Source organism: Oncorhynchus clarkii, chromosome 1 (genome assembly GCF_045791955.1).
Source record: "Oncorhynchus clarkii lewisi isolate Uvic-CL-2024 chromosome 1, UVic_Ocla_1.0, whole genome shotgun sequence".
Lineage (NCBI taxonomy): Eukaryota > Metazoa > Chordata > Actinopteri > Salmoniformes > Salmonidae > Oncorhynchus > Oncorhynchus clarkii.
The window spans coordinates 20,362,942-20,423,889 of NC_092147.1; the positions used below are offsets into that span (position 1 = coordinate 20,362,942).

Sequence of the window (60,948 nt, forward strand, 5' to 3'; positions counted from 1 at the left end):
GAGGAAAACAGCGTCAGTCAAGAGCAAGCCTTTCTAATCGACCTGGCTGGGGAATCCTGGAAGGATATTGATCTCATCCCGTCAGTAGAGGATTCCTGTTTTTTTTTTTAAATGCCTTCCTAACCATCTTAAATAAGCATGCCCCTTTTCAGGTAATGTAGAACCAGGAACAGATATAGCCCTTGGTTCTCCCCAGACCTGACTGCCATTAACCAACACAAAAACATCCTATGGCGTTCTGCATTAGCATCGAACAGCCCCGTGATATGCAGCTGTTCAGGGAAGCTAGAAACCAATATACACAGCCAATTAGAAAAGCCAAGGCTAGCTTTTTCAAGCAGAGATTTGCTTCCTGCAACAAAAACTCAAAAAAGTTCTGGGACACTGTAAAGTCCATGGAGAATAAGAACACCTCCTCCCAGCTGCCCACTGCACTGAAGATAGGAAACACTGTCACCACTGATAAATCCACTATAATCTAGAATTTCAATAAGCATTTTTCTACGGCTGGCCATGCTTTCCACCTGGCTACCCCTACCCCGGTCAACAGCTCTGCACCCCCCACAGCAACTCGCCCAAGCCTTCCCCATTTCTCCTTCTCCCAAATCCAGTCAGCTGATGTTCTGAAAGAGCTGCAAAATCTGGAACCCTACAAATCAGCCGGGCTAGACAATCTGGAGCCTTTCTTTCTAAAATGATCTGCCAAAATTGTTGCCACCCCTATTACTATCCTGTTCAACCTCTCTTTCGTGTCATCTGAGATTCCCAAAGATTGGAAAGCAGCTGCGGTCATCCCCCTCTTCAAAGGGGGAGACACTCTTGACCCAAACTGCTACAGACCTATATCTATCCTACCCTGCCTTTCTAAGGTCTTCGAAAGCCAAGTCAACAAACAGATTAACGACCATTTCGAATCTCACCATACCTTCTCTGCTATGCAATCTGGTTTCAGAGCTGGTCATGGGTGCACCTCAGTCACGCTCAAGGTCCTAAACGATATCTTAACCGCCATCGATAAGAAACATTACTGTACAGCCGTATTCATTGATCTGGCCAAGGCTTTCAACTCTGTCAATCACCACATCCTCATCGGCAGACTCGACAGCCTTGGTTTCTCAAATGATTGCCTCGCCTGGTTCACCAACTACTTCTCTGATAGAGTTCAGTGTGTAAAATCGGAGGGTCTGCTGTCTGGAACCCTGGCAGTCTCTATGGGGGTGCCACAGGGTTCAATTCTTGGACCGACACTCTTCTCTGTATACATCAATGATGTCACTCTTGCTGCTGGTGAGTCTCTGATCCACCTCTACGCAGACGACACCATTCTGTATACTTCTGGCCCTTCTTTGGACACTGTGTTAACAACCCTCCAGGCAAGCTTCAATGCCATACAACTCTTCTTCCGTGGCCTCCAATTGCTCTTAAATACAAGTAAAACTAAATGCATGCTCTTCAACCGATCGCTGCTTGCACCTGCCCGCCTGTCCAACATCACTACTCTGGACGGCTCTGAAACATGACCGAATACAAACAGTGTAGCTATTCCCTCCGCAAGGCAATCAAACAAGCTAAGCGTCAGTATAGAGACAAAGTAGAATCTCAATTCAACGGCTCAGACACAAGAGGTATGTGGCAGGGTCTACAGTCAATCACGGATTACAAAAAGAAAACCAGCCCCGTCACGGACCAGGATGTCTTGCTCCCAGGCAGACTAAATTACTTTTTTGCCCGCTTTGAGGACAATACAGTGCCACTGACACGGCCTGCAACCAAAACATGCGGATTCTCCTTCACTGCAGCCGACGTGAGGAAAACATTTAAACGTGTTAACCCTCGCAAGGCTGCAGGCCCAGACGGCATCCCCAGCCGCGCCCTCAGAGCATGCGCAGACCAGCTGGCTGGTGTGTTTACGGACATATTCAATCAATCCCTATCCCAGTCTGTTGTTCCCACATGCTTCAAGAGGGCCACCATTGTTCCTGTTCCCAAGAAAGCTAAGGTAACTGAGCTAAACGACTCACTTCCGTCATCATGAAGTGCTTTGAGAGACTAGTCAAGGACCATATCACATCCACCCTACCTGACACCCTAGACCCACTCCAATTTGCTTACCGCCCAAATAGGTCCACAGACGATGCAATCTCAACCACACTGCACACTGCCCTAACCCATCTGGACAAGAGGAATACCTATGTGAGAATGCTGTTCATCAACTACAGCTCTGCATTTAACACCATAGTGCCCTCCAAGCTCGTCATCAAGCTCGAGACCCTGGGTCTCGACCCCGCCCTGTGCAACTGGGTACTGGACTTCCTGACGGGCCACCCCCAGGTGGTGAGGGTAGGTAACAACATCTCCACCCCGCTGATCCTCAACACTGGGGCCCCACAAGGGTGCGTTCTGAGCCCTCTCCTGTACTCCCTGTTCACCCACGACTGCGTGGCCACGCACGCCTCCAACTCAATCATCAAGTTTGCGGACGACACAACAGTGGTAGGCTTGATTACCAACAACGGCGAGACAGCCTACAGGGAGGAGGTGAGGACCCTCGGAGTGTGGTGTCAGGAAAATAACCTCTCACTCAACGTCAACAAAACAAAGGAGATGATCGTGGACTTCAGGAAACAGCAGAGGGAGCAACCCCCTATCCACATCGACAGGACAGTAGTGGAGAGGGTAGTAAGTTTTAAGTTCCTCGGCGTACACATCACGGACAAACTGGAATTGGTCCACCCACACAGGCAGCGTGGTGAAGAAGGAGCAGCAGAGCCTCTTCATCCTCAGGAGGCTGAAGAAATTTGGCTTGTCACCAAAAGCACTGACAAACTTTTACAGATGCATAATCGAGAGCATCCTGTCTGGCTGTATCACCGCCTGGTATGGAAACTGCTCCGCCCACGTAAGGCTCTCCAGAGGGTAGTGAGGTCTGCACAACGCATCACCGGGGGCAAACTACCTGCCCTCCAGGACACCTACACCACCCGATGTCACAGGAAGGCCATAAAGATCATCAAGGACAACAACCACCCGAGCCACTGCCTGTTCACCCCACTATCATCCAAAAGGCGAGGTCAGTACAGGTGCGTCAAAACAGGGACTGAGAGACTGAAAAACAGCTTCTATCCCAAGGCCATCAGTATGTTGAACAGCCACCACTAACATTGAGTGGCTGCTGCCAACATACTGACTCAACTCCAGCCACTTTAATAATGGAAAAAATTATTTAAAAAAATGTATTACTAGCCACTTTAAACAATGCCACTTAATATAATGTTTACATACCCTACATTACTCATCACATATGTATATACTGTACTCTATACCATCTACTGCATCTTGCCATCTTTATGTAATACATGTATCACTAGCCACTTTAAACAATGCCACTTTATATGTTTACATACCCTACATTACTCATCTCATATGTATATACTGTACTCTATACCATCTACTGCATCTTGTCTATGCCGTTCTGTACCATCACTCATTCATATGATGTGTATAAGGTAGATGTTGTGAAATTTTTAGGTTAGATTACTCGTTGGTTATTACTGCATTGCCGGTTCTAGAAGCACCATGTGTATGTGACAAATAACATTTGATTTGATTTGAAGATTGGTCTTCTGAGTGGATTTATGTTCTTGGTTGGATCATAACTGACAGTCAGTGTAACACTGTGGTACTGTTGACGTACATCACTTCCTGGTGCTTCCAGAGTGTCTGGTTCTTCAGTGGTGGGGATGTTCTGAGAGTGGAAGACATGTTCGGAGAGGAGTGCAACCCAGGCCACCCCAGCACCCAGAACACCCCTGGCTGTTTCAGGAGAAAGAGGGTCTGGGTGGGGAGGAGAACAAATCTGTCTGGATGATTATAGAAGGCAAACAAGCAGACGTGCAGGGGGTGAGTAGGTGATGGGCAGGGTGTATGTGCTCGTGAGTTCTGGGGGGTGAGTAGGTGAGGGGCAGGGTGTATGTGCTTGTGAGTTCTGGGGGGTGAGTAGGTGAGGGGCAGGGTGTATGTGCTCGTGAGTTCTGGGGGGTGAGTAGGTGAGGGGCAGGGTGTATGTGCTTGTGAGTTCTGGGGGGTGAGGGATTCCTGGAGAGATTTAGGTGGCATTTCAGAGGAGGCTCAGCGTGGGTGGCTCAGGGTTAAGTCAACCCCTTCCCACCGTCCCCCTCCTCCTCTGTATCCCAGACCCCCCCAGTCCTCCCTCTGCACCCCCCCCCCTACCTCCACTGCATGCCTAATTCACAATCAGTTCCTCCACTCTACCCATACCAGTGACACACCCCACCCTTCGCCTAACACACAATCTAAGTAGTCTTTCTCATGGATTCAGCCTTGAGGGCCAAACAAAGACTGAGCCCCATCTCCAAGCCTCCATGCTAATAGACCAGTAGCCTCATTAGCATTAGAGCATAATTACCATCAGTGAAGCCATAATTAGTGAGGAATTTTTGTAGCGTTGGTGTGAATGCTGCTGGTTTAATGAGCCAGTGGGGAGAGAGGTCAGGCGAGGAGAGCAGATACAATAGGGAGCATCAGCCTGAGAGCAGGCTCAACCACTCAGGGTCATATAGCATACAGCCGCTCTAAAAGGGGGGGGGGGGGGGGGGGGGGGGGGGGTAGATCAGCTTTAATATTGCAGATAGATTGTGGCTTCCATCAATGTAATATATTTATTGGTACAAATATAGATGTACACTACCGTTCAAAAGTTTAGGGTCACTTAGAAGCGTCCTTGTTTTTGAAAGAAGGCCAGCATCCCAGAGTCGCCTCTTCGCTGTTGACGTTGAGACTGGTGTTTTGCGGGTACTATTTAATGAAGCTGCCAGTTGAGGACATGTGAGGCGTCTGTTTCTCAAACTAGACACTCTAATGTACTTGTCCTCTTGCTCAGTTGTGCACCGGGGCCTCCCACTCTTCTTTCTATTCTGGTTAGAGCAAGTTTGCGCCGTTCTGTGAAGGGAGTGGTACACAGCGTTGTACCAGATCTTCACTTTCTTAGCAATTTCTCGCATGGAATATAATTAATTTCTCAGAACAAGAATAGACTGACAGGTTTCAGAAGAAAGTTCTTTGTTTCTGGCCATTTTGAGCCTGTAATCGAACCTACAAATGCTGATGCTCCAGATACTCAACTAGTCTAAAGAAGGCTAGTTTTATTGCTTCTTTAATCAGAAAAACAGTTTTCAGCTGTGCTAACATAATTGCAAAATGTTTTTCTGATGATCAATTAGCCTTTTAAAATTAGAAACTTGGATTAGCTAACACAACCTGTCATTGGAACACAGAAGTGACGGTTGCTGATAATGGGCCGCTCTACACCTATGTAGAGATTCCATAAAAAAATAATCAGTTTCCAGCCGGAATAGTCATTTACAACATTAACAATGTCTACACTGTATTTCTGATCAATTTGATTTTATTTTAATGGACAAAAAAATCTCTTGTCGCCTCCCGGGTGGCGCAGTGGTTAAGGGCGCTGTACTGCAGCGCCAGCTGTGCCATCAGAGTCCCTCTGTCGTAACCGGCCGCGACCGGGAGGTCCGTGGGGCGACGCACAATTGGCCTAGCGTCGTCCGGGTTAGGGAGGGATTGGTCGGTAGGGATCTCCTTGTCTCATCGCGCACCAGCAACTCCTGTGGCGGGCCGGGCGCAGTGCGCGCTAGCCAAGGTTGCCAGGTGCACGGTGTAGCCTCCGACACATTGGTGCGGCTGGCTTCCGGGTTGGATGCGCGCTGTGTTAAGAAGCAGTACGGCTGGTTGGGTTGTGTATCGGAGGACGCATGACATTCAGCCTTCGTCTCTCCCGAGCCCGTACGGGAGTTGTAGCAATGAGACAAGATAGTAGCTACTACAACAATTGGATACCACGAAATTGGGGAGAAAAAAGGGGTAAAATTCACACAAAAAAAACACACAAAAAAAAATATATTGTGGACAAGCTGACTTTTATCAATATACACTGCTCAAAAAAATAAAGGGAACACTTAAACAACATAATGTAACTCCAAGTCAATCACACTTCTGTGAAATCAAACTGTCCACTTAGGAAGCAACACTGATTGACAATAATGTTGTTGTGCAAATGGAATAGACAACAGGTGGAAATTATAGGCAATGAGCAAGACACCCTCAATAAAGGAGTGGTTCTGTAGGTGGGGGCCACAGACCATTTCTCAGTTCCTATGCTTCCTGGCTGATGTTTTGGTCACTTTTGAATGCTGGCGGTGCTTTCACTCTAGTGGTAGCATGAGACGGAGTCTACAACCCACACAAGTGGCTCAGGTAGTGCAGCTCATCCAGGATGGCACATCAATGCGAGCTGTGGCAAGAAGGTTTGCTGTGTCTGTCAGCATAGTGTCCCGAGCATGGAGGCGCTACCAGGAGACAGGCCAGTACATCAGGAGACGTAGAGGAGGCCGTAGGAGGGCAACAACCCAGCAGCAGGACTGCTACCTCCGCCTTTGTGCAAGGAGGAGCACTGCCAGAGCCCTGCAAAATGACCTCCAGCAGGCCACAAATGTGCATGTGTCTGCTCAAACGATCAGAAACAGACTCCATCAGGGTGGTATGAGGACCCGATGTCCACAGGTGGGGGTTGTGCTTACAGCCCAACACCGTGCAGGACGTTTGGCATTTGCCAGAGAACACCAAGAATGGGAAATTTGCCACTGGCCTTGTGCTCTTTACAGATGAAAGCAGGTTCACACTGAGCACGTGACAGACGTGACAGAGTCTGGAGACGCGGTGGAGAACGTTCTGCTGCCTGCAACATCCTCCAGCATGACCGGTTTGGCGGTGGGTCAGTCATGGTGTGGGGTGGCATTTCTTTGGGGTGGCATTTCTTTGTGCTCGCCAGAGGTAGCCTGACTGCCATTAGGTACCGAGATGAGATCCTCAGACCCCTTGTGAGACCATATGCTGGTGCGGTTGGCCCTGGGTTCCTCCTAATGCAAGACAATGCTTGACCTCATGTGGCTGGAGTGTGTCAGCAGTTCCTGCAAGAAGAAGAAATTGATGCTATGGACTGGCCCGCCCATTCCCCAGACCTGAATCCAATTGAGCACATCTGGGACATCATGTCTCGCACCATCCACCAACAGACTGTCCAGGAGTTGGCGGATGCTTTAGTCCAGGTCTGGGAGGAGACCCCTCAGGAGACTATCCGTCACCTCATCAGGAGCATGCCCAGGCATTGTAGGGATGTCATACAGGCACGTGGAGGCCACACACACTACTGAGCCTCATTTTGACTTGTTTTAAGGACATTACATCAAAGTTGGATCAGCCTGTATTGTGGTTTTCCACTTTAATTTTGAGTGTGACTCCAAATCCAGACCTCCATGGGTTGATAAATTTGATTTCCATTGATCATTTTTGTGTGATTTTGTTTTTAGCACATTCAACTATGTAAAGAAAAAAGTATTTAATAAGAATATTTCATTCATTCAGATCTAGGATGTGTTATTTTAGTGTTCCCTTTATTTTTTTGAGCAGTGTATATACACTACCATTCAAAAGTTTGTGGTCACTTAGAAATGTCCTTGTTTTGAAAGAAAAACACATTTTTCTATAAAAAACAAGGACATTTCTAAGTGACCACAAACTTTTGAATGGTAGTGTATATATATTGATAAAAGTCAGCTTGTCCACAAGAGATTTAAATGGTTATCAAAATGTCACTCACGGGTAAGACTACACGAAACACAGACCTTATTTTAAGTGTTTCTAAAAATGCTTTCCTTTGAAAAACAAGGACATTTCTAAGTGACCCCAAACTTTTGAACAGGAGTGTATATTGGGAGTAGTGCCTTTCCTCAGCCACAGTGTGTTATGTTTGCAAAAGTACTATCTCACAACTCGATGAAACCTTCACTTGTGTGCAGACATTTAGAAACAAAACATGGCAATTTGAAAAATAAACCACAGGAGTTTTTTGAGTGAGAATTAAGATGACTTTCAAGAAACGTCTTATATGGTGAGCTACGGAGTGGCTAGGACAGGCAAGCCCCATGCTATTGTGGAGGATTTAATTATTCCTGCTGCCGCGGATACAGCTGGGACAATGGTGGGGAAAAGGCTAGAAAAACTACACAAACATTGCCTTCATCAAACAACACTGTTTCACGATGCATCAGTGACATGGCAGGAGATGTTTTGAAACAATTACTGCTTCGCATACAAGCCAGTGAATTCTATGCGTTACAGCTGGATGAGTCAACAGACTTGGCAGGCCTGTCACAGCTCCTGGTATGTATATGTCCGCCACGTTTATGGGGGTCAAATAAGGAAGACATCCTCTTCTGAAAACCACTGGAAACCAGAACAACAGGAGGGGATATTTTCTAAGTACTGGAAAGCTTTGTGACATCAAATGGACTTTGGTGGTCAAGATGTGTTGGTATCTGTTCTACATGACATCTTGTAGTTCCAAGATGGCGTATCAGTCGGATGTGTGTGTTTGTCTTTGTCTTATTCCGTGTCTTATCCCATGTAAATAGCCGGTCTTTTTCATATATATCTTAATTTCACTTTCTATCTACAAACTAAACATACTTTCCTGCAACCCGCCTCACCCAATGTGTTAAGGATCTGCTATTTTTATTCCTTGTAACTGGAACTTCCATCAAGAGCTAGCCAGCTAACTAGAAACTAGTCTTTGTTAGCCACGGCTAGCGGTCTTCAACTTTTTCTCGGCCACCAGCAAGCCTTAACTCAGACAACACCTGTCAGTCTGCACAGTGCGATATCAACCCATAGCATATCGGATTGCTTCTATCTACCACATCAACGGATTCCTGCCTCTCTGGATCATTAAACCGGATCATCGAAGCTAGGTAGCTGCAAACGAGTGGCTACTGTTAACTAACGTCTCTGTCCCGAAGCAAGCACCAGCTAGCCTTGAGCTAGCCTCGAACTAGGCCCATATACCAACTAATTCTAGGGCTATAATACCTCCTTTGCCAAGAACCATCTACTTTCCCCGGCCCGCTAGCTTTTCTGAATGCTGTGTCCCCTGCTCGCCTAGCGTAGTAGTGACTACCGAACGGCACCCTGACTCACCTATTGCTGCTCTTTTGACCCTATGATCACTCGGCTACACAGCTAATGCCCCCTGGACTGTTTCAATAACATGGTACCTCATTTTGTTTACCTGTCGGCCCCAGCCTCAAACTGAGGTCCTGTATGTACCTAACTAACCCACTCTGTCCATTCATCGCCAATTACCCGTTCTTGTCTTAGCTCTCCTGATCAACAACTGTGATTGCTTTATGCCTCTCTCTAATGTCAATATGCCTTGTCTACTGCTGTCTTGGCTAGTTCTTATTGTTTTATTTCACGGTAGAGCCCTCAGTCCCACTCAAAATGCCTTTGATAGCTCTTTTGTCCCACCCCACACACATGCGGAGACCTCAGCTGGCTTAACTGGTGCCTCCAGAGACGAAACCTCTCTCTTCGTCACTCAACACCTAGGGTTACCGCCACTGTACTCACATCCTACCAAACCATTGTCTCAACATTATGCCCTGAATCTTTTCTACCACTCCCAGAAATCTGCTTCTCTTATTCTCTGTCCCCAATGCACTAGACGACCAGTTCTTATAGCCTTTAGCCGTACCCTTATCCTACTCCTGCTCTGTTCCTCTGGTGATGTAGAGGTTAACCAAGGCCCTGTAGCCCCCAGGTCCACTCCTATTCACTAGGTGCTATCATTTGTTGACTTCTGTAACCGTAAAAGTCTTGTTTTCATGCATGTTAACATCAGAAGCCTCCTCCCTAAGTTTATTTTATTCACTGCTTTAGCACACTCCACCAACCCTGATGTCCTAGCCATGTCTGAATCCTGGTTTAGGAAGACCAACAAAAATTCTGAAATTTCCATTCCCAACTACAACATTTTCCGCCAAGATAGAACTGCCAAAGGGGGTGGAGTTGCAATCTGCTGCAGAGATAGCCTGCAGAGTTCTGTCATGCTATCCAGGTCTGTGCCCAAACAGTTCGAGCTTCAACTTTTAAAAATCCACCTTTACAGAAATACGTCTCTCACTGTTGCCCCTTGTTATCAGCCCCCACCTGTGCCCTGGACAAGATATGAATTAATTGCCCCCCATTTATCTTCAGAGTTTGCACTGTTAGGTGACCTAAATTGGGACATGCTTAACACCCCGGCCGTCCTACAATCTAAACGAGATGACCTCAATCTCACACAAATTATCAAGGAATCTACCAGGTACAACCCTAAATCCGTAAACATGGGCACCCTCATAGATATCATGCTGCCCAACCTGCCCTCTAAATACACCTCTGCTGTCTTCAACCGGGATCTCAGCGATCACTGCCTCATTGCTGGCATCCGTAAAGGTTCCGCAGTCAAACGACCACCCCTCATCACTGTCAAACGCTCCCTATAACACCTCAGCGAGCAGGTCTTTCTAATCGACCTGGCCCGGGTATCCTGGAAGGATATTGATCTAATTCCATCAGTAGAGGATGCCTGATTATTCTTTAAAAGTGTTTTCCTCACCATCTTAAATAAGCATGCCCCATTCAAAAAACATAGAACTAAGAACAGATATAGCCCTTGGTTAACTCCAGACTTGACTGCCCTCGACCAGCGCAAAAAACATCCTGTGGTGTACTGCATTAGCATCGTATATGCCCCGCAATATGCAACTTTTCAGGGAAGTTAGGAACCAATATACACAGGCAGTTAGGAAAGCAAAGGCTAGCTTTTTCAAACAGAAATGTGCATCCTGTAGCACAATCTCCAAAAGGTTCTGGGACACTATAAAGTCCATGGAGAATAAGAACACCTCCTCCCAGCTGCCCACTGAAGCTAGGAAATACTGTCACCACCAATAAATCTACGATAAACACTAATTTCAAGAAGCATTTTTCAACGGCTGACCATGCTTTCCACCTGGCTACCCCTACCCCGGTCAACAGCTCTGCACCTCCCACAGCAACTTGCCCAAGCCTCCCGCATTTCTCCTTCACCCATATCCAGATAGCTGATGTTCTGAAAGAGCTGCAAAATCTGGACCCCTACAAATCAGCTGAGCTAGACAATCTGGACCCTCTCTTTCTAAATGTATCCGCTGCAAATGTTGCAACCCCTATTACTTGACAGTTCAACCTCTCTTTCGTATCGTCTGACATCCCTAAATATTGGAAAGCTGCCGCGGTCATCCCCCCCTTCAAATGGGGAGACACTCTAGACCCAAACTGTTACAGACCTATATCTATCCTACCCTACCTTTCTAAAGTCTTCGAAAGCCAAGTTAACAAACAGATCACCAAACATTTTGAATCCCACCGTACCTTCTCCGCTATGCGATCTGGTTTCTGAGCTGGTCATGGGTGCACCTCTGCCAGGCTTAAGGTCCTAAACAATATCATAACCACCATCGATAAAAGACAATACTGTGCAGCCATCTTCATTGACCTGGTCAAGGCTTTCGACTCAATCACCGCATTCTTATCGGCAGACTCAACAGCCTTGGTTTCTCAAATGACTGACTCGCCTGGTTCACCAACTACTTCTCAGATATAGTTCAGAGTGTCAAATCAGAATTCAGTGTGTCAAACCAGTGTGTCTGGACCTCTGGCAATCTCTATGGGGGTGCCACAGGGTTCAATTATTGGGCCGACAACTACAAATACATAGGTGTCTGGTTAGACTGTAAACTCTCCTTCCAGACTCACATTAAGCATCTCCAATTCAAAATTAAATCTAGAATAGGCTTCATATTTCGCAACAAAGCATCCTTCACTCATGCTGACAAACATACCCTCGTAAAACTGACCATCCTACCGAACCTTGACTTCGGCGATGTCATTTACAAAATAGCCTCCAACACTACTCGGAAAATTGGAAGTAGTCTATCACAGTGCCATCCATTTTGTCACCAATGTCCCATATACTACCCACCACTGCGACCTGTATGCTCTCGTTGGCTGGCCCTCGCTACATATTCGTTGCCAAACCTACTGGCTCAAGGTCATCTATAATCTTTGCTAGGTAAAGCCCCACCTTATCTCAGCTCACTGGTCACCATAGTAGCACCCACCCGTAGCACGTGCTCCAGCAGGTATTTTGCCACTACGGCCTTTTTATTGCCTTACCTCCTTAATCTTACTACATTTGCACACACTGTATATACAGTGCCTTGCGAAAGTATTCGGCCCCCTTGAACTTTGCGACCTTTTGCCACATTTCAGGCTTCAAACATAAAGATATAAAACTGTATTTTTTTGTGAAGAATCAACAACAAGTGGGACACAATCATGAAGTGGAACGACATTTATTGGATATTTCAAACTTTTTTAACAAATCAAAAACTGAAAAATTGGGCGTGCAAAATTATTCAGCCCCCTTAAGTTAATACTTTGTAGCGCCACCTTTTGCTGCGATTACAGCTGTAAGTCGCTTGGGGTATGTCTCTATCAGTTTTGCACATCGAGAGACTGACATTTTTTCCCATTCCTCCTTGCAAAACAGCTCGAGCTCAGTGAGGTTGGATGGAGAGCATTTGTGAACAGCAGTTTTCAGTTCTTTCCACAGATTCTCAATTGGATTCAGGTCTGGACTTTGACTTGGCCATTCTAACACCTGGATATGTTTATTTTTGAACCATTCCATTGTAGATTTTGCTTTATGTTTTGGATCATTGTCTTGTTGGAAGACAAATCTCCGTCCCAGTCTCAGGTCTTTTGCAGACTCCATCAGGTTTTCTTCCAGAATGGTCCTGTATTTGGCTCCATCCATCTTTCCATCAATTTTAACCATCTTCCCTGTCCCTGCTGAAGAAAAGCAGGCCCAAACCATGATGCTGCCACCACCATGTTTGACAGTGGGGATGGTGTGTTCAGGGTGATGAGCTGTGTTGCTTTTACGCCAAACATAACGTCTTGCATTGTTGCCAAAAAGTTCAATTTTGGTTTCATCTGACCAGAGCACCTTCTTCCACATGTTTGGTGTGTCTCCCAGGTGGCTTGTGGCAAACTTTAAACTACACTTTTTATGGATATATTTAAGAAATGGCTTTCTTCTTGCCACTCTTCCATAAAGGCCAGATTTGTGCAATATACGACTGATTGTTGTCCTATGGACAGAGTCTCCCACCTCAGCTGTAGATCTCTGCAGTTCATCCAGAGTGATCATGGGCCTCTTGGATGCATCTCTGATAAGTCTTCTCCTTGTATGAGCTGAAAGTTTAGAGGGACGGCCAGGTCTTGGTAGATTTGCAGTGGTCTGATACTCCTTATATTTCAATATTATCGCTTGCACAGTGCTCCTTGGGATGTTTAAAGCGTGGGAAATCTTTTTGTATCCAAATCCGGCTTTAAACTTCTTCATAACAGTATCTCGGACCTGCCTGGTGTGTTCCTTGTTCTTCATGATGCTCTCTGCGCTTTTAACGGACCTCTGAGACTATCACAGTGCAGGTGCATTTATACGGAGACTTGATTACACACAGGTGGATTGTATTTATCATCATTAGTCATTTAGGTCAACATTGGATCATTCAAAGATCCTCACTGAACTTCTGGAGAGAGTTTGCTGCACTGAAAGTAAAGGGGCTGAATAATTTTGCACGCCCAATTTTTCAGTTTTTGATTTGTTAAAAAAGTTTGAAATAGCCAATAAATGTCGTTCCACTTCATGATTGTGTCCCACTTGTTGTTGATTCTTCACAAAAAAATACAGTTTTATATCTTTATGTTTGAAGCCTGAAATGTGGCAAAAGGTCGCAAAGTTCAAGGGGGCCGAATACAAATCAAATCAAATCAAATCAAATTTTATTTGTCACATACACATGGTTAGCAGATGTTAATGCGAGTGTAGCGAAATGCTTGTGCTTCTAGTTCCGACAATGCAGTAATAACAAGTAATCTAACTAACAATTCCAAAACTACTGTCTTGTACACAGTGTAAGGGGATAAAGAATATGTACATAAGGATATATGAATGAGTGATGGTACAGAGCAGCATAGGCAAGATACAGTAGATGGTATCGGGTACAGTATGTACAAATGAGATGAGTATGTAAACAAAGTGGCATAGTATAGTATAAAGTGGCTAGTGATACATGTATTACATAAGGATACCGTCGATGATATAGAGTACAGTATATACGTATGCGTATGAGATGAATAATGTAGGGTAAGTAACATTTATATAAGGTAGCATTGTTTAAAGTGGCTAGTGATATATTTACATCATTTCCCATCAATTCCCATTATTAAAGTGGCTGGAGTTGAGTCAGTGTCAGTGTGTTGGCAGCAGCCACTCAGTGTTAGTGGTGGCTGTTTAACAGTCTGATGGCCTTGAGATAGAAGCTGTTTTTCAGTCTCTCGGTCCCAGCTTTGATGCACCTGTACTGACCTCGCCTTCTGGATGATAGCGGGGTGAACAGGCAGTGGCTCGGGTGGTTGATGTCCTTGATGATCTTTATGGCCTTCCTGTGACATCGGGTGGTGTAGGTGTCCTGGAGGGCAGGTAGTTTGCCCCCGGTGATGCGTTGTGCAGACCTCACTACCCTCTGGAGAGCCTTACGGTTGAGGGCGGTGCAGTTGCCATACCAGGCGGTGATACAGCCCGCCAGGATGCTCTCGATTGTGCATCTGTAGAAGTTTGTGAGTGCTTTTGGTGACAAGCCGAATTTCTTCAGCCTCCTGAGGTTGAAGAGGCGCTGCTGCGCCTTCTTCACGATGCTGTCTGTGTGAGTGGACCAATTCAGTTTGTCTGTGATGTGTATGCCGAGGAACTTAAAACTTGCTACCCTCTCCACTACTGTTCCATCGATGTGGATAGGGGGGGAATACTTTCGCAAGGCACTGTAGATGTTTCTATTTTGTTATTGACTGTACGTTTGTTTATCCCATGTGTAACTCTGTCTTGTTTGTGTCGCACTGCTTTGCTTTATCTTGGCCAGGTCGCAGTTGTAAATAAGAACTTGTTCTCAACTAGCCTACCTGGTTAAATTAAGGTCAAATTAAATAAATAAAATAAATAAAAAACAGGGAGACATAGTGGATTGGTAACATGCATGCAAGCAGTTGCTCTCGATGCCACTTGGTTACACTGCAGCTTCCACGAAGATGCTGTTGCTGCCAAGGGAATGCCTGACAGCTTGAAATAAGTTTTGGTCACTACAGTGAAAATGATTAAAGCAAGGCCCCTGAACTCGCATGTATTTTCTGCACTATGCAATAATATGGGCAGCGACCATGCAACGCTTTTAAAAAATATAGAAGTGCGCTGGTTATCAAGGGGCAAAGTATTTACACGTTTTTTAAAATTGAAAGACGAGCTTAAAGTTTTCTTTACTGACCATAATTTTCACTTGTCTGACCGCTTACATGATGACGAGTTTCTCACACGACTGGCCTATCTGGGTGATGTTTTTTCTCACCTGAATGATCTAAATCTAGGATTACAGGAACTCTCCACAACTATATTTAATGTGTGGGACAAAATTGAGGCTATGATTAAGAAATTGGAGCTCTTCTCTGTCTGCATTAACATGAACAACACATTCGTTCCATCATTGTATGATTTTTATGTGTGCAAATGAATTCAAGCTTACGGACAATGTCAAATGTGATATAGCGAAGCACCTGAGTGAGTAGGTTGCGCAATTACGCAGGTACTTTCCCGAAACGGATGACACAAACAACTGGATTCGTTATCCCTTTCATGTCCTGTCACCAGTCCACTTACCGATATCTGAACATGGGAGCCTCATCGAAATTACAACATGCGGTTCTGTGAAAATGTAATTGAATCAGTAGCCACTGCCAGATTTCTGGATTGGGCTGCGCTCAGAGTATCCTGCCTTGGCAAATCGCGCTGTTAACACACTGATGCCCTTTGCAACCACGTACTTTTGTGAGAGTGGATTCTCGTACTTTTGTGAGAGTGGATTCTCGGACCTCACTAGCATGAAAACTAAACACAGGCACAGACTGTGTGTGGAAAACGATTTAAGACAGAGACTCTCTCCAATCCAACCTAACATTGCAGAGTAATGTGCATCCTTTCAAGAACAACCTTCTCATTAACCTGCGGTGAGTTAGTCACAATTTTCGATGAACAAATAAGGTTTTATATGTAAGATGGTTAAATAAAGAGCAAAATTATTGATTATTATTATATTATTATTTGTGCCCTGGTCATATAAGAGCTCTTTGTCACTTCCCATGAGCCAGGTTGTGACAAAATCTCACACTCATTCTTATGTTTAATAAATGTATTGTATAGTGTGTGTGTGTGGCAGGCTTACAATGATGGCAAAAAAACAACATTTGAGAGTGTGCTGACCCTGGTGCTAGAGGGGGTACGCAGCTGGAGGTTGAATGTTTGAAGGGGTACGGGACTATAACGTTTTGGAACCACTGACTTAGAGGAACCAAAACAATATGCATCCATGCCAAGTGCATTCTACCCAGGCAGGTCTGGACATGTATTCACATGTCCGAGTCAGGATAGGAATGCTGATATAGAATCAGTTTAGACTTTTAGATCATAACGAATAAGATTACATAGCCGGGGGAACCTGATCTCTAAGACGGCTAAATGACTTCTTCTGCTTAGTCAGTACCTACTGTTTGAAGCCAATGAAAACAGCAGAGTTGTATCTGCTATATACTATGAGATAAGAAGTAGGCCAGGGGAACAGTCTCACTAGCTCCGTTTCCATCCAACTGGTGACAGATTTTCATGTGAATATTCTAAAATCTGTATAAGGAAAATATGTTCATTTTCCCACCAGTGGTGTGTTTCCAACAAACTGACTTGTTGCGGATAAAAATCAGTGTATGATGAGGTAGTGAACACAAAATGTCGTTTTCCACTTAAGATTTCATGTACCAAATAAAAATCGAAAGTTCAGTGTGTTTCCATCGCATATTCAACTCTACCCTTAATTTGGTCACAAAAACTGTTACGTTAAATAGCAAATGTGTCACTCTGGTCATGGCATGTGCACTCTAGCCAACAGCTCACAGATACAGTGCGGGTAGGCTGTGCAGGTAGGCTAATCTACAGTTGAAGTCGTAAATTTACATACACCTTAGCCAAATACATTTAAACTCAGTTTTTCACAATCCCTGACATGTTTGAAGTATTTGTCACACTTGAGCAATGGCTGTCATAATCCTAGTAACAAAATCCACGTCTTAGGTCAGTTAGGATCCCCACTTTATTTTAAGAATGTGAAATGTCAGAATAATAGTAGAGAGAATGATTTAATCAGCTTTTATTTCTTTCATCACATTCCCAGTGGGTCAGAAGTTTACATACACTCAATTAGTATTTGGTAGCATTGCCTTTAAATTGTTTAACTTGGGTCAAAACATTTCAGGTAGCCTTCCACAAGCTTCCCACAATAAGTTAGGTGACTTTTGGGCCCATTCCTCCGGACAGAGCTGGTGTAACTGAGTCAGGTTTGTAGGCCTCTTTGCTCGCACATGCTTTTTCAGTTCTGCCCACAAAATGTCTATAGGATTGAGGTCAGGGCTTTGTGATGGCCACTCCAGTACCTTGACTTTGTTGTCATTAAGCCATTTTGCCACAACTTTGGAATAATGCTTGGGGTCATTGTAAATTTGGAAGACCTATTTGTGATGTCTTGAGATGTTGCTTCAATATATCCACATAATTTTCCATGCTCATGATGCCATCTATTTTGTGAAGTGCACCAGTACCTCCTGCAGCAAAGCACCCCCACACATGATGCTGTCATCCCCGTGCTTCACTGTTGAGATGGTGTTCTTCGGCTTGCAAGCCTCCCCCTTTTTTCTCCAAACATAATGATGGTCATTGTGGCCCAACAGTTCTATTTTTGTTTCATCAGACCAGAGGACATTTCTCCAAAAAGTACAATCTTTGTCCCCATGTGCAGTTGAAAACTGTAGTCTGGCTTTTTAATGGCGGTTTTGGAGAAGTGTCTTCCTTGCTGAGCGCCTTTCAGGTTATGTCGATATAGGACTTGTTTTACTGTGGATGTAGATACTTTTGTACCTGTTTCCTCCGGCATCTTCACAAGGTCCTTTGCTGTTGTTCTGGGATTGATTTGCACTTTTCGCACCAAAGTGCATTCATCTCTAGGAGACAGAACGCGTCTTCTTCCTGAGCAGTATGACGGATGCATGGTCCCATGGTGTTTATACTTGCGTACTATGGTTTGTACAGAGGAATGTGGTAGCTTCAGGCATTTGGGAATTGCTACCAAGGATGAACCAGACTTGTGGAGGTTTACTATTTTGTTCTGAGGTGTTGGCTGATTTCATTAGATTTTCCCATTATGTCAAGCAAAGAGGCACTGCGTTTGAATGTAGGCCTTGAAATACATCCACAGGTACACCTCCAATTGACTCAAATGATGTCAATCAGCCTATCAGAAGCTTCTAAAGCCATGACATGATTTTCTGGAATATTCCTAGCTGTTTAAAGGAACAATCAACTTAGGGTATGTAAACTTCTGACCCACTGGAATTGTGATACAGTGAAATAATCTTTCTGTAAAAAATTGTTGGAAAAATGACTAGTGTCATGCACAAAGTAGATGTCCTAACTGACTTGCCAAAACTATAGTTTGTTAACAAGAAATTTGTGGAGTGGTTGAAAAACGAGTTTAAATGACTCCAACCTAAGTGTATGTAAACTTCCGACTTCAACTGTACATTATGAGATTATTATAGATAAGAGCAAGAATATTTTTATTTGTCAAACGGCAGTCAAGCATCGATCATCACGTCACCAGAATAAGACCCTCAATATTTATTGGAAAGGAGCATCAAGATCACTGTGTACTTTCAACACCCTGCGAAGTTCACCATCATTTATTTAATCTGTAGCCTAATAAACACTGCAATAATCTACAGTACGTGGTTTCCCGAGTCGTGGTGTGAGGATCACGCACCATATCATCGTGTGACCCCAAGTTTACTTCAATATGATGGTTATTATATCAATACTTGCACGTAAAGGCATTTCCACCTCCATTTCTCGCATTATACATTTGTCAAACAAACAAATTATCTGTCGGCATTTATAAAATTGTACCAAAACTTCCTGTTTCCATCACAGCTGTCGTGATTTTTTTGTACTACAGTATGATTTTACTCGCATAAAACTTTGGATGGAAACATGGTTATTAACTGATATCCAGTAACACTGACACCAAGCCAGTGAACTTCTCAGATTGAGATGCATCATTTTGATAATGGCTGGCTGGATATGTGTTTTCAATACAGATCACAACACCAAAACTTTGGGTGACAAGGTCATAAGGTCACTTGAACAATACATTTAAACAATGACATCAGAAAATCACAATGCATTATTATTATTGCTCTCTTATCGTGCTGTTACACAAGAACATGTTTGTAGTATTTGTCACACTTGAGCAATGGCTGTCATTATTTAGACTGCAGTACTTAAACACTCTCCTTGATTGGATACAGTACATAGTGAACATATGGCCTTTGCCAAGAGAGACATTTTCTTAAAAGGACAATGCTGTCAAAACATTTGGCATTGCTCTCATAATTTTCTATAAGCATTTGAAAGTTCATCCGAGACTTTGTTTGTTTTATGTCTCCCGCAGCTGCTCCCTCTTCGTCTCTATGTACTAGAAATGACGTCAAGATAGCGATAAAGGTGAGCCTTCCTCGCTGCTTATGGTTTCAGTTTGTTACCATGGAAGCACTCTCTACATCCTGCCAGAGTAGGGCTTCCTGTGTTCATTCATTTTTTTGTGCGTGTGCTCCAGAGGAGTTACTAAGAGGTGTTTACAATACCATATAAGGGGTTTTATGAACAACGAGCTCAGGGCTTTCCCTAAATAAAATAAACATGGTTAAGGACGTGGCTGTGATTATCATGTCTGTCGTCCTGATGACGAGTTAAGTGAATTCCTTTCATACACGTGAGAATATACAAACGTGTGTGTGTACACACACACACACACACACACACACACACACACACATACATGCACACACACACACACACACACACATACATGCACACACACACGCACACACGCTTCTGTCCCTTTCCAAAACTCTTTTCTTACATTCCAATCTCCACCCATTTGAAAAGCAACAAATTATCCCTACTTAAAACAGGCAAATGTTTAAACAGCTTGACATGTTATTTCAAGAGACCGTGAAATTGTAGCTACAAAACCAAAAAGTGGTCTATCTTGGTCAAAATCTGCTCTTTCATGTGATTGAAAGTGCTCTTTGGCATTGCCATTACATCTATAAACACTGGTCGCAAACGATAAACCATGTTTTAGGTGTGTTTTCAAGGGTGTGAGATTCTCTGTGCCTGTCTGTGATGTTCACCAGAGATCTGTGTCATAGGTACTTAGGACCATCTGTCCTCCCAGCCACCTCCTCTTCCTCTGATAATATAAAACTGCTGAGCAGACAACCATTATGTCATTAAGACAGGCCGTTCTCTCTCTCTCTCTCTCTCTTGCTCTCTCTCGTACTTCAACGCCTAGACAGAGATCTTTGAGCAGGGTGCAGCGGTTTGGCCATGAGTGGGTTTATCATATTTTCCACTGAGGCCAGCCTAGAGAATGTGAAAGCAGTGCATACACAGCAAAGAGCTCGCAGCGAGGCTACTTCGAGCTAGACACCCTGGTATAAAGAGTCATTGCTGCATCTAAGAATACAGCAGCGGTGACATTCTATTATTGCAGCTGTATGCTCTTTTATTATGCTATCTCACATATTTTGGGTTGTTTGCAGAATCCCTGCCCTGCTGTCAGAGAAGGAGGGGCAGACCGGAGGACCTTCCTTCCTCTGCCTGGGCCTCGGCTGCAGTGTGGAGCTGGAGTCAGGCCAGCTCCCTTATATCCAGCCCTGTGCTGCGCTATGTATCAATGACCTCAGCTGTTTCTCCCCACTGTAATGACATTCCATAACTCATAGTGCCACATTTACTGATGAGGGTGGTAAATGTGGCACTATTCTGGGAAAGAAAAATGCAAATTAATTCGGCCTACAGTACTGTACTCAGGCTGCTGAATAGCACCTGTTGGAAGGCAACCAAAACACCGCCTGCCTCGCCCTGCCCTTCCAGAAGAGCAGTCCACTATATAAAACACGATTTGTACAGCAGGCCTGGTCAGCTCGGAGCAGCAGTACACATTACAATTAAGTTAGACAGCTTCCTGATTAGGCAAGGAGCCAGAGTGTCTAACAGAGGTTTAGCCTACGCTGAACACGATGTGGTGGGAGTGTTAAGGGCTGGTGTGTAGGTCAGGTTAGGGCCCGTGTCACAGCCAGTAAATGGGAGATGAGCAACAGGCGAGCAGCCTGCCAACCAGCCACTGATCATTAATTTGTAAAGGCACCCTGTGACTGGCTGTGGCTTTGTAGGCGAGAGGTGGTAGCAGTTTGGCGGGCGGAGTGTAGAGGAGGGCGGATGGGAGCAGGGCCTGTCGAGGTGAAATAAGCTCAGATCAGCTCACCATCTTTCTCACCACAGCTGCTAAAGGTCACTGGAGCAACTACATGCCAAGCCAAGCCCTGCTCTTTACTAGAAAGAAACGCCTCTAAATAAAAAGTGTTCAGCACAGTCGTAGAAGAGGCCACCAGCTAATTCTACTGTGAGCGTCCACAATACCTTTAGCAGGTGGGGACGTGGAGGACCTCACACAAACCAGAATGTCAAGCCTGAATGTTAACCCAAATTACCATGAGAAGCTCACCTTCACCTTGTGGTACTTTTGAACTTTGCATAAAGGAACAGTAGGCTCCACAGTATACTATCCTACAGTATACTATGACTATCCTGCCTGCCTTATCTCAGCTCACTGGTCACCATAGCAACACCCACCCGTAGCACACGCTCCAGCAGGTATATTTCACTGGTCATCCCAGAAGCCAACACTTCCTTTGGCCGCCTTTCCTTCCAGTTGTCTGCTGCCAATGACTGGAGCAAATTGCAAAACTCACTGAAGCTGGAGACTTTCTAACTTTAAGCATCAGCTGTCAGAGCAGCTTACCGATCACTGTACCTGTACACAACCAATCTGTAAATACCCCACCCAACTACCTCATCCCCATATTGTTATTTATCTTCTTGCTCTTTTGCACTGCAGTATCTCTACTTGCACATCATCATCTGCACATCTATCACTCCAGTGTTAATGCTCAATTGTAATTATTTCACCTCTATGGTCTTTTTATTGCTTTACCTCCCTAGTCTTCTACATTTGCACACACTGTACATAGATTTTTCTATTGTGTTATTGACTGTACGTTTGTTTATGTATAACTATGTGTTATTGTTTTTGTCACACTGCTTTGCTTTATCTTGGCCAGGTAGCAGTTGTAAATGAGAACTTGTTCTCAACTGGCCTACCTGGTTAAATAAAGGTGAAATAAATAAATACTGCTCCTATACCCTTTTTAAAAGTAAACACGACTCAATCTGATGTGGATCCTTCTCAGAAACATTTGAACTTTCCTTCATCTTTCTATTCCTAAAAATGGTACATAGTGATATATCTGTAAAATGTTATTCTCCCACACCTATCACCACTGACAGTTGACAGTTGTATAGTGGCTGCCACATGGTTGTGTTGGTCTACATCCTGTTTACGCTAGGTCTATTTTAACCTTGACCCCTTTGTCATGCGTGGGCATGCTTTAAGGTCAGCTCTGAGAGGTCAGTGCTCATTGATCTGAATGGACAGCTGCCCCCACTGTTCAACTGACCCTCCATGTGCTGTTCAGTGCAGCTCATTACGGAGGACTGCAGGAAGAGCCTGAACAGATATCAAAGGTCCCCTCAGCTCACAGCTGCATAAATATCCACCAGGTATTTTTTCAAACAGATCACCATTCTTCTCTTTTGAGTGGGCAGGGACAAACAAGAACGGGACAAAAGGCAACGGAATCCCAACAGCAGAAGCCACGAGAACCATATCCGTACACGAGAACTATATCCGAACACGAGAACTATATTCGAACACGAGAACTATATTCGAACACGAGAACTATATTCGAACACGAGAACTATATGCGAACACGAGAACTATATTCGAACACGAGAACTATATTTGAACACGAGAACTATATTCGAACACAATAACTATATTTGAACACGAGAACTATATCCGTACACTACACGAGAACTATATTCGAACACGAGAACTATATTCGAACACGAGAACTATATCCGTACACGAGAACTATATTCGAACACGAGAACCTGAGAGGATTTTAGTTCCGTTCTAATGTTTGTTTGTGCTTCATTACCCAGACGCAGGTTTCAGCCAGGATTTCATCAAAAGAGGTTGTTCTCATTGTAGACATAATCATTATGCAACACGGTATTCACAGAGATGAGTAACCATCAGACACAAAGGAAGACTTCATAAACAGTTGAGTTGAATCAATTTTGTTTGTTGTCATCAAAATGTACCCAATCACCTCGAACAAAGTAAGCCTATATTTGTAAACAGAAACACAACACAACACAATATAAAGGATGTAACATAATGCCCTTTCATCAATTTTGTTGTTTGGTGAGATGTCAAGGTTTTTCCCATTGGTGCACTCTTCTCTGTCACACGTGAGGTATACATCTGAGGCTGACTGGTCTGACCACAGTTAAAAGTTTGAAAACCGACCAACAGTACTGAACTGCATCCAGGGACTCCTGTATCCCAGAGCCACAGGAATTTCAGTATGTGGTGGCAGCTGTGGTCTCAGTGAACACACACGGTCTCTGTCTTTCCCTCCTGCTCAGTTTCACTCTCGACTCAAACACACACACACACATACACACACACACACAAACAGTAACATCAGGCCTGCCGTCAGCAGACTCAAAGTGTGGAGGCAGAGAAGTTCACCAAGTCAGCGTAAAAACAGAGGGCCTCTTCTGGGAAATTCATCAACCCATGGTTGTAACATTACTGTAAACATCCAGTATGTGTGAACGTCAGAGTTCTCTCTATCTCTGCTCTTGCTCTCTCTTTGTTCATTTAGTACAACACACAGGAGGGTAATATACGTCTACAGTGGCAGGTGAATATGTCACAGGTGTGACTCATTTGCATGTTTAACCTAACAAGATTTTCTATTGGTTAATTGCCTGGTCATGTGACTTGAGCTGCATGTATTTAATTCCCTGTTGCATGTTACTTGGTGCTGCCCATAAGATGTGAATGCAATCTGGAGGCATGTTGGAGCCTAGGTTTTTCCAGAGCATGGGATGTCTTGTTTTGGTAAAAGCACATGGCTAATGGATTTTGTTTGCGCTGGCCATGTTCTGTTATAGTCTCCACCCGGCACAGCCAGAAGAGGACTGGCCACCCCTCATAGCCTGGTTCCTCTCTAGGTTTCTTCCTAGGTTTTGGCCTTTCATGGGAGTTTTTCCTAGCCAACGTGCTTCAACACCTGCATTGCTTGCTGTTTGGGATTTTAGGCTGGGTTTCTGTACAGCACTTTGAGATAACAGCTGATGTACGAATACATTTGATTTGGTGATTTGATTTGAAGTGAGATCTTTAATAAAATGGACGCCTGCCTCCTGGGCTGCATTGCTTATTGGGAGGGGGCACACGGGGAGTGTGGCTAAGTCAGGTAGAAGACCTGAGCCAACTCCCCGTGCTTACCGTGGAGAGAGGTGGACCGGGCAGGCACCGTGTTATGCCGTGAGGCGCACGGTGTCCCCGGTGAGCAGGCATAGTCCGGTGCGTTACATCACAGCGCCTCGTATAGGCCGGGCGAGAGTGGGCATCGAGCCAGGTGCCATGAAGCCGGCTCAGCACATCTGGTCTCCAGTGCGTCTCCTTGGGCCGGGGTACATGGCACTAGCCCTACGCACGGTGTCCCCGGTTCGCCAGCATAGCCCAGTGCGGTCTGTTCCACCTCGCCGCACTGGCCTGGCTGTCCAGAGCTGCCGGAGTCGCCCATCTGTCCTGAGCCGCCGGAGTCGCCCGTCTGTCCTGAGCCGCCGGAGTCGCCCGTCTGTCCTGAGCCGCCGGAGTCGCCCATCTGTCCTGAGCCGCCGGAGTCGCCCGTCTGTCCTGAGCCGTCGGAGTCGCCAGTCTGTCCTGAGCCGCCCGAGTCTCCCGTCTGTCCTGAGCCGCCGGAGTCGCCCGCCTGTCCTGAGCCGCCGGAGTCGCCCGCCTGTCCTGAGCCGCCGGAGTCGCCCGTCTGTCCTGAGCCGCCGGAGTCGCCGTCTGTCGCCGCGCTGCCGGAATCGCCCGTCCATTTGGGGCCCGCTGCTAGGGTCCCCAGTCCGAGGTCGACGGCGAGGGTTGCCGCTCTAAAGGAGCCACAGAGGCGGGTAAGGAAGCGGGCAAAGACTATGGTGGAGTGGGGTCCACGTCCCGCGCCTGAGCCGCCACCGCGGACAGACGCCCCACACAGACCCTCCCCTATAGGTTCAGGTTTTGCGGCCAGAGTCCGCACCTTTGGGGGGGGGGGGTACTGTCACGTTCTGAACTTATTTCCTTTGTGATGTCTTTGTTTTAGTATGCTCAGGGCGTGAGTTGGGTGGGCAGTCTATGTTCTTTTTTCTATGATTTGGGATTTCTGTGTTTGGCCTGGTATGGTTCTCAATCAGAGGCAGCTGTCAATCGTTGTCCCTGATTGAGAACCATACTTAGGTAGCCTGTTTTCACCCTTGAGTTGTGGACCTGACGGAGCTGTTTCAGTTGTGCTTTTTGTTTCTTTGTTTGAAAGTGTTCAGATTAAATAAATAACATGAACAAGTACCATGCTGCGCTTTGGTCCTCACCTTCTTCCAACGACCGTTACAACAGCTATGGGTTTCTCCTAACTGATCAAATCCAGAGCAGACAGACAGTTATGGTAACAGTAACAGGCAAACCTAATTTCTTACACACCTGAACCAAGGAATGTCTGCCTCCTAGACGATTGATGCCACCAATTCTACTCTACCCGATTACATTATCATCCATACATTCTATTGTTTTCTGAGGGGTACCAAATCAATAACTCTGGGGTACCCCAGGGTTCAACACTGGGTCTCTTTACATTTCTCCCCCACATGAACTCACATACTGTATATCATCGGAATAGTTACTGAGTTCGAGTCCTATTCTCAGCTAAAAGGGTCAATTGAGAGTTTAGTACTGAGAACTGATCCCAAATCAAATGGGAGGACGCTGATCAATGTCTAATCTTTCATCAATATTCTGCCTTATGGGCTTCCTTATTAAAGTGGTATATCGAGGATTTATTCACTGCTGTACGCCGTGTACCTGGTGGGTAGAGAAGGGCAGCAAGTGGGTGGGTTTGATTATCTGCATCTATCATCATGGAGAAATAAAGGGGTGAGGGATAGATCTCTACAGTCCTTTGCTATTATCTTCACCATCAACATGGAGGTGCAACCAAGGCTATGTATCTGCTGGCTGGAGGTTGGCACAGTTGCTATTTATTGCATTCTAATCAGATAGCAAAAGTATCAGGCTCTGATAAAACGTCAGAGATAAAAGAACAACCAGATATTTGGTCAAAGTAGATTATTAGTAATTGATAAAGGACTCCAAACTTCATAGTACTACACAGCACTATAGCACTTAATGATACAATTAAACAAATTTCTTCTTCCTCTTAAGTGTTACTCTACTGTACCCCCACCCACAGGTATTAGCTCCAAAAAATTATTGTCCATAATTTAGCAGACCTCGTTACAAGATCACTATAGCAACACACATTACCAATTCCAAAACAGCCATTTTCAAAATGTCCCAGCATAACATCCATCCAGGGACTGTGTTGCAGCATTAGCCTGACATATTCTGAGCAGCAATGACTTGACATACAGTAGCTTTGTCCTTTCAAGTGCACATCTTTCAGGCATTTCCGCATCACCAAGTCATGCTGTTCTGTTCTGAGCAGCCTTCCTTCCCCAATCTGAGTGTGTGCTTCAGAACCTGACGATGTAACTGCAGGCGTCAGAGAGCTCGCTGTACATGTTCCACTTGCTTACTGCTCTTATCTCTCTCCAATCTGTCACTCCTTTTCTCTTCTCTACTCCCTCTCATCCTCAGCCTGACTGACAGATAGGGAGATCTCATCTGTCTGTTCTTTCAGCCCTGGGAGCTTCTCTCTCTCTCCGTCTCTTCTATCGTTCTCCCTAGTGGTAAAATGAGCCAGCAGATATACTAACTAACATATTGCCATTCTATATGATGGGTAAATTGATACTTTATTAATGTACTTTCTAGCTTTTCTGCTTTTTAATAATGTAACTGCTATCTGATTACCTTAAGAAACAGACTCTCGTACAAAATACAACTCTTATTTGGTACATTTCACTCAATACTCAAAACTGAATATTCTTCCATAAGGATTTGAACACCCACACGGACGACTGGGTCTACTCATTTTGTATTTTTATTTATTACCTAAAAAAGAAAAATGTTCTATCACAAGTCACACTGAAATGTATTGCTTAAGAAAAAAATATATTGATATATTTTTTGTTTTTTTGGGAAACATGATTTCCGTTATATTCCATCAAATAGGACATAGGAATTAGTCATTGCTATGTCCCAACCACCTTGTCCCACTTATACAAATGCACAAAGAAATACATCATTCACAGTTACCGTTTTGGTTTCATAAATTAATACAGTCACACATGTGCTACACCGGTCTATAGCTAGAACATTGTAAATTGTATTCTTGACTCTTGTCATTATTTTCAATGGTTGGCTACAAGAAATAACAGGCAACTTAAATGACGTGATCAGAACTCCACCAACAAACTGTTTTTTAAATTCCCTCCCCATCCCCTCTTTTGTCCCATCTCATCCCATGTCATCTTTTCATATTTTTTTACATTTTTTTTATTTTTTTTTATTTCACACATAAGTGAGGCACACACAGAGTATATTTCATACATGTATACAAAATTCTATTAAATTTAGGGGGGAGTAATTTGTCCTTTGAAATGTCTTATCCAAGGAGACAGGAAGTGCATGTCATGTCATCTCACGTCCTCAGAGGACACCTGCCAAGTCAGTCAGGCCACTTTGTTGCCATAGTTGCACATTGCAGTCAAAACTTCCTCGTCAGGTACTTTGTTTTGTCAATGTGTTGATTTTCAGCTTGTTGGTGGGCAGGACAGAGGGGAGGATTTGGACAAAGTAGACCAACAAACATGGCAACACAATGGAGAGAAAATGGGAAAACCGATTGAGGAACAAACACATCAATATTAATTCACTCAACGTGCTTACCCCTAAAAACTACAGCTCTCGTGTGGTTACAGACTCTTATATGAATTAATTCATTAATCAAAGGAAATAATTTGTTCATCGTATATCTGACACACTCTGCAAGGGCAACGTTTAAGGCACAGAAGCCTTGACATAAGACTCCACCCTTTAAAAGCACAAACAAGAGATGCCCGAATCCTCAGTGACAATAGCGTTGTGACAAAATACAGGTAAAGAAAGAAACCGTGTCCCCCCAGTCCACACCTGTCTTGTTTAGTGAAAGATAAGGCCACTTAAAAAAAGAAGAGGTTCACCAAACAAGGTAATCTCTCACTGCAAACCCTTTGAGTGCAATCATGGTAGGGTGGTCAGACATGGTGTGTTTCTCCATACAGGTTTGGGTTCGGGGATGTGCACGCTGGTCCAAAGGGTCTCCCTGTTAGTCCCGAACATGCACTGTGTTGAACACTATGTTATTAAGTAGGCTGAGGGGGGGTATAGTTGGCTGCTGCCAGGGTACTTGTCCCTGTGTTGAGGAGATTGGTGTTGGTTGAACTAGCGTTCAGGGAGGAAAGTCAGTTGCTCTTTGCTCATGATCATCACGGTCCAGGGAATGTTCAGTCCAGGGTAAGATATGAGTCCAGTCTTCTGTTTTGGTTTGCTTTGAGAATACTTGGAGCAGGACACTGCTGTTGTTTTTCAGAACATAAAAACCTAACCAACAAAAGCAGCTGATCATTATCCATGCATGTTTTACCTCCTCTTCAAAGCACCCATTTCTCCTCTATTTGTTTTTTTCAAAAATATCAGGATAATTCACACTTTTTGCATGCAAAGAAAAGTTACTCTTTTCCCTGTCTATCAAAGTCCCATGTAGCAGCAAATCTCTTAGAAAGTCTGTCAAAGGCCTAATCTGATATGTGAGGGAATCCACTGGTGGAGGCACTAGTTGATGAAAGTGGAGACAGGTTCCCTGCTTGGGATTTCTTAGCTTTCTTCCACCTCTCCTTTCCAATAGTAGAAAGTAGCTTGACGTAATCACATTTTTCTAACAAGGGCCTTGGTTAAAGTGTGATGTCCCATATATTCCTTTTTGAACCTACATGTGTCTACATCATCTCAATGGTAAGGAATGGAGAGAATCGTCTGTACCGAACCTCCATAGTTTGAGTGACAAAAGGGATGAATCAGCCATCGTAATGAATATACACAAATGTCACACACACACACACACACACACACATTTGTGATCCCCACCTATAAGTGAAATAGGTCTGTAAGACACAAGTTGGATTCAATGGGATTTTTTCTCCATTATTTGTTTGTGGCAATATGACCCTAATGAGTGAATGAGCGGATGAATGATTGGATGAATACGTTTGTTAGTTATCAATTTAATGAATGGCTTGACCCAAGCAAAACTGGACTAATGTTTTTTTTAAACAGCAGATGAAAAGTTAAATAAACAGATTTCTTTCCAAATACATTTTTAAATCATGATTTTAAAATCCTCTAAACCATTAATATTATCTTTGTTTATTAATTAATGAATTCCTATTAATATCCTACTGTATGTCACTGAGGTTGCCGTTCATGTAAGTCTGAACTTTAGTCAAATGCCCATTTCCCATGAGTCATTGCTCCTCGTATCCTACTTCCTGCACACTCTGACCTGCTGTTCCAAAATCATGAAAAATTGGCAAATCAACGACTACTTTTGAAACTGTCGATGAAAACCTGAATGCTTTGTGAACAATGCTACATAGTTCTTTAGAAAAAAATAAAATAACAATACATTTCAAATGAAAATAAAAAGATAACCCTATAAGTAAAAAGTTGACTCTTGTCAGTGAAGTGGAGACCTAGAATGCCCATTAGAGTAGGCCAGGGATGGCTCTGGGGCCAGCGGTTATCTGTCTGTCCTGTGTAGTTACACCACGGCCCCAGCCACCATCACTCCTGCTCACAAGTCCAGTGTGGATCTCTCTCCAGAGTTCTGCTTGAAAAAAATCAATGGAAAAAAAACCCACACCAAAACACCACTACCACCACCATCCAAGTCTGCTATGCTCAGTTCTGTTTTTTTTCTCTTCTCATAGGCAGTACGTATTTGCAGTCTATATGCATAACTGTAGTCTCGTAAGTCCAGACATATCCGTTCCCAGTCTAAATGTCAAACATCTGTTTCTGTTGTTTATTTCTAATGGTAGGAGGCTGTGGGGGACATGAAAAGATGAAAGTCAGCAGGGAGCCTTTTGGTGTGACAGTTGGTTGTCCCACCGAGAGAAGACCATGACCAGCTTTCTTCCCTATCTCTTTTTTTTTTTCATGCTCCACACTCGGCTCCAGCCTATTTTCCACACCTCCGAAACCATCCCCAACTTCCTCTCGCTTAATCCCAGAGTCTGGCTCTCCATTATCCAGCCAATCGGTATCCTTGTCTTTATCATTACGCCATGACGAACTCGGACTTCATGTCGGCCTTGACGTCGGGCTTCCACACAGAGTCGTCGAAGTCGAGGTCCATGGATCCCTCGCTGGACACACTGCTGTTGCTGTTGCTGCGTCCCGCCTTGCGGTTGGGCAGCCAGTGGTAGGGCGCTCTGGAGTCCCGCCTTGCCTTCCTGCGCAGGCGCTTCTGCTGCATCAGGAGCTGCAGACGCTCCACTTTGCAGCGAGTTGCACGGTTCTCTGTCTGACGCACACGGTCACCTGGAGGAGAGAGGAAAGGAAAGCAGAAGGTCAATGAACAGACCAAACCAGCTTTTTTCAAACAGTCATACTTTTCCTCTACCTTTTGATACACCCTGCTTTGCAAGATGTATAAAGTACAGTAAATAAATAAAGCATTGGTAGGAGAGGTTGTATACAGTGCCTTGCGAAAGTATTCGGCCCCCTTGAACTTTGCGACCTTTTGCCACATTTCAGGCTTCAAACATAAAGATATAAAACTGTATTTTTTTGTGAAGAATCAACAACAAGTGGGACACAATCATGAAGTGGAACAACATTTATTGGATATTTCAAACTTTTTTAACAAATCAAAAACTGAAAAATTGGGCGTGCAAAATTATTCAGCCCCTTTACTTTCAGTGCAGCAAACTCTCTCCAGAAGTTCAGTGAGGATCTCTGAATGATCCAATGTTGACCTAAATGACTAATGATGATAAATACAATCCACCTGTGTGTAATCAAGTCTCTGTATAAATGCACCTGCACTGTGATAGTCTCAGAGGTCCGTTAAAAGCGCAGAGAGCATCATGAAGAACAAGGAACACACCAGGCAGGTCCGAGATACTGTTGTGAAGAAGTTTAAAGCCGGATTTGGATACAAAAAGATTTCCCAAGCTTTAAACATCCCAAGGAGCACTGTGCAAGCGATAATATTGAAATGGAAGGAGTATCAGACCACTGCAAATCTACCAAGACCTGGCAGTCCCTCTAAACTTTCAGCTCATACAAGAAGAAGACTGATCAGAGATGCAGCCAAGAGGCCCATGATCACTCTGGATGAACTGCAGAGATCTACAGCTGAGGTGGGAGACTCTGTCCATAGGACAACAATCAGTCGTATATTGCACAAATCTGGTCTTTATGGAAGAGTGGCAAGAAGAAAGCCATTTCTTAAAGATATCCATAAAAAGTGTAGTTTAAAGTTTGCCACAAGCCACCTGGGAGACACACCAAACATGTGGAAGAAGGTGCTCTGGTCAGATGAAACCAAAATTGAACTTTTTGGCAACAATGCAAGACGTTATGTTTGGCGTAAAAGCAACATAGCTCATCACCCTGAACACACCATCCCCACTGTCAAACATGGTGGTGGCAGCATCATGGTTTGGGCCTGCTTTTCTTCAGCAGGGACAGGGAAGATGGTTAAAATTGATGGGAAGATGGATGGAGCCAAATACAGGACCATTCTGGAAGAAAACCTGATGGAGTCTGCAAAAGACCTGAGACTGGGACGGAGATTTGTCTTCCAACAAGACAATGATCCAAAACATAAAGCAAAATCTACAATGGAATGGTTCAAAAATAAACATATCCAGGTGTTAGAATGGCCAAGTCAAAGTCCAGACCTGAATCCAATCGAGAATCTGTGGAAAGAACTGAAAACTGCTGTTCACAAATGCTCTCCATACAACCTCACTGAGCTCGAGCGGTTTTGCAAGGAGGAATGGGAAAAAATTTCAGTCTCTCGATGTGCAAAACTGATAGAGACATACCCCAAGCGACTTACAGCTGTAATCGCAGCAAAAGGTGGCGCTACAAAGTATTAACTTGAGGGGGCTGAGTAATTTTGCACGCCCAATTTTTCAGTTTTTGATTTGTTAAAAAAGTTTGAAATATCCAATAAATGTCGTTCCACTTCATGATTGTGTCCCACTTGTTGTTGATTCTTCACAAAAAAATACAGTTTTATATCTTTATGTTTGAAGCCTGAAATGTGGCAAAAGGTCGCAAAGTTCAAGGGGGCCAAATACTTTCGCAAGGCACTGTATGTGATGGAGGGGAGAGGGAACAGAGAGCTCTGTTCAGTGTGCATCCAGTGTTATCTAAGGCCAGGCAGAGGAGAAATACTCAGACTGGAGTGATGACTATGCTGCTATGAGACAGAGACAGAGAGAGACAAAAAGACATGCTGCTATGGTCATTCTTAAGCGCCTGAAACACACACACACACACACACACACACACACACACACACACACGCACACGCGCACACACACACACGCACACACACGCACACGCGCACACACACACACGCACACACACGCACACAGTGATTAGTGTCTGGAGTGTGTAGTGAAATGCCCCACTGTGTTCTATTAGCCCTGTGTCCTTCTTCACAACCCCCTTAACACTGTTTGGGAAAAAATGACTGGGACAGAAGTCTCCTTGAAATCTCACAATCACAGAGAGAACACACTCACTCATTCTTGCACAGACACACACACACTACACACCCTCTAATTTCTGCCTATCATATGCAGACACATAACTACGCCTGGCAATCCAAATGAGTGCCATCGTCAGGGCTGTGTGACTAAACCATTTCTAGCTGTTGATGTGCTTATATGAGAGGCTGATCTCCAAGGAGAGGCCTTTGGTTCCATTGTGAATGGCTGCCCACACCACACCACACAACTCAACCTTCATTTCATTTAGAAATATATTCAGGAGCTGGGGAGGAAGGCAAGCACAATCTATTAGCTAGCTCCATTAGTATCCGTCTCGGAATGAAAGAATGGCCTAGAATGTCAATAACCCAAAGCCCCCTCTCTCGAAAACACACAAACACGGACAAACACATAAAACGCATGCACACACCACACACACACACACACACACACACACACACACACACACACACACACACACACACACACACACACACACGTGTGTACACTAACACACATAGCAGCCGCAGCAGCAGTAGCTTTTAACATGGATCGATGGCAAATGAAAAAGATCTATTGATTAAACCTTAGCTCTAGTGCAGCCATCCATCTCCAGCCGAGGACACTGCTATTGGCTTTCAATAGAAAATGCAAGCGAATGGAAATTGTAAGCGAAGAGAGCTTGGCTTCTTCTTTATGGCTGCAGCATCCTACTCCCAGCTCATTGATCCATCACCCTCCCACTGCCTCCCCTTACCCCTCTACCTCCAGCCCACCACCCCCCTTCATGGGCCAGTCTCCCCAGAGAGGGCTAGGTGGGTTGGAAGGGTGGAGGGGAGGGGCGCGGGCAGTGGAATTCCGCCCCACGGGTGATGGGGAATGGGGGAGGCGAGGGTAAGGGATCAGATGTAGCTGGCAGTTTTTCACAATCAATTGTGCCCTCTCTCCTCCTCCTCCTCTTCCCCCATCGGAATGAATTCCTGACTCTGTGTGGGCTTAATTTACCTCTTCCCTTCATTTGCTTATCGGATTGAGCAGAGCGATTCTCTGGCTATAAATATTCACTACTCCTGGCAATGCATGCTAACTAACTCTCAGCCCTGCTGGTGCTTCAGAAAGAATAGAGCTGAATGGAGGAGCACTGAATTAAATAGTACAAGGTCTATTTTGCACAGGTTATTCTACGTTTTCCTCACTAGATAAGACTGTGTCTACATGAGGTCCTATGCCACAGGACTATATTTCTTGCCTGGTTTATATTATAGGGGGTAACTAGTGGGTTATTGTGTGTTAGGGGCATTGTTCAGCTGCCTGCATGTGAAGGCTATACATTCTGCCAGGGGCTTTGTTCCCCCTGCGCCCCCCCCCCCCCCCCCCCTCTCCTTCCCTCTCCTCGGCTAAGTCCCTTCAATTACACAGAAAAGAAACCCCACCACATGCCCTCTACTTTCTCTCTCTTTTGCACTCTCTCTCAGAGAGAAAAAGGATTTCTCTCCTCTCCAGCTGCCCTTTATTTATCTCTCTCCCTCCTTCTCTCTCCCTCCTTCTCTCTATTCTAAAGCCACAGACAAACGTGGGGTTGTCTCCTGCACCTCAAAGCTGGTCAGGCGTGGGTCACATAGCTCAAGCCCTGCTTAATGAGGAGTGACTGGCGCCTGGGGCGCGGACTCCTTATAGAACACACACAGGAGGGAGGGAGGGAGGGAGGGGGGGGGGGAGGGAGGGAGGGAATGATAGAGGTGGATGGGGGCAGGGAGAAAGAACACAAAGGCATAGCGCAATCACTAGCAGGGTGAAACCATCCACATCTTCCTTATTGTTGGTTTCTCTATGGCCTGACAAACACAGCTCTCTGACGCACTCAGCACCGAGGAGGAGGAAGTAATAACACATATTTTCTTGGAAGCCACCACAGGCAAATATTAGGCAAGGGACCGGTCAGGAGCAGAGAGAACAAGGAACATACAACAGAGGGCATTCCCTCCCTCTTTTTCTTCCTCCTTCCCCCTATTTCTCTCTGGTTATGCAACCTTCCTGCACCCTGTGCTGCTCTTCCATCAGCACTGTATCGTCTCTACCCGTCCCCCCTTGGAGCATAGCTGTGTGTGTGTGTGTGTGTGTGTGTGTGTGTGTGTGTCCTCAGTACACACTTTCACAGGCCCAGTAAAAGCCTACAGTGACTAAAGGCATTGACAGGAGTGCACGACAGTCACAGAGCTGTAGCTGACTGAGCTATGAGGACAAAACCCTCTCCAGCTCCCCCCTGCTGTCCAGCTGCTCAGGGCAGGCCACAGAGGACCACGTACAACATGGTGCAGGGACAGAGGAGCACAGCAGAACAAACCACATGGGAGGGGTGTGGGTGGTAGTAGGGGTAGTATGGAGGGGGGAGGAGGTCGAGACTAACCCAAAAGCCCCTGTGGAATCCCAGAACTCCACCCAGCCAAAAAACACTCTGCACCCTCTGTTTCCGAGAATGAATGCATACACTTCATAAACACACAGGCTACTTTACACACAGTACTGCATGCAGGTTGGGGGTGGGGTATCCCAGCTGGGCTGTGGCAGTAGCAACTGACCACCATGTTGCAAGGCAGAGAGACCGAGACAGAGAGAGACCGAGACAGAGAGACAGAGAGAGACCGAGACAGAGAGACCGAGAAAAGAAAAGACAGGCTATGTGCACACTGCCCACAAAATGGAGGTGGAAACTGAGCTGCACTTCCTAACCTCCTGCCAAATGTATGACCATATTAGAGACATATTTCCCTCAGATTACACAGATCCATAAAGAATTAGAAAACAACCCCAATTTTGATCAACTCCCATATCTATTGAGTGAAATACCAGGGTGGGCCATCACAGCATCAAGATTTGTGGCCTGTTGCCACAAGAAAAGGGCAACCAGTGAAGAACAAACACCATTGTAAATACAACCCATATTTATTCACATTTATTTTCCTTTTTGTATCTTAACATTGTTACAACACTGTATATAGACATAATATGACATTTGAAATGTCTTTATTCTTTTGGAACTTGTGAGTGTAATGTTTACTGTACATTTGTATTGTTTATTTTATTGTTTGTTTAGTATCTACTTCACTTTCTTTGGCAATGTTAAAATATGTTTCACACGCCAATAAAGCCCTTGAATTGTGTGTGTGAGAGAGAGAGACAGAAAAGAGACAGCGAGAGAGAGAGACAGCGAGAGAGAGAGAGAGAGAGACAGCGAGAGAGAGAGAGAGAGAGGGAGACAGCGAGAGAGACAGCGAGAGAGACAGCGAGAGAGAGAGGCTGATCTATGAACAATCAATTTGTCAGTCAGCCTCCCGGCCTTCTAGAGCCTGGGCCAAGTAGGAGGGCTACAGTAGGACAAATACAGAGGAGATTAAAGGAGCTTCTCCTCCTATCGTTTCCTTATAGATTCCGCTTCATTAACAGTTGTCCAAGTGTTGTTAATTGTTTGTTTGCCTTCATAATTCTTGTGATCTCATGGAAGGAGAGTGTTGTTTGCCGAGCATCAGGGCCCAGTTTTTCAAAAGCTATCTATCTGGATTTCGCCTAACCAATAGGATTACATGCATAGAAATAAAATTAATAGAATGGGAAAATCATTGACTTGAATGGGGACACCTGTTCTATTCATTTTATTTCTGATAGCTGAAATCCTGGGCCCCAAGGGATCAGGTAGAGTGTGTGAAGGCTCAAACTGCAGCAAAAATAGCCTGGGTTTAAATACAGGAAGAACCTTGCTTTTTACAGTCTTGTAGTAAATCCCACCAAGATCTACAGGAGCTGAATGGGACCTGATCCTTGCATCCTCCATTTGTATCCAGTGGTGGAGCCCCACCTATTCTAGAGTCACTAGAACTGAAAACGTACTACATTCACACAATTCCCACTTATTCCCCAATAATAACCTGACACTCTTAGGCCTACTACTCTGAGGAAAGCCAAAGTAATTTTCCAAAACATGACACAGAGCCAACCCTCTGCGGCTTTGCCTTTCCCCCTGTGCTCCTCTACTCTCCTAGTCATCCATACATCACTACAGCTACAGGCCCATCCTCCAACACAGACACATGTCATTCCTGTTGGCTTGGGCCCTGAGCACAGCCCAGAGGGTAAACACAGGCCTGGAGTACACATAGCCCTGCCTTTGTCCTGCCATCCATCCTAGCCATCCGGAGCGCAAACAAGAAGACAGAGAGACAGAGAGGAAGAGGTAGAGGAAACCCAGAGGAAAAGGGCCAAACTGAGGGAGTCAGACCAGTCAAAAGGAGCGAACGTCCCTGTTTTGACAGGCGTTGAAAGGGCATCGACAGCCCTGCAGGGGCACGAGCTCTTAAATGACTTTTAGAAGCAATTAACATTCACTTCTTTTTTCTCCCTCTCTCGTCATTAGACAATGAAAGGGCACCTGACGCGGTTGGTTAGCTGGCACTGTTATAGGTCGAGGCTGATAAGTCAGGGATGGGGTTAGACGGCTCGGTTACTGTTGCTCATCAACGTGTGTGTGTTTCACTGGCCGGGTAGCTGCTTACATGCTCGCTGACAGCCTGGCGATGCTGGTCAATGAATTATGCATAGTGCCCTGGTGCCCTAGCTTGGTGGGTCAACCATGCAGAAGCACGACAGACAGAGTGAGCAGGGTGAGGGATCAGGGCACCTGGTCAGGTCGACACTGATACCCACACACACGTCAGAAACAAGGAGAGGAGACAAACATAGTCCAGAGTTGAAGAGAGGACTGAGACAGAGGTTAAATAATAGGGGAGAACCTGGCAAAGAGTTTCCACAGTAGAACAGAGCTAGCGGTTCAGAATTAGCCATGTTGACAATGCTAACGAGAGGCAGTGGCAGACTACAGAGCGTTAACATTTCAACATAGATTTGTCTTCCAGTAGAATGCACCGACTGCAAAGGCCATTCGCTCTGGGCTGGATTAAACAAGCTGGGAGAGGAATTTAGCCATTCCCACCCAATCCCTCTATCGCCAGCTCTCTCTCTCTTGCTCTCTTTCTCTCTCTTTCTCTCTCTTTCTCTCTCTTGCTCTCTCTTGCTCTCTCTTGCTCTCTCTTGCTCTCTCTTTCTCTCTCTTTCTCTCTGCACACACAGCTCCACCCTGCCTCCCTCAGCCAGAGCTAGACTAACCTGACCTGACAGATAGTGAGGAGATGGGAGGGAGGAGGAAGAAACAGGAGGGGGAGGAGAGGAGAGTTACCCCCTGCCTTCCTTTTTTTCACAACTCATTTTGTTCCCTTTTTCCCCTATCTGTTGAACCAAGCAGCTGCAGAGGGGTGGGTCTTAAAACCAGGTCTAATCTTGAGGCATGGAGGGCTACCTCACTCCATCTTTTCCTCCCTATTTTTCTCTTTCCTTCTCTCCTTCTCTCTCCCTTCTTCTCTGCCCTACAATGGCTGAGCCTGGTTCCCTGCATGGAGCCTGGGTCACAGCAGACAGACAAAGGACTGGGCCGGGCAGCAGGCTAGGGGTCCCACTGAGTACAGGAATTCAGCTAACAATTAGCCTAACACCCCCTTCTAAAGTCCTCCCCTCAGAACCTAGCCACAGGCCCTGCCTCTGGCCCTGGGCCTAACAAAGACCTGCATGCAGCAGTCACCACCACCAAAATCTGCCATGCTGCCACCCCACAACCAAAACCAGACTTTTCTAGCTAGTTAGCTAGACTAGCTTTTCAAGCTATCTCCGGATCGACCGAAGCTCTTTATTTAAAGCCCTCTTCTATCCTCCCGTCTCTGCACATTAACTTGCAGTGGAAAGGGTAAAGGCTCTCTGGAGATAGCAGAGCTATGTGACATTTTCAAGAGGCTGTCTCAACCTGAGGTAACGAAACACAGACATTAAACGTCTGAGAAGGTACTAAGCAGTAAGCATAGGTTATTCCTGTAGTCCAATGGAAGCAGGCTTCTACGAAGAGTTAAGCTGTGAAGTCTTTCACCAGGTGTTGGCTGATAAGACCGTCGTCTCAGGGTTTTACCGGAGCACTTAGTCATCTGCTTTCTAAAATGTTCCTCACCAAGAATTCCGAAGTCACGAAGCTAAACAGACAGACAGCTTCTGTCCATACAGAAAAGCCCAAGCTCATTAATTGATAAGCAAGTGGATTCAGCCGGTCGCCAGTCTGACTCCAAAGGCATTTATTTAGCCCTTTGTTTTTTTCAGTGAAAGCACAAATGAATCTGTGGGCAGTTAGCAGAGGCCGGATATAAACAACAATCTTATGAAAGGAGGTTTAACGTGTGTTGTTTTTTCTTCCTCCCACTGCCCTACAAACACAATGTGCCTTCTTTTAGCACTCAATTTTTTTAGCATAAATCTATCTATTTAAAGTCTGAGTGAACACAAGCCGCCATTGATGGTGTCCTGGGCTGGACGAGACCAGAGAGAGATGTATTTTACAGATGAGGCTAGTTTTGGACAGCGACTGAGGAAGCAGTGGGACGGCCAATTCACGGGAGAGACGGGGGGAGAGTGGGACAAAGAAAGAGAGAAAAAGCATGGGATGACGGCTGAGTGGAGGAGTGGGAGAGGGGTAGTGGTGAGGGAAGGGGTCTTCCTGGGTTAAGAAAATAAGCATGTATTATTCAACTGTGCAGAACTTTTGTAAAGGGCTCACTGGGTACTGCAGAGTTCCCTGGATGTTCGGTGAACTTTCGGTCTGTGCTTCGATTAAGTGATCCATTCTATCGCAATGCCAAGTTACAATACAAGTGCTGATGTCAGTCCTTGTCTACCATGGAATTCATGTTTTTCTTTCAAACAAAGAGACCACATAAAACTTTAATCAGAGTCATTCAGAGATCCTCCTCCACTATCCATCTCTATTCAATATGCAACAAGAGCAGACTCATGGAAGAACAGTTTCCTCTGGTACAGTTTAAACAAGCAGAGCGTGGACAATGCGCTTCAGCACTAAGACTAACTGACACATGCCTGTGAATGTTATCAGTAGATCTGGATCTGTCCTAGCCTCTGTGTGGAGGGCAGTAATCCCCAGTCCGGCCCTCCGAGGGGTAAACCTATCCCCTCTGCCCAGAGACAAAGACAAGTCTTCTGCTGCGGCTGGGTCTGCCTGACAACTGAGCCTGATGGAACAGCCCTACAGGAGCATCTCCTTCCCCCCGTACTCCTCTCCTCCCTCTTCCAACCCCCGCAACAACCTCTCTGCCAACCTCTGTATTCCCTTTCTTTCTCTTTCCTTTTGAGCAAGGTTCTGAAAAGTCATTCTGAGAGTTGAAAGAAAAAGCTTGTTTATCATAATTGTGTTGATCAGAACTGGCATCTGATCCAAGTGTCTTATCGAGTCCAGCAAAACATGTGGGTATAATAAGTTGAACAGCATTTGAACAGAAACACAACGGCAGAAACAAAGCCGTTGATGAATCCTCTTATGGGCTCTACAACAGACCAGCGGCTCATCTAAATTCCTTAACAAGCTCTTGACTAGAGTCCTTTCAATCACTCTCATCCACAACAACAACATCTGTTGCTCTGCTGCAACGGGGCTCAAAGACAGTGAAGGGCCTTTTGTGTGTGTGTGTGTGTGTGTGTGTGTGTGATGTTATCAATGCTCACCAGGGGGCTTGCACATGCGGATCTGGCTCTGGCACTGCACCAGCGGGTGGAGGGGGGATGAGATGGGGTTTCTGGCGGGCACCGAGGTAGCTTTGGCAGAGATGCCGGCGATGCCAGCGGTGGTGGCTGGGGGCGAAGGAGGGGGTGAGGGCGGCGTGGAGGCGGGGGAGGGCGAGCCACACTGCGTCTGGTAGCGGAGCTGGGTGAGAGAGGGAGGCACGCCCTGGTAGTGGCGCGTGGCACTCAGGAGGTCGTTGAGGATCTGCAGGATGGTGCCGATGTCTCGCCTGGGCCGCCCAGTGCTGTCCTGACAGTTAGGATGCAAAGTGCCTGAGGGAGGGTAGGAGACAGAGACAGAGACAGAGAGAAAAAAGAGAGAGAGAGAGATGGAGAGAGTGTTACAAACCACTACAACTCCCCTCAGCTCCAATCTAACCACAGATAACACCCCCACCCAGTAGGACACAGCAGTAATCTGAGCCGCTGACAGAGTGCTATGCCATAGACTTAGAGTTAAAGCCTTAGTGTAATGGTTTTGGCCCTCACTCACCTGAAAAAGTCCCTGAGAAGACCCCAGGAGCGTGGTTGACAAAGCTTTCGATGATGGCACCTGGTTTACGGGAGGAGGAGGAGGAGGAGGAGTGCACTGAAGCACTAGTGCCGTTGCTGGGGCTCTTAGCACAGTTAGCCTGTAGAGGAGAGGAAAGGAGACATCAGTCTAACGTTAACAAACCAACACTCTCCCTGCAGTGAGTGATAAGAAATATACTGCCACTCGACAGCAGTTTTTAGTAGTTGCATTATGACCATGAGATGCATGTATGTAATACATGGTCATGTAAGACACACATAGAACATGCTACTGAAATAGAACAGTTCATCAAAAGCCATGAAGTGGCAGTGACTTGAAGCTGGTGTTGTAAGATATATGTTATAATTAAGCAATAATGCCCGAGGAGGTGCGGTATATATATATGTATATATATATTTTATTTTCGGGGGGGCAATATACCAGGGCTAAGGGCCGTTCATATGCACGACGCAACGTCACAAACCCCGAGGTGCCTTATTGCTATTATAAACTGGTTACCAACGTAATTAAAGCAGTGCAACTAAACACTTTGTCATACCCGTGGTGTATAGTCTGATATACCATGCCTTTCAGCCAATCAGAATTCAGGCCTCAAACCACCCAGTTTATAACAGCCATGTTGTAACAGCGAGTGATATTGTAAGTAACCCTAATGTAAACCATGTCGTTCCTCGTATAGGGACACATAAGACTCAGAAGAAACTGAGTCCAGGGAGCTCCTTTTACTGTCCCTGACAACAAACCTATCCGTTACCTGCCCTGCTCGGCTTTGTGAACTGAAAGTGAAAACCTACAGGAGGATGAGGGGGAGCGAAAAGGGGGGAGGTAGGGGGACATTTCAGAGTGGATAAGTTTCTTTTTTCATTGTTCTATGTGGCCTCTAAACTACACCAACCCATTTCTGGTTTTGTTTCTGAAAACTCATAGGGTTGACTTCAGGCGAAGAGAGAGAGAAGACAATATCAACCAAGTTGGTGGAAATCAACTGTCATTAAAAGAGTGACAGATAGCTCCTAGCTCCAGGCTGCAGTGAGAGAGGCCTGCTGACCAGCAAGACGGCTAATGATCAACAAGACAACAACCTACACAGACTAACTCATTAACTCCTCTCCCTCTTTCTTCCCTCTCTTTCTTTCATCCTTTCATCTCTCCTGGTCTCTGGCGAGGTAATAATGGTGTGTGCTGTGTCCTGGCCCGCCTTTGTGTAAGTATGGTATGCACTGAGTAATACAGTGTTATAAAGCAGTAGGTAGGTTGATTGATTGATTGGTGGAGGTCTTACCTCAGGACAGGGGGCTGCAGTGGGGGTGCTCTGGGGTTCGGAAGCGGGGCTGGGTCGACCCAGGGAGGGATGGTGGGAGCGACTAAACAGACTGCCGGGCAGCTGGGAGGGACGAGGAGCAGGAGGAGGGGTGCTGCAGTGACTTGAGGGGGCGGAAGAGGAAGACTGGTACATGGGAGGAGAGGGCTGTTGTGAGGGGGCAGGGGGGAAGGCCGCTGTGCTGGTAGAGGGGAAGGGCACTGGGTGGGCCTGGGACTGGTTAGGATGGGGGCGAGAGTGGAGGTGAGAGTGGTGGTGGTGGGGGGTGGGGGCGCGGGGGTGATGCCCGCTGCTGAACCCTCCAGAAGCTCCTGTGGACTGTCCCATGGTGCCCTCTGTACCCCCGCGGGCGACGTGCTGCCTGTGCTGTAAGTGCTGCCCTCCAGACTGCTGGGCAGCCAACTGCAGCTGGACAAACATCATGTGATCACCTACTCGCAGCGCCAGGGTCAGAGGAGAGCGGCCGGACAGGAAGTCACTGACCTGGAGACAGGAAGAGGAGAGAGTTAAGTTACCTAGTTCATGGACTATAGACTACAAAAACTCAGTATATATTGAATGCTTATGCAACATACATTAAATGCATACTAACTACATGTTTAATATACCAGAAATAGGTAGGTCTATACACATCAAGAGAAGGTCTGTTAGCTCTACATCATTGTTTTCCAGGCTTGGGGCTTTGTTAATGAGTTTAACAAAAGCACATGTATGGATGTGAAAGCAGAAAGACAGAAGAGTGCATTGAGCTGCATTGAATTGCCCCAGCAGAGAGGCTGGTATGCCACACTATCCCATCCTGTAATCAATCACTGCCCTGGACACTGAAACACAGGGTTATTAACATTTGCTGGGGGGGGGGGGGGTGAAAGGAGCTATTGGAACACACACACACACACATCTAAACACACACAATCAAGCACGCACACTGGTGCACACATGTATACCATGCCCACCCACTCCTGTTTCAAATGCCCCTATAGTCCAGAGTCTGAACTTCGTTCCCAGGCATACAAAGGCCACCCTTCTGTTTGGCCCCCGGCCTGAAAAATCAGAACTTCGATACAGGATGCAGCGTAGACCCACTCGCCCCACAGCCTCACACACTCATAATACCCGATTGTTTGGTGGTCTGCGGCAGGTCTTGAAGGGCTGCCCATTTTAGGAGTACGAGAATGGGCCCCGGAGCCAAGAATGGAGGCCCTGACCCACTCACTCCAGGCCACACCACAGAGAGCGTTGTCACGACTTGGCCGTAGGAAACATTAGCGCCACACTGCTCCTACAATCTCCCTGTTGTCTCACCCTTCCAGGGACCTTGTTACTGCTCTGGTGAAGGGAGAGCATTGACGGGTCAGAGAGTTCATCTCCCCCAGGACACTGAGGTAATGACGTCTCAGGCTCTCCCCAAATAGGAACAGGAGTACAAGAGGCTCTCAGCACTAACACAATGTGACGCTTATTTTCTGTAAGACTTCAACTTCAAGAGGGCGGGAGGAGAGAGAGAGAGAGAGACAGAGAGGGGGAGAGAGCGAGAGAAAGACAGAGTGGGGAGAGAGAGAGAGAGAGAAAGACAGAGAGTGGGGAAAGAGCGAGAGAGAGAAAGACAGAGAGAGAGAGAGAGAGAGAGAGAAAGACAGAGTGGGGAGAGAGCGCGAGAGAGATTTGCAGCAGCAAGATTTGTGACCTGTTGCCACAAGAAAAGGGCAACCAGTGAAGAACAAACACCATTGTAAATACAACCCATATTTATGCTTATTTATTTTATCTTGTGTCCTTTAACCACTTGTACATTGTTAAAACACTGTATATATATATATATATAATATGACATTTGTAATGTCTTTACTGTTTTGAAACCTCTGTATGTGTAATGTTTACTGTTAATTTTTGTTGTTTTTCACTTTATATTTTCACTTTGTATGTTGTCTACCTCACTTGCTTTGGCAATGTTAACACATGTTTCCCATGCCAATAAAGCCCTTGAATTGAATTGAATTGAATTGAGAGAGAGAGAGAGAGAAAGACAGAGAGGGGGGAGAGAGCGAGAGAGAGAGAAAAAGACGAGAAAGAGAGAGAGAGATGACAAAGTTGAGAAAAAGAAAGCGAGAGAGAGAGAGAGAGAGAGAGAGAGAGAGAGAGAGAGAGAAAGACAGAGTGGGGAGAGAGCGCGAGAGAGAGAGAGAGAGAAAGACAGAGAGGGGGGAGAGAGCGAGAGAGAGAGAAAGACGAGAAAGAGAGAGAGAGATGACAAAGTTGAGAAAAAGAAAGCGAGAGAGAGAGAGAGAGAGAGAGAGAGAGAGAGAGAGAGAGAGAGAGAAAGACAGAGAGGGGGGAGAGAGCGAGAGAGAGAGAAAAAGACGAGAAAGAGAGAGAGAGATGACAAAGTTGAGAAAAAGAAAGCGAGAGAGAGAGAGAGAGAGAGAGAGAGAGAGAGAGAGAGAGAGAGCACATAGAACAGAGAGAGCGCTCCCTCCAGACCCATATGCCTTTGGAGGGTGCTTGTGTGTGTTGACCTGTTGTTAACCCTCTGAATCACCAGGCTCTGCCCTCCATCATTTTCCTCTTTCTTCAGCTTATTTATTTTTCTATCGACCGCCGGCTTTCTGCAGCCACGGTGACCTTTGCACATTGGTATTGACACACTTCGGAGGAGAGGAGCAAAGGAGGGGGAGGGGGAGGGAGGACGTCACCCAACACAACACCTCTGTCTCCCCAGCATCTCACAATGAGCCAACACATAGGAATATAAATGTACGATTGTTCACTAGTCCTAATCACATGTCATGTTAATATAGTGGGTGTTTCTCAATATGCATACTACTGTGCTCCACACTCTCATGCTCCGAGTGAATTCTCAGAGGACATTCTCTTCAAGTACATTCTTGTGAGGAGTGTGGAGAACGCATAAAACATTACATTTGAGAAGCACTTGCACTCACCCTGACGTATTACCTCACACTGCATCTCCCCATTCACTGAACCTTCTTCCAGCCAGGACAATTGCAAAAATAGCGACAAATCAAGATATACACAAAGCAAATATTTTACTTCATAACGAGCTATATGTGAATCGTAATAATGTAGCCAACCAGATAGTTTAACAGGCAAAAATGACCTAAAACAAACATTAAGCAAGGCAGATGCCAATTCTTTGTGGGTAATTAGCTAGCTAACAACTCTTTGTGGCTATCTGGCTAGCTAACAGTAGAAGCTAGCCAGTTAGCCCTAATGACTTACAATGGGCTTGTGATCTATGCACACTACAGTGGGAATTGTAAGCAGGTAAACATGCCAAAATGAACACAGCATGTATTTATTGACGTATCAACATACAGTGGGGCAAAAAAGTATTTAGTCAGCCACCAATGGTGCAAGTTCTCCCACTTAAAAAGATGAGAGAGGCCTGTAATTTTCATCATAGGTACACAACTATGACAGACAAAATGAGAAGAAAAAAATCTAGAAAATCACATTGTAGGATTTTTAATGGATTTATTTGCAAATTATGGTGGAAAATAAGTTTTTGGTCACCTACAAACAAGCAAGATTTCTGGCTCTCACAGATCTGTAACTTCGTCTTTAAGAGGCTCCTCTGTCCTCCACTCGTTACTTGTATTAATGGCACCTGTTTGAACTTGTTATCAGTATAAAAGACACCTGTCCACAATCGCAAACAGTCACACGCCAAACTCCACTATGGCCAAGACCAAAGAGCTGTCAAAGGACACCAGAAACAAAATTGTAGACCTGCACCAGGCTGGGAAGACTGAATCTGCAATAGGTAAGCAGCTTGGTTTGAAGAAATCAACTGTGGGAGCAATTATTAGGAAATGGAAGACATACAAGACCACTGATAATCTCCCTCGATCTGGGGCTCCACGCAAGATCTCACCCCGTTGGGTCAAAATGATCACAAGAACGGTGAGCAAAAATCCCAGAACCACACGGGGGACCTAGTGAATGACCTGCAGAGAGCTGGGACCAAAGTAACAAAGCCTACCATCAGTAACACACTACACCGCCAGGGACTCAAATCCTGCAGTGCCAGACGTGTCCCCCTGCTTAAGCCAGTACATGCCCAGGCCTGTCTGAAGTTTGCTAGAGAGCATTTGGATGATCCAGAAGAAGATTGGGAGAATGTCATATGGTCAGATGAAACCAAAATATAACTTTTTGGCAAAAACTCAACTTGTCGTGTTTGGAGGACAAAGAATGCTGAGTTGCATCCAAAGAACATCATACCTACTGTGAAGCATGGGGGTGGAAACATCATACTTTGGGGCTGTTTTTCTGCAAAGGGACCAGGACGACTGATCCGTGTAAAGGAAAGAATGAATGGGGCCATGTATCGTGAGATTTTGAGTGAAAGCCTCCTTCCATCAGCAAGGGCATTGAAGATGAAACGTGGCTGGGTCTTTCAGCATGACAATGATCCCAAACACACTGCCCGGGCAACGAAGGAGTGGCTTCGTAAGAAGCATTTCAAGGTCATGGAGTGGCCTAGCCAGTCTCCAGATCTCAACCCCATAGAAAATCTTTGGAGGGAGTTGAAAGTCTGTGTTGCCCAGCAACAGCCCCAAAACATCACTGCTCTAGAGGAGATCTGCATGGAGGAATGGGCCTGGAATGGGCATGGAGGAAACACCAGCAACAGTGTGTGTGAACCTTGTGAAGACTTACAATGTTTGACCTCTGTCATTGCCAACAAAGGGTATATAACAAAGTATTGAGATAAACTTTTGTTATTGACCAAATACTTATTTTCCACCATAATTTGTAAATAAATTCATTAAAAATCCTACAATGTGATTTTCTGGATTTCTCATTTTGTCTGTCATAGTTGAAGTGTACCTATGATGAAAATTACAGGCCTCTCTCATCTTTTTAAGTAGGAGAACTTGCACCATTGGTGGCTGACTAAATACTTTTTTGCCCCACTGCAAATGATGTAGTCAGGCAACATATGAGACATGAATAGGCAAAATTTGATTCCGAAGTTGGAGTGTATTTTCTCTCGCTTCAGCTAAAATAATGGCCGCCACTGATAGCAAGAAATGTTGCATCAATGCATGCTTCAAAATATGTACAAACGGAGTACGCATTCGAGAAGTGCCCTTCATGCTCCATTTCGCATACTTTGATTTGGACTCATACTCCCACCTTCTCGGGCTCCAATTTGCGTGCTCAGAGCATGGTAGTACGCATTTTTAAAAAACACCCAGGGACTGACTATGATGGTGATGATGACTAATGACACATAATGGTGCTGTTCTTAGTAAGGGCGGGAATGGGAAAGCAGAGGACAAGCACGAGGTGAGATGGCTCTAGTAAACTCCTCACACAAAGGTCACCTGTGAGTCAACCAAGGGGGACAGGGAGAAAAGAGAGAGGGAGGCAGGCGAGGAGAGGGGGATGGAACAGAAGGAGGGGGTAGTTGATTGTATCCCTGACTGACAGCTGTCAGGAGAATGAGTAGGCAGTTTGCAAAACCCCATCACACACACACACACACACACACAGACACACACACCCCTTGAGGGAGTCACAGCGCTGTGTTTGATCTGGGTGGAGAAGAGAGAGGGGGATGACACATCAGCGTGGCTTTGCTAAGAGAGAGGAGAGAGAATGAGCGAGACAGAGAGGAAGAGCAAGCCATTCCATCTCCCTTTAAAGACTAGTGTGGATTATTCAACAAACACCAAGCTGTGATTCATGATGCGTTTATACTGAGCTCCCAACCCCACATGGCAAACCTCAACTTAGTCCGTCATATATGCAAGCTCCGCCTCTTGTTTTCTCTCTCTTTACATTTTACATCCCTCACTTCCTTGGGACATTTGTCACTCATGGCCCTGGCATCTCAGTCGTTGACTCATAAAGCCAAGTCTGATTCTGAAGTTTTCACCCAAACCCCACGAATGAGTGTGTCACACACACACACGCGCGCGCACACACACACACACCGCCCACCACAATGTTCCCATTAGGTAATAACTGAAAAGGCCACGAGCCCACATAAACAAAAGCATCAAGCGACTTAAGCAATGGCTCCATAACTCTCAGCCTGCCCTTTAAACCGCTCACTCTCAGGTCTTTGTGGTTCATGCCTTATTTTCCCACCAGAAAGAAATGAGTAACCCAAATAAGACCCTGGGCTCGGAATTCCAGCCTGGGTCTGATCAGTCATTCCGCAACCGCATCTCAGATTGAAAGGGGAAGACAGGACGGGAAACGGGACAGGTTGCAGCTCTGAGCCCGGGGGTTGAGCCGGGGGTGGAGCCAGAGGCTGTGGACTGGAACACCTGAAATAGATCAGTCTTCGGAGAGATGGGAGGTAACACTAACAGTTAACAGCCAGCCAGCCACATGTTGCAGGAGAGGCTGTTCAAACCATCATGTAAAAACATCCATGTCTCAGATAGCGTATCACTACCAAGAAAACCTGTCCGTACACGCTTTTCTGCTCTCCTGAAACAAGTCAGTATTACATTGATGTCAGGAACAAAAACATATAGGACTTCTAGAACAAAGCAGACAAAGAGCCTCTCTCAGAGTCTTTGAGCCTTTAACCTCCTTGGTGTCTTTACAAATTCCTAAGCCCTGGGAAGACAGTAGCTCCTGTCAGTCAGGACAGCTCCAGTAGAAGAGAATGACAGTGAGCTAGGGCCCCAGTTTTGTTATGTTTAGACAGAAAGGAATGGCCTCCTCATTGTTCCTATTGTCCTGACGCAGTGAGAATGGTATGCAGAGCGAAGAGCGAGGACAAACCAGTTGTCCATTTGTCTGACAAAAAGTGTACTCTGATCGGTACATTTCATAGACAGTGCTGTGATAAGTCAATGATAGCCTATCAGCTAATTGGGTGTTTGAGAAGGAACAATAGCACTATATGAACAACACCCAGTTCTCTGTTCAGTTCAACCTGACCTCCCACCATCTTGCTCCATCTGCCATTTTGTTTTGTTGTTGGGAGAGTAGCGACTGGGTGGCATTTTGTGTAGCTGTAGCAGCAGGCTTTGGTTGCTACGCAGAGAAGGGAGAATATGATAAGCAGAGACCGGGGAGGAGGGATGCATGGGGGGATGAGGGAAAAGAGAGGATGTAGAAGGGGGGTGGGGGTGTCAGAGAGGTGATGATGAAATATTCAGAGAGTGTACTTCTGGATGCTTTTCTCTTTTCTTCCTCCACCTCTGGGGCTGACCGGTTTAGTTATTGGGGTCCCTGTGGTTCAAGGAACTCATTTGCAGGCGTTTGTCCTTTGCACACTAAGTTTACTGAGACAGGCAGAGAGAAGTGTGTGTGTGTGTGTGGGGGGAGGGGGGGGAGTTGGGAACAGGACTGAGCTGACATTCATGAACAACTGAGCAGAGTTTGCGTCAGAGACCAGAGAGGACAGGGATCTGTGGGAGGGTTCAAGCGAAGGAATCACCCTTCTCCTTCAGCTGCATTACGGCTGAGAAGCTCCTGGTCAACCTATCAAACAGCAATGTGAAGGAGGGAAGGGGAGAGGTGAAATTCAGAAACCAGTTTATTAACTCACCTATCGACCTAGATGTGTTGATCAAACTGGGAAACAATTGATATGCTGTTTGTGCAGATTAGCGCTGGGTTAAGAAGCAATAACATGATTCTCAAAAGATAAGAAAAAAAATCTATGGCACCTGCACCATGCCCCAAATCCTAAAAGCAGGCCCCATCTTCAAAAGACCCCATCATTGGAGAGATAGCCGTCTGTAATAGTGCCTGATTGGAAACAGAAAGCAAAGAGGGCGAATGAGAAACAGAAAGACAGCTGGCCATCAGTGAATTTGATGAGCTGGGTGAAAAAAAAAGAGACAGAATGGCATAATGATCAGGTTCCTGGATCCAGCCCTCCACCCCCACTCCATCCCTCCAGCCCTCTACATTACCTCTGTTTCCAGTCAACCACAATGGCTTTGAAGGTTCTAAGGCAACAGACGCAAAGCAATACACTTAAAAAACTGACTCTATTCGCTCGCCTTGCTGTATCACAGCACCTGCTGCTATTGCGAATGCGTCCGTCTCTCATACACACTCTCTCCATTCTCTGGGCGGTCAAAGATGGTGCAACACCAATGCACAAGGCCTATGATTCCAACTGATGAATACATTCCGACCTAGTCTCTGTGATAAGAGGGGGAGACAGAGAGAGAACGAGGGCCAGGCTTAACCACATGCTGGCTCTACAACAGGACAGAGAAATGAAAGGAGTGCAGATGAATAAAACAACATTTGGAGTAGATTGAAACCCCATTCGTTATTTTTCCACAGCGCTGAGATGTGGTAGCCGATAGGGTTTGTGTGTATTCTTTGCACACAGGGAGATGGGCTATCTGGGCTATCTGTTTTATCTAACAAGATATTCATGGCCTCGACCGCCTCCCAGACACTAGCCCAATCAGTCACGATCACCAAGCTGCAGGAGCACTTGAAGCACAAAGGTGGCCAGCCGATGAAAAACAATGATCGTCACAACATAATACACACACAACAGAATATTTTCACTGGACACACGCTCAAGAGCTCTTTCGCTCTTACTGTCTCCCACATACAGGAACACACACACACACGCACACAAAAATGCACACACACAATAGGACAAAGAAAATATCAGCAAATCCATCTCCCCCATTTCTCAAACACACGTTGATACCCCTCCTCTATGTGCCTGTCTGAATCACAAAGAGATTACACAGGTGCACACTCCACCAGTGTATTAATGCGTTGTCAGGCTAGGATTTATAGGGCACAGAAACAAATAGTCCCTCTTTTCACTATTGTCTTTCAATCAGTCAATATACAATTAGATTTATACATTCAGCTCTGAATTAATAGCCTTCATTTACGAGGAGAAATTACAATTTAAAGGGCAAGACTACTGCCTAAATAAAAAAAAAAGTTGATTTGAAGTAGGAAGACAACAGGCTGGTTTTATAGATGGGCTGATGCTCTCATATTGACATGGTGACTCAATCATTTTTCAATTCCATCCACTCCCGAATCCTCAATACAATTAAAGAACAATGATTTCCAGTGGTGTCTGACTGGCTGATTAACTACCATCTTGATAAGGTGAGTATTGGGCAGGGGTCTGGAAAAATAAACATATTGACCAATTGCATTGAGCAGTATCGTACACACACAGGCCCAAACAGACACATACACATGTGCACGCACACACGCACGAGCACATCACACACATTTTATGATGTACTTCTAATATCTTATCTTGAAAAGAACAGTAAAATATGACTATAACATGAATGAACCATATAGTTAATAGAGCTGTGACAAGACAAGGCCTTATCAGACAGATAGCAACGCTCCACCACCAACACACAGAACACTCCTCTACCTTCTGGTGACCTTTCCCCTCCTCCTCCTTATCACCCACACTCCTTCTGCCCATCGTCCTTATCTTTGAGTCCCTCCTGTCATTCCAAACATCCTCCCTCTGTGGTTCAGAACAACCTGTACACAACACGCCGCAACACCTTAAAACGAATGGTGTGACTCAGCAAGGCCATCTATACCTCCCTCCAGACCTGCATTCCCCCTGTCTGGCCCGGCCCGCCATGCTCCCTGGGGGAGTGCAGTGACTGGAAATGACAAGAGGGGTGACCCAGAGGTGACTCATACTGTTAGATCCCACTATTTGCATCTGTCCGTTTTCAGACACAATAACAATTCTGGGTCTTATTCAGAGACCAGTGTTGGCTGGTGGAGGAGGGTGTTGGGAGGAGGAGGTGAGAAAACGTAGAACAGAAATGTAAGAATGTACTCCTCAGGGACCTGGCCAAGACACCGCCTCCCCAAAGACAATATATGTACTTTCTCCAGGACAACATGGCAATATTCTACTCCCTCCTATCCTTCCAGCTGGGCTACACATTGATTTTGAAATGGCCTCGTAGCAGTGTTTCACTCAATTGGCTCCAGCCTATGTGGAAAACAGTCATCGGGGAGACCTAAACCTAAAGCTTGACTCTCGGCCATTGTTTTGTATTGGAGGGTCGGTTAGCTAGGCAGGTTTTGTGGATTTGACTGGGGTTTATGCTTTAAAAGTGGAACAAAAGGGTGAGGTGGGGGAAGGGCCGTGTGGGGGATGGTTAGGTTATGGGGCTTGGTTTCATACAAGCATCAATGAGCAAACACTCACTATAACATACAAAAGACTGGACAATCCTTATTTTCCAAACTAAAACATCAAGCAATAGCAGCTAATGAAGCTGACTATAACCAGCCATGGTAAACATTACTCTTCATCGACATACCATATTTCTCATACACAGACATTACATCACTATACTCTGTCTGAGTCCAAGCTCGAAGGGGCATTTTCTCATTCTTCCATCAACAGAAGAAAGCCTCTTAAATACAGTTTGCTCCACAGAGACGCAATCCCAGGCTCAGCTCAACCTAAGCCTATCTCGGGCAGACAGAGGGTGAAAAACCAGCCCAGTCTTGATGGACTTTCAGGAGGTGGTGGCTTAATGGAGATTAGAAGTCAGGAGAAAATTTGTCTGGGAAGTCAAGCAGAGGAATTAAGGGAGCCAAAATACAGCAGGACATACAGTCGACTGCAGGCAGCAGGCAGGCACTGGGCAGAGAACAAGACTTGCAAACCACAGCACATTCAAATGATAGGGCCATTGATGAGTTCCGATAATTGGCCTCCCTTTCCATAAAACACTTTCTTTCCTGCTCCGCGAAGTCTGAAATAGATCTCTCCCGGGAAGCCACCTGACTGGGCAGCGGTCTGAGTACTCCTCCAGAAGCAGACTAGAACCATTATAAGCTGGGCTTCTATGAACACACTGGACTTCCTGGCACATTACCTGATCTCCAACCCTGACCAGACCACACATATTTGGGGGGAGGGAGGAGGGTGAGGGAGGGAGAAGCTTAAGCTACCAATTTTCCCGAATGTTACCAGCCAGCCACTAGCCTGGCTATTTTGGGGCATCTGTTAATCTATCAGACACTTCTAAGAGCTCAGTGCATTGATTGATTTTTGATAGCCCCCAAGTTGGAGGAAGCGAATGGGAAAGCTTGTGTTCCTATTTTTTAATCTTACCCGGTATCTGTAATCTCTCCCCAATCTATATCGTCCCATTCCACCTCATGAATTATAAAGCAGGAATCAATTCTCCCTGATAGAAACACATCAAATCAGGTTTATACTGGCATTCTTATTTTACTGGGCTTTCATTATTGTCTGTGCATATGAGCCCATTGAATGACTTACCAGGCAATAGTTCCACCAGCTCACATTCTTAGAGTAAAGTCTTGGAGACAAGAGGCGCGCTTGATGAAGGAGGAAGTCATACCAAAGTGACTCAAAATGACTATAGGTCTTAACTGCTGTATATGCCCTTTCCTGTTGCCTGCCTGCCCCCCCCCCCCCCTGAATACAGAGCTGAGGCAAGTCAGGGTAGAGACTGTTTGAGGTTGTCACTGTTGAATTATGGGAAAGCCTTGACTAGTGGAAACAGCAGTCAGTGTGGGCCGCCGAGTGAGGGCGTACCGCATGATGAGAAAGGCGTGCTTCCAGCACACCCAACTCCCACCCGCCCACGCACACACACACACTCACTCATCTGTCGTCACCATTGTGCTGTTTGCAGGCAGGCTAGGGGCTGAGCTCACACACACACTAACGCCAGGATTTCCAGTGAAAAATATCAGCGGGAGAGAAGCCACACTGAGGTTTTGACTTGCTGCTATGTGTTTTACCCGTATGTGTTTCCTGTCCTCAAACTTCATTATCTTGACGTTAGTAGGAAGTAAAACTTGCTACTTCAAAAACACATTCACACAACCCCCAAATATAGGTGTGCTACTGGTCCATTTTATGTCAAGGTCTTATCTAACATTAGAAACATATTTTTACTGCAACTATGTGCATTACAGACTTAACAACACACCTGGAGTCAGTCAGCTGCTGAGACAGTACGTCATCGCTGTTGTCAGTGCCATCGACTCTCTCACCCGCTCTGAGGTTGAGGTGGTGAGATCAGACCTGATCCCTTTACTTTCACTATTTATCATATCAGGGATTCACACCACTGACTCATATTCTTACTGTATTTCAACAGTTCCACAAAGGTACATCAAGTTCACGGGCACTATGTACTCATGCATGCATTCTATGCTTCCAGGAACTATAGGACACTATTGATCGAAACGCCCATCTGTCAATTTAATCTCCGTTTATGAGTTGAGTCTATCTGTGTTGGCTTCGTGGAGGCAGCTCTATGTGGTGAGGGGAGAGCCAGCCAGGGCTCTGCACGGATGGGGGTTTGACTGAACTCTCAATCAGGCCCATGTTGGGTGGGGTTTGACTGGGCTTACACACACACACACACACACACACACACACACACACACACACACACACACACACACACACACACACACACACACACACACACACACACACACACACACACACACACACACACACACACACACACACACACACACACACACACACACACACACACACACACACACACACACAGCATAGAAGTTGCTAGGAGACTAGAGGGTGTTGGTTTTAATATCCACAGTGGCCAGCTTGCTTGTTTAAGAGACTAACATTAAACATGGAAAGAGCCTTGTGTTCATCAGCAACCTCACTCTTATCTTAGCTCTTCTCTAAACTATTTTTGACTGCTCCAGCTTGACATGCAAACAGATCTCATTCACTTTAAAACATCATTCTCCAGCTGTTTAAGTTTCACATTAAACCAGGAATATTTCAAATCAATTATGTAATCATTGTATGATCTCTAAAGCAGGTATACTAAATGATCTATTCATGAAGGCCACTTAAATAAAATGACTTGAAAGAGTTCTTACCTGAGTTTCTGTTAAACTCTCCAAAGCTTGCATCACTGACTGTTCTGGTCTTGATGCTTGAGACTTCAAAGAAAGGACAAGGAGAAAAACATGATTTACTTGTAAGCCTAGTAGACAAAGGAGAAAGGCTTGTGCATTCAAAGATATGAAGGAGATGAGATCAACACATACTTAATTACCTACATTAACCTGTCTGATATTAATAACACTTTTATTATCTTGAGGCCAAAAAACCCACCTGGGTTTATAGCACAACACACACTGTTGATGTGTCTGATTATCCTTACCATTAAGCCTGCTTCAACTGTAGGTACAAGTGTTAACTTGCTCCCATCAGATATCCCTAGGTCCTGGAGTTTTCCTGAACTCAGACGCCTGAGGGGGAGAAAAAAAACACCATGTTAGTTTATAGACAAACTGACATTTTAACTGACTAACTCCTGCATTTAGGAACACTTCCGCCTATTTACTGGATAGCCATGTCATGTGTCATTCTGAGTGGTCCTTTTCAGGACCTCATCAAGTCAAAAAAAAAAAGAAGTGGAAAAAAGTTAGTCATTTTCAGGTTGATGAATGATAATGTAATCACATAGACCACTAGCATTGTCACTTTAATGTCACTCTTCTTAACCGTGACAGTAGGCCAGTGGAAGAGTTGCTTTGTGAAAAGCCTATCCTACTGTATTGTACAGTGTGAACTAAATGTCACCTCTAGCTGAACAAAGGGAGTCAGCAGCCCTAAATTCAGCTATTTGGAGAGATGATTAAAAAAGGTGCTCCGTTTAGGGGATGATTTGATTTGGAGGCGATTATTCTAGGGGGGTGTGGGATGGTTGTTATTTAAAAGAAAAACAATGCGACAGGGCGATTTGCATCAAGTGACAAAGACATCCCTTATCATACCACAGCTCTTACATTGTCATTTAACGCACGAAAATCCGACTCAATTGAAAACCGACTAAAACAGTTTCAGTTGGCTTTAAATAAAAAATGTGCAACACACGATTGTAAAGCGTTGTTAAACTATCGTCATATACTCAAAAGCTCCCATTATCAAAATTGCAATGATGTTCTCTCCATTCATTTGGGATTGTCTCCAGGGGGTTTCCTCGTAATAGAACGTGAGCAGAAAACAGTGAATATGCGTTAGCTGGTATGCAATGTGATTGTTGAAAGTTGTGTGTAACAATATATCACGAAAAGGGAGAAATTAAAGGGATGCCTTGCGTTCGTCTTCACCTAACCTTCACATAACACTAACCATGGAATACAATGGCGCACCCCACTTGCGTATAGATAGCATCAATTAGATTCTAAACCCAAAGCCTCAGCATAATTGTGTATTTATTTAAGATCAAATATAATGGTCAGAGGGTAGCTATATAAATTAAGTAAACATGCACCATTGCTCGTATACATTTCATTCAGCAAATGCATAAATCTTAGCTGTTAATCATTTCTAAAATAGAATTAATCAGTAATGGTATTTATAATGAACGTTGAAGGAATCGATGCAAGTATGCCCCACAAGTTCCTCATCAATAGACTACGGCTCCAACCCGTGACTGACCAGTTTGCGTTTCCATTCCTCATTCCAATACTGGTAGCACTGGCCAATATCGTCTTCCCTTGAATATAGTGCTGATACCCAACCTATGTAATTCTTGATCTCCACAATGTTCTACCGTTTAAATAAATGCTAAATATTCCTGTAGACATCAGGGACTTTAACATAGCAAATACTATATAATGTATGCATATGTTATACCGTATGACAGTGGGATATACTGACGTTTATAGATGTAGTCTACTCACGTTTCTTTATGTAGAAGGGCGAGTCTTTCTTTTGGTACTTTGAGTCTCTGAGAAAGTCTTCTCTTCAGTCCTTCCACAGTCTCCTCCAGGGGAAGAGCGAGCTCGAAGCGTGTGCCGGTTGTGGAATGGATGTACAAATTCATGGAGGGTTCACTCGGGACGGCCTCGCAAGACGGAGCCCCGCGGCTGGTGCAGCTCCGGGCGCTAGGATGTTGGTCCATTCGATAGCCTGTTGTCAGGGGGGAGACAATGCGAGTTGAACGGGTTGGAGAGAAAGAGCCGACCCTTTACGCTGTGTCCCGTGTTTTCAGAGAGAGAAACTGCTTGCATTCAAAAGAGAGAAATAGGCTCTCTCTCTCTCCTGGTGCCTTTCTTTCTCTGTATGCCGAGAGGTTGAATAAACCCGAGTCCTCGCTCTTCTGATACGACCATGAGAATATTCCCAGAACTAGTCTTATAGAGAAAGGCTTTATTGCGCTTTTCTTGTGTATGCAACTTGCTCAAGAGAGGTTCCAACGACTACTCCAAATGTTCCAGGTTTTTAAACGCTTCAGATGTGAATGAATGCCAAGCAGAAATACAAGTATTTGTTTCACAGGGAATATGCCATGGACCATCAACTACGCAAATAACTATTGCCTTTCTGAGAGAAAATGCGCAACACAGGCTATAGCTTTCTGTCCTTATTATTGTTTTAAATGCATGGGACTGAAAGCTGCCTTGAAACCAAATACAAGACCTACAGAATGCAAAAGCCTCGTAAGATTAATATTGTATAGCTTTCCACTGGGCACCCATGACCACAGCAGCTCGAATGAAAATCGACTATGAACATTGTCTCAAAGTAGCTAACTTCCACAACGATAAAAAAAAATACACTCACAGTCCGCAGGCATTCTACCCAATCACAAGAGAAGTTATCGAAGACGCTGTTGATCTAAGCCAATGGCAAAAGTAGATTTACACCCACGTGGTGAACAGATGCCTCCCATTTTCTCTCCCACACCATTTTGTCACAAATAACCAATCGGCTTGAAGGGGGCCAGGCCTTGGCGCGTCAAGCAATAGGATCGTTCCAGTACTCAGGCAATTTTAGCCATTCTAATATATTAGTCACAGAAGATAACTCTATATGTGGTGGAATTTCAAATCCAATACGGAAGACTGCATTAATGAAAACATCCTACCTATTCTTACATAGATAATGTATGTGGGTAGGCTTTTAAATTTAGGACTATGTTTTATTCTAGGTTATGCAGGCTACAATGGCAACAATGCACGTAGGTTGCACAATGCACTTAAATTGCCACATTGTCCATTTCCTATAACTATGTCACGAAATGTACTATACAATGTTGCGCAACTTCAGGTTACACACGTTGGGTATCATCGTCATTACTAATAGTACAGTGCTGACGTCATCTCCTTCCTTCGACTGGCTGCATCCAAAACCATTAAAGTAATCGCGCACGGTAAGCAAATTACGCATTAGATGGGGTATTCCCTTCATGAAGTGCGGTTCTTCATCAGCTCTTTGAGATGTTCTCGGGATAGAATGTACACTGGAGATATACAGGGTTCGGTTCCTACGTCATGCAATTCCTACAATCAGCGTTATAAGAAAAAATGGCAATATTGGCTACTCAGTTCGACACTATCCCCATGTTTATCCACTGACTTCTCTGAATGCACATACTATTTCTTCTGCAACATAAACTCACATACCCTACTTGGGCAACTGTCATACCTGTCAACCCCTACATATCAAAGACATCAGTTTACTTAAAATAACTGTCTCCAACCCCAGTTTTAAGCCGATCCTGAAAAAGCTCAATTTGACCGACTCACGGGCTACATAGCTTTAAGAGAAAAGTTTAAAACGGGTCGCTTTGACTATTGTAAATATCGTAGCCTACATAGTAAAGTGCGAAATATGTATTCCATATAGAGCAAATGTTGACAGAGTTTATGATAGGAGCTTGGGAAAAACAAGATACTCGCTCGCCATCCAGTGGTCAATGGAGGCACTTGGGGAGCCTTTACTTGTCTATTTGCTGTTGAAGATGTTTATAACACATTTCGAATGAAAAGTAGGCTAGCCTACCGGGAATTTCCCTCTGAGTACAGCTGCAGCTGACTGTAATCGGTAGTCTGGATAAGGTTATAATATCACAGACTCTGCACTTGGCATCTATATAGAAGGTAGGCTAGACTGTGTTGTCGGTTTATAATTGCATAACATATGGATGCGTGCTGTCATCAATAAAAAACAGCACATTCACTGTCTGCAGATAACACCAATTCCATTGACAATATCAATTTCATTATTAAGTCAATTGGCTACATGTAGATGCATAGTTTAGAAACTCTTAGAAGTTGGCAGAACTCCATTTGAATGCAATGCATGTAACCAAAACAAACGTTGAGACAATGTATCAATGTCCGCTATCAAATAGGTAGCCTTTTATAAACATAACAAAGATAAGTTATATGTCCAAATCTAACCCACTCAAATTCCTAACCTTAATTCACAGGTAGGCTATTAAAACTTTAGAATCATCAATGTACATAGTTATCAAATATTCACTAAAACTACTCTTAGGTTTGACATGAGTCCAACGTTTGAATGTAACTTACCAATTATTGTGGCGAGAACTTTAAAGCTTTGCGATAAAGCTTGGGTTTTTCCAACACGTTTCCCCAGCTTTGGCATGTAAATCTTCCTAAACTATGAGAAATACTGAAGTAGGCTATATCCAGATAGGTCAGTAGGCTATCCACTGTGACAGTAAATTCGCAGACAAATGTGTGCGTCTCGACTGTAGGAGTAAGGACAGGCTCTGTACTCCTCTTGCTCACTGCTTGAGATCCAGTTGTTCTAAAATGCCTGTATGACGTTTACCCCCCAGTGTCTTTCGTATTACAAGTGCAATTCGGGAGGCGAGAGACCTTTTAAACGAGCCCTCTCAGTTATGGGTGGAGTAGACTACGGTTCTTGCTAAGTCAGGTTGCCATTTAAGGTAGCCACGGAATTCTTCCTCACGTGAGAGTTCGTTTCCAAGATCTGCTGCCTAATTCCTTCTCCACACCGTTGGAAAGAATGCGCTTGGACAAAGCTTTAAATCATTTGTAGTGTCTGTGATTGCGCATCTATTGTAGTCTAAACAAGGGTAAGGACTTTTATGCCTAAGAACAAAAACATAAATCATAGTCAACTGAGTTACGACCTTAACAAGAAGTAAACGAAGTAGCGATTTCAGGAGGGGGTGTAACCTTCCACTGACGACAGAAAAAAAAAAAAAACATCGCTAGGCAACCAGTGCAGGACAACACAATGCATGGATACAGCCTACCTGGATATAAATAAAGGTTTATTTGGCAAGGGACCAGTTCTGCAGTTGATGACTTCCAGGTTGTTCCTCAAACAATGACAATCCTATGCCAGGAATGACACATTAATACAAGTGATTCATTGTTCATGTGGTAGGCTAAGACCAAGTATTGTACATGTCAGTTTGTGTGCCAACTTATCAATAAACCCTTACCTGAAGTCCACAAGTAGATGTGATACAGTAAATCGCT

At 45.1% G+C, this 60,948-nt stretch overlaps 1 protein-coding gene across 1 annotated transcript; it reads right to left on the reverse strand.

The window, feature by feature from the left end:
- Window positions 1-27,859: 27,859 nt before the first annotated feature.
- Window positions 27,860-60,294, reverse strand: LOC139382711 (midnolin-like). The gene is made up of 8 exons (XM_071126851.1): window positions 60,004-60,294; window positions 57,367-57,595; window positions 55,839-55,926; window positions 55,552-55,614; window positions 42,625-43,146; window positions 41,301-41,439; window positions 40,751-41,080; window positions 27,860-30,959 (listed from the first exon to the last, which is right to left on the reverse strand). The coding sequence occupies exons 1-8, from the start codon at window positions 60,077-60,079 to the stop codon at window positions 30,697-30,699; spliced, it is 1,710 nt and encodes a 569-aa protein (XP_070982952.1). The 5' UTR covers window positions 60,080-60,294; the 3' UTR covers window positions 27,860-30,696.
- Window positions 60,295-60,948: the final 654 nt, after the last annotated feature.

Coding starts and splice junctions, on each gene's coding strand:
- LOC139382711 (XM_071126851.1), bottom strand. CDS start 60,079: ATGCCAAAGCTGGGGAAACGTGTTGGAAAAACCCAAGCTTTATCGCAA. Junction 57,596..60,003: donor AGTTCTCGCCACAATAATTG/GTAAGTTACATT, acceptor CCCTGACAACAG/GCTATCGAATGGACCAACAT. Junction 55,927..57,366: donor GCCCTTCTACATAAAGAAAC/GTGAGTAGACTA, acceptor TCTCCCCCTCAG/GCGTCTGAGTTCAGGAAAAC.